This window comes from Canis lupus, chromosome 9 (genome assembly GCF_003254725.2).
Source record: "Canis lupus dingo isolate Sandy chromosome 9, ASM325472v2, whole genome shotgun sequence".
Lineage (NCBI taxonomy): Eukaryota > Metazoa > Chordata > Mammalia > Carnivora > Canidae > Canis > Canis lupus.
In genome coordinates, this window is record NC_064251.1 from 9743615 (window position 1) to 9815703 (window position 72089).

Consider the following 72089-nt stretch of genomic DNA (forward strand, 5'->3'; position numbering starts at 1 on the left):
TTTACAAATCTCACTAAAGCTACTGGGATTTGGCGAGCAAGTGTATTATGTTACACACGCGCACACACAAGAATGTGTGTTTGCCTGAAAATGTGCACCTTGTCTGACTACAAATTTGGTTACATTCAATGGCTTAAATATTCTGACACCCAGCCAGAATGATTCCATGGTGATAGTGAAAGCAGTGCTTGCTTCACAAATGAAACCAATTGCAGCTGTCATCCACTGTCACTTCGACTTAATTATTAATATAAAGACAATTGGTTTGGAGCACACAGAACATTGGAGATTTGAAGATAATTGTTATGAAATAATTCTGCCTAGAAAACCAGTAACAGTACATGATTTTTATTGTGCGCCTGTCAGTGCAAAAATCTGACTGTCAAGCCCACTTTAAACATGGATACAAATATAATAGGAGGTTTGCCTATGCCTTTGGATTGGTAAACCGAAGCGAGAAACAAACACACACCTGCGGACTAGTGGGCAGACAAGCTTTAAGTGCAGATACAAAGAGATGCTACTTCTTTAAGCGAAAAATTCAGAGCAAAAAAGAGGGAGCTTTTACAGGGGGAGAACTCTGCACAGTTATTTCAATGTTGAAGAATATCACCCTTGGCTTTCTTTTCTCGGCACAGATGTTCATCTGCATCCCATCTGATCCGAATATTCGGCTCTCTTGGCACACATCTCTTTATCTCAACTGTGTGTTCTTCCTCTGGGCCAAACTCCAGTGTCACAGATGTGCAAAGAGAGAGAAAGGAAAGAGAATATAAGGGATGGAAAAGCCTGAGCTCAAATTTATCAACAGGTCCTTATGGGTGCTGTTTATTTCCCTAAACTCCCACCTGTGCTCGTGCAAGTCTGATAGACCAATCTGGCCACAAATCTCCTCTCTGTGAAAGAATTCTTTTTCAAGAACTAATGCCTTACGGAAATAAGTCTTAAAAAAAAAAAAAAAGTTGAACACAGGATAAACCAACCGCAAGTCCTTTATTTATTTACTTAGTTTGTGTAGAAAGGGGGAACATAATTCAAAATACCCTTTGCCTTGAAGTAAACTTAAAAACTGATAAAACCAACAGAATCTTACTTTTTATACCACATCTTGTCTCTAACTCTGGGCAGCATCAAAGAACCATTGGCTATTCTTCTGTCCTAGCGGATGCATAGACTCTGGGGAGAAGCCTTTTAGTTAAGGTTCATACATTTTTCACTTTTTCAATCTCTCAATTCCCCAGTGAAAATCTCCAAATAGCCTAATTTTTTTTAAGCCCTGGGTTTCCTCAATGCATTAATTTGTGCTGTAGTATATTGTATTTTGTCCATGGACAAACATTTTATCATGGTTTCCACTTCTTACTCTCTATGATAAGACTTGGCAATTTTTTTCCCCTGTAAAGTGCCAGATACCATCTCTCACAATTCAGCTCTGCAATTGCAACACAAAAGCCACCATAGACAGTATGCAAATGAATAGGTGTGGCTCCATTCCAATAAAACTACAGAAACCGTTGGCAGGCCGGATTTGGCTCACAGGCCATAGTCTGATGATCCTTGCTGTACCCCATTGTGGGTTTCTCAGGAGAGTGTATTTCCCTTGTGACTGTTTCCACCAAATGACATTTTTCTTCAATCTGAAGAAATCCTTTTCACATCTGTAAAAAGTTGAAAGCAATTAATTCTCCTCTATTGTTTGGCTGGGATTCTCTTAATTTCATCATCATTTTTTGAAGGATATTTTCACTGAATACACAATTCCAGGTCAACATCTTCCCTCACCACTTGAAAGACACAATTTGATTGTTTTCTAGCATCTGTTGACATCAATGAGCAATCAGTTGATTTCATATAATAAAATCAAATTTCCCCAGCTGTAATCTTTCTTTTCCTTTGGCAGAGTTTAAATTTCTCCTTTTCTTAGCTTTGAGCAGTATGATTGTGATACACCAAGGTATGGTTTTTTTGGTATTTATTCTACTTGGTTTACCTTGAACTCCTTGGATATGTAACTTGATTTTTCCCCCTGAGAATAGGTAATGTCTTCAAAAAATATTTTCTTTTTCTTAAGATTTTTTAAAAATATATTTTTATTCATGAGAGACACATAGAGAGAGGCAGAGACATAGGCAGAGGGAGAAGCAGGCTCCCTGTAGGGAGCCTGATGTGGGACTTGATCCCAGGACCCCAGGATCATGCCCTGAGCTAAAGGCAGAACCTCAACCACTGAGCCACCCAGGTTCCCCTCCAAAAATATTTTCTGCCCTCCCTTTTTCCCCTTCCTATATTGGTCTCCAATCACCTATATTAAACCAGTTTCTATTTTTGCACAGGCCACTGAGTCTCTGTTCATTTTTTTTCAACCTTGGTTTTTTCAAATGTTTTTAAACTTTCCCTCTTTTTGTTTTTTGGAGGTTGTCTTTTTATTTTATTTTATTTTATTTTAAATTCAATTTGCCAACATGCAGTATAACACCCAGTGCTCATCCCATCAAGTGCCCTCTTCAGTGCCTGTCACCTAACTACCCCCTACCCCCACTCACCTCCCCTTCCACAACCCTTTATTTGTTTCCCAGAGTTAGGAGTCTCTCATGGTTTGTTTTCCTCCCTAATTTTTTCCCAAAAAGAAATAAAAGGCATTCAAATGCAAAGAAGAAGTCAAACTCTCCATCTTCGCAGATGACATGATACTGTATATAGAAAACCCAAAAGACTCCACCCCAAGATTGCTAGAACTCATACAGCAATTCAGCAATGTGGCAGGATACAGAATCAATGCAAAGAAATCAGTGGCATTTCTATACACTAACAATGAGACTGAAGAAAGAGAAATTAAGGAATCAATTCCATTTACAATTACACCCAAAACCATAAGATACGTAGGAATAAACCTAATCAAAGAGGTAAAGGATCTGTACCCTAAAAACTACAGAACACTTCTGAAAGAAATTGAGGAAGATGTAAAAATATGGGAAAACATTCCATGCTCACGTAATGGAAGAATAAATATTGTGAAAATGTCTATGCCACCCAGGGCAATTTACATGTTCAATGCAATCCCTATCAAAATACCATGGACTTTCCTCACAGAGTTGAAATAAATAATCTTAAGATTTGTGTGGAATCAGAAAAGACCCCGAATAGCCAGAAGAATATTGAAAAAGAAAACCAGAGCTGGGGGCATCACAAGGCCAGATTTCAGGTTGTACTACAAAGCTGTGGTCATCAAGACAGTGTGGTACTGGCACAAGAAGGACACATGGATCAATGGAACAGAATAGAGAATCCAGAAATGGGCCCTCAACTCTTTGGTCCACTTATACTTGACAAAGCAGGAAAGAATATCCAATATTTTTTTAAGTTGTATTTATTTATTTGAAAGAGAGAGTGAGACAGCAAGCAGGAACAGGAGGGGCAGAGGGAGATGGAGAGAGAATCTCAAGCAGCCTCCAAGCTGAGCATGGAGCCCGACTTAGGGTTCGATATCACGATACTGAGATCATGACCTGAGCTGAAACCAAGAACCTGATGCTTCACCGCCTGTGCCACCCAGGTGCCCCACAGTTCTAGTAGTTTTTATTATAGTCTGCACATTATGGCGATATGTTATAAAGCGTCTGTATTATGCCATCTTTCTTAAAATAATGGGGTGTTTTTTGGTTTTGGTTTTGTTTTTATTTTTGTTTTCAGTTTTGTTTTTTTCCTGACAGGCAGTTAAGCTACTGGCAGATCCTATTATTCCTGTGAGGCTTGATTGTTTTATTATTTCTGAGAACACCGAGATTTCAGTTTTCAATTGAGCCCTAGGGCATGGCCTTTATTCTAAAAGACAGTCTTTATCACTAAGCTGTGACTTTTCTAGGCTCTTACCTGAATGCTTGAGCTTCGCAGAGACATTTCTCCAGTTTTCCTGGGCCAAAATTCCATTTCCACTGTTGAAAAACCTTTGGTGTCACCGTTTCTCTCTCATCTCTGCAGGAAGCAATTTCTGCTGTACCTCACAGTTACTTGCCCTGCATCAGCACAAATTCTCTCAGTGGAGCTCCCTTGATAAATCCTCGTGTAGATCTGGACCTGCCTCTCGATGCAACTCCTTAATTTCCAGGATCTGTTCTGCAAATTCACATTGCTGCAGCAGCCTGAAACTCCCTGTCTTTATCTCATCAACTCAAAGACATTTCTCCTCTCCCTGGCCTCCACTTTGCTCTGCCATGAAGTCTGAACATATGTCCCCAGGCAAAACACCAGGGAATGTGTTTACCTTCTCTTGGGGTAGTTCCCTGAACTACCGATTGCCCAATGCTGGACCACATTGCGTTTCTTTAGAATACTTGTTTGCATCAGGAGGACAAATCACAGACAAACATGGATGGGAATTTAGTATCCAATTTTAAACTAATATTTATCATAGGACAGCTGCCACTATGCAACATAAGTGCCCAGATATTTTAAAGAGCAAATATAAATTACAAAGCAGTTATGGTGAAGTGAGAAAGCTTACCAGTTGTTTAATCAATCAATCAATAAATCAATCTTTCCTAAGAGTTTGATGACTGTTCATGAGCAAGTTGAGTGATGAGAACTTGTAGTAAGTGCATTGTTTTCATGTCTGCAAAAGGAGGCTCATATCTACCTGCCCCATCTGCTAAGTATGTTTTTAGGACATGAGCTGGCATAGTTCAGATAGACATGAGTTTAATTCCGCATGTGATTGATCTCTTACAGTTGTGAGAACGTAAATGAGTTACTTATCCTCTGTGAATCTGAAATTGGGATGGTAGTAACTGCCTCATACCAGTTTTAAAGAATTGAATAAGATAATTTATATAAATTCCCTTAGCTTATTAATTGACATATGGTAAATACTCAAGAAAATTTTTTTTCAAGAATATGTTAACTAATAATTATATTGGTAATGGTTGTTAATAGTAACACATAGCAGTGTATAACCAGACAAAGTGAAAAATTGAAGGTTATTAACATTGCATTACATAATCATGAGACTAGTCTCTTGTGTTTGAAAAGATGGCTGGAGATAAATTTTTTAATGACCCTGCTTTGATTCAATTCTGGTTAACTGAATATATACAATTACACAATAAGCTATCCAAAAAAAAAAAAATGCTTTTTGGATACTATTTACACAGGCAAAATGAAGAGGGAAAAAGTCAATGAGTGGAATCACCATAAACAATCAATATGAACCAGCCAGGAAAAGAAAGATTTTATCAAAATATTCTATTTCAAAAATAGTTTTTCTTACGTTTTGTCATTTTTTAAGTTTGTTTGTTTATTTTATCTGCTCTAAAGAGGTAATGCTTCAGCTTAAACCATTCTCTTTAGCTTTCATGTGGAAACACAGAAATTGAAGAAAAAAATAAAAACATTTGGGATCCATTAATATGTCCTATCAGTCCATTTGAAATTTTTCCAGCTGTCATGTTGTTATTCTAATAACTTCCTGTGCTTAGTCTCTTTCTTTACAAATCTCAATTCTAATTAAAGCGGAACTTTATCACTGAGAATTCCTGAATTACAGGGGAATGCTGAATTTTATCATAAGAGGGAAACACTGAAGGTTGCATAAACAAGTAAAAAAATCACCATGTAATGGAATATGTATGAGGCATTATGAATATATATGAATATATACTTTGGTGATCCCTTTTAAAATGTGATTTCTGTTTAGGTCTTATTGAGGACACATTTAGTGCTACATAATAGTTAACTGAGACATGTTCTACATTTTTGAGGATTAAATATTAAGAAAAAACCAATTAAGATTCACTGTGAAAATGCTAAGTTACATATTAAATAAGCAGAATAAATATTAAAACTCACAGGATTTGTACAAATTTCTCTAGAGAAGTACTCAGGTCACAAAATGGTCAGTCTGGAGATTTTGCCAACATCAAGCTAATACTGTACAAAAATGAAAGACTGTGAAAGTATGTCTTTCAAAGTATGTCTGGAAGTATATGGTAGTTCCTTGGGCTTCAGTAATCAATCTAAGTGTTAAGACTTTAAAATCAAATAATGCACTTTTTATTAATTTACTTTTTTAATGTCTCGGTGCTCTCTTTGTAGACAAACCATTTCTTTTTAAAATAATCTCATCAAGAATGCTGTTTTTGTTTTGTTTTGTTTTTGTTTTTGTTTTTTTCCCAAGCAATGTCCTTGTTTTTGTCAGAGATCCAATTCAGTAAAAAGCATTATCAAGGTTTCCGGAAAGTATGAATATATATCATGTATTAAGTCAGGATGGAATCTCATTGCCAGCTTTTATTTACAAGTTTGCTGAGAGAAGAACGAGTTGAAGTTTTACATCATTAATAAGAACTGAAGATGCTTTATGCTGCATTCACTGAATTGTAAATGTATTGCCATGCTAAATTACGGCAACGGTATTACTATTTCTTATCATCTGACCTCATATTGTGAAAGCACTAATTTTGGAAATTCTCAAAATAGTTTTGTGGGGCAGACATTAAGTTCAATTTCCTCATTTGCAACATGCAGAATAAAAGAATTTATTCATGCCACTAGAGACAACATATGCAGCAAATCACTCTGTCTTTGGATTCCAGATCTTCATTCTCCTCCTCTATGTTTGTGTTTAGCGTGGCCATTATTTCTTTTGCATGATACCCAGCACTTAGCAAAGGGCTAATTATACAGTAGATTCTTAGGAAATATGTGTTCCTTGATACACTTCTTTTGATACAAATAGAAAGGTTTTGAAACATAGATTTAATTAACTGAGAGTGAACACGTATTATTCATCAGGTTTCAATAACAAAAACAAATTGAATGTGGAGTTTTGTGTACAGGTGAAGAGATAAACACATAAGAAACGTACAATGTGTGAGAAATGTGCTTGGATAGACAAGCAAAGGGTACTTTGACACTGCAGAGTAGGGATGCTTAATTAGCAAAGCCTCCCATTATATATTATTAATGAGTTTTGTTTATATACACATAAATGAATTATACTTAGCAAAAGAGAGAGAGAGAGAGAGAGAGAGAGAGAGAGAAATACACAGTCATGTTTATAAAGACCATCAATGGACAGTGAGACTAGGAGTGATTTTTATTTTGTCAACATATCTGAGGGTCTCTATTTGTGAAAGTCTGTATAGACTGTTTAAAAACCCAGGAGCAGGTGAAGCAAAACAAGGTTAATCAGAAGAAAAAGATGTGATGATGAAGTTGCAGAACTAAAGTGATCAAAAATAGTAAAATAAAAAAAGAAAAGAAGACAGAAAACTGAAGGGATTCAGTACACACCACCCTCAAATATGCTGCATGAGTCCAACTACACGACATTTGGAAAAGGAGAAACGATGGAGATGGTAAAAAGATCAGTGGTTGTCGAGGCTTCAGATGGGGGAATAAATAGAGCACAAGGACTTTTAGGGCAGTGAAAATATTCTGTATGACATCATAGTGATGGATGCATGTCACTATGCATTTGTCCAAATCCACAAAATGTACAACAACAAGAGTGGACTATAATGTAAGCTATGGACTCTGGGGGATGTTGATGGGTCACCATAGGTTCATCAACTGTAACAAATGTACTACTCTAGCAGGGGAGGTTGATAACAGGAGATGCTATTCACAGGTGGGGACAAGGGCTTCTGTCAGATTTCTGGGGAAATCTTCATACCTTCCCCTCAATCTGGCTGTGAACCTAAAGCTGCTCTAAAAATAAATAAATAAAATAAACATCAAACAAACGAAAACACACCATATAACATTTAGCATAAGAGTTTGTAAAGAAATATCTTCTCAAAAGAGCTTGCTTAGTCTTCCCAAAGGCTTTTCTCGTATTTCCTTTAAAAAGAGAAACATTTCCAATCGGACTCTGCTTTTGTAATGATTACGTCATTCAAGTTGTCTACGGAAATGGGAAGCCTTCCTAAAACTCTCAGACTACAAATGCCAAACTTGGATTTCAAATTCATAAATCCTCAGGTGTTTGGGAAATCATCAAAGAACAAAACTAACCCTGGAGTTTCAGGATTAGACAAAGTAGTTAGTGAATAAATTGAATAATAAGAAAATTTTCTTATACCTCATAGAAATCCCTATTAAAAATTCCTCAGAGATACCTACTATTTAATCATGTCATATTCTTTAATGGATTTATGCAATCAGGTGACCAATAGAAGCCATGAAAACTTAATATCCATTTGCGTATTTATTCATTGATTCAACAAACATATACTAAGCTTATTTGTTTTTAAGGGAAAAGGAAAAACTGATGGAGAAAAGAGATAATATTAAAATAAAGAAAGGGATAAGCACTAGTAGAAAATTATTACAAAACTGAAGTGAACATATGTCTCTGGAAAAATTAGAATGGAATGAAACCAGAGGAGTTAACGAAGGATTTACACCAGAGAAATAGATCATTCTCTACTAAAATACAAAATCATTTTTGTTTAAAAATGAAAGAAAACAAGAAGGTAAATATGCATATTCGCATGTTTTTATCAGACTTATTGGTACTTCAAAAAATCCGTAACACAAAAGTCTACTATATAGAAACTTATTAAGAAGTAGAAGACCCAGGCAAACAAAGAGGCAGAACAGTATTTTGTCATAAGGTCAAAGGGGTGTTGAGAAGTCAGGTGTAATTTTATGATGATCAAATTACAGCATTTGAGGGGAAATGGGCAAGTGAATCTTGTGGCCTAATTTAGAATCTAACTTAAAATGAGTTAACTGTTCAAAAAATGTTAATAAGGAACCTAGATGAATTTTTTTAAAAAGTCAATGAAAACAAAAACTTCAAGTAAGTCCCAAGGGAGGAGGCAAAGATCAAACAACATAACAGGTAAACCAGTGACCAGAAGAATGCAAAGGATGAAATCAAAAGAGTAAGACAAGAAGGAAGCCATTTTGTACAATAGAAAATATTAAAAGATGATAGATGTTCATTGGGTTATATGAGGAAGAGGCTGGTTAAGGTTGGAATATATTATCTTGAAATTATTGAAAATAATCTTCATAAATGTCAAAGCTGATATCAATAAATATCAAGGGATAATAATATATATATATATTTCTGTCAACTCCATTTTTGCCCAATCTTCACATCAGTCTTATATTGTAGACACTGACATTATTAAGGTTACCTGCATTTCAGAGATGAGGGGACCTGAGCACAGAGTGTTAATGGTTAATTGCTGAAATTTCTAAAGTTATTAAGTGACACAGCTAGGACTTTCAACTCCAAAACCTCCAAAACTTACGCTATCCTCTCAGCAAACACTTCCTACTCCATCTGTCCCAAGGAAAAATTCTATTATCTTCCATCCCAGTGACAATCACAACTAAAATTGTATGCACGCCCTTTCTCTCTTGTATTGTACATTACTTAATTACATTACATGCATCATATAAAGTGTCCTGCTTTGTAGGTATAGCTCCGTATTAGCAAGGTATTCCTAACATTTCCCGATATCAGTGTTCTTCATCAAAAGGGACCTCTATACTACTAATTGTAGAAAATGTATTGCAAGCAAGTATGTTACTGGCTAGGACAGGTTAATTTGATCGTAGAGAAATCTCCAAGAAATTATTTACCTCCGCGGAATTTAACTATTACATAGATGAAAAGCAGAAAGAAGCATGCAGCACTGAAATAGAAATGTCTAAGTCACAGTTAAATACATAAGAACTTTCATAGAACAAGTCAAATAGATGCTAGCTCCCATCCCTATGACAAATTTCTCAACTATTCCGTTGCCCTGGGTCCCATTATTGCTGTATCTCTCAGCATGATCAGTAGTAGAATGAGTTTAAATGGAATTGGGTAAACTGTATGCAATTATATTGGAAAATTAGTTCCAAACCATTTGATGAAAACTCCCATTTTAGTAACAAACAAAATCATAGGTTAAAATTCCTAACTATAGAACATAGGAGGGCAATATGTTGTTTCCTGCTGTGTGCTGAAAAGAACCACTTTTTTGTACTAAAAAAAAAAAAAAAAATAGAAGTAGCTAAGCTCTAGGTTCACACATGTGGGGATCCATCCTTACCAGGTCTATGATTTAAATTAGTAATAGCCCTGTAATAATAATAATAATTGTATCTGTCTAATGTTTATTTTGTGTACTGACTGTGAGTCAGGCCCTGAACTCCGCTCTCCAAACGCCCGGTCCCTTGGTATGCATGGTTTTCGATTTTCATAATAGTTGAAAGAAACACATATTATTTTCGTTTTTTTTAATTAATTAATTTATTTATTCATGAGAGACACAGGCAAAGACATAGAGGGAGAAGCAGGCTCCCTGTGGGGAGACTGATATGGGATTCTATCCCAGGACCCCAGGATCACGCCTTGAGCCGAAGGTAGATGCTCAACCACTGAGCCACCCAGGTGCCCCACTACTTTCAGTTTTAAAGCAAAGAAACACAAAAATAGAACCTACAAAATGAATCAGACTTAAATTGAGTAAGTTAGTTGCGCTGACAGTCAAATCCACCAAGACTTAAATTTTGGACTTTCATCATCCATTTTATTTTCTCCTCACCTATTATGGAGTTTAGAATACTGACATATTAGAAATAGCCCCTCCAAGAAATGTGGCCGGGGATGGTCCATCCACCTTGCCATCATTCTTCCAAATTCAATCTAGTCAAAAAATCTTAAAAGCCCTAGGGAGAAGCACTACATAAGAGGGGTCACGATTCAAATGAAAGAATACTGGTTTCATCCTGTGCTCAGCAGCTTGAGATTTGATAATTTGGTGTACAATAAGCCAGTTGCATATATCCTTGCAAAATTAATGGTGCATGCATGTCATATGTGGATGCATTTGTATGTGTGTGTGTCGAGCAGGGCAAGGGTCTTCTTTTTCTTCTTCCTCTTCTTTTCCTCCCCTCCTTTCTTTTCCTCTTTATTTTCTCCAGGCAGGAGTTTGATGCCAAGCCTATTTACAAAGTTCAACGTTGGGGTCATGAGAATTTTGCTGCACACAACTGAGAGTTTTATGTTCCTGAGACTCAACAGAGCTTTTATGCTCTTCCTTCTCTTTCTTTGCTGTCGTGTATCTTAACCTCTTCTTCTTGACCTGCCCCAACTGTTATTCAGAATCAGATAGTGAAGTGTGGACGCGGACAGCTAGACATTCAGCTTATTACCTGAGAGTTACTGCGGAAACGCATTTGACAATATTTTGGTGAGTTTTTGCCGCAATGGGATCTATCCAGCTGGTTAGACCACAGTCTTCCTTTGAGCAAGCTTGATCTCCAGAAAGAAATAAGATTAGGGATTTTGGAGTGGCATAGTTCATATATATACACCAGTAAGTTTGTGATTTCAATCGATGACCTTAAAAATAAATTTATAAAGAAAGCCCCCTGAAGGGAATGCTCTTTATAGGACCAGAATCTAGAAAAAGGCTTTCTTCACTGGAGATCAAAAATAGTCCATGTCACAATTTCTAGCTGTGGGTGCTCTGTACCCTCAGGAATTAATGACTTCAGAGCCAACTTGCTTTCAGTTGTAAAAACAAGAAAAAAGAGCACCCGGGTGGTTCAGTCTAGTTAAGCTTCTGCCTTCTGCTCTGGTCATGATCCCAGGACACTGGGGTGGAGCCCTGCATTGGGTTCCCTGCTCCACAGGGAATGTGTTTCTCCCTCTCCCTTTGCTGCTCCTCCTGCTTGTGCTCTCTTGCTCTCTCTGTCAGATAAAATCTTAAAAACAAATAAATAAAAACATCAAAAAAGATTTCAAAAATATTTTTAAAAAGAAGAAAAAATATAAGCAATTTTCAATGTACAAAGAAGCTGTGTTGAATTTGTTTTTATGTCAGCTTTTTGGAAACTGAAACACATTTTTCTCCATGGAACCAATGATATATATTGTAGTTAGGTTCTTTAAAAAAAAAAAAAAAGATTTTATTTATTTATTCATGAGAGACACACACACACAGAGAGAGAGAGAGAGAGAGAGGCAAAGACACAGGCAGAGGGAGAAGCAGGCTCCATGAAGGGAGCCTGATGCAGGACTCGATCCTGGGTCTCCAGGACCACACCCTGGGCTGAAGGGGGTGTTAAACTGTGGAGCCACTGGGGCTGCCCTGTGGTTAGGTTCTTAAGTTGGTCAACAAAAAGTCTATTTAAGTAATAATATATTTGAAATATAGTGTTAATGGCACTCACCTTAGGTCCAGGTGTTGGTGGCCAAGGGCCAGAGAGAACTGGATGGAGGAACATAGGAAAATAGATTCCCCCCTCCCTTTAAAGATCTGATATCAAATCATCTGTAGATATTGCAAAAAGGCATTTAGTGGTAGCTTTTTCTTTTAAAAACAGAACACGTTTGTGTGTTTTGGAGTTTTGAAAAAGAATAAAACTTAGCATCACCATAAAATCACACACAAGAAGTAACCACTACTAGGATGCATTGAATAAGTGCAGAGGCTGGTTGCAAACAAAATACATGGTATGAATTATTTGTCTGTCTACCTATGAAAATCTCTAAAAATACATAAATACGATTTTTATTTGTGCAGACTATTTTCTGCTAAAATAGTCGTTCGGAATACCTAAATGCTTTTGTTGGGATAAATGCTTCAAATTGTTCTTGCTGGGCCAGAGTATCTGCAATGCAAGCCCTTGATGGGTATTGCCATTGACCCTTGAGAAAGGTGGCTCTATTTTATGTTTTCATCAGAAGTATGTGCAAGTAGCTGTGCTAAAATTTTGAAATAAGTTTTTGTCTTTGGCATCATTTCATTTTCCTTCCTGTGCTCTTTCTAAACCCATCCCTGTTGGTTGCTCTTTCTGGGTTTCTTCCACACCAAAGACGGTGGTACCTTGTGCACTGTAAACTTCTCTAGAAACACAGAATTACTCATCCTATTGCATTATTACTTGGAAAGCGTTCTTATCCTATTGCATTATTACACAGAAAGTGCTCTTTATCCAAATTGCCACCAGGTCTCCAAAAATTGCATGGATGCATCCGTGAAAAGCTTCCCAGTGAGTGCATCTGCAGAACTGGAAAAGGTTGGTTTTAGGAATGAACGGCACATCCTAAGGAGCAAGTATTTTCTACGGCGTGCCATCATTCAAGGTATATGAAAAGCCCAGTGTCAAAAGAAACACTAAAATACTGGATTTCTGAATACATGGAGGCTGGAGATGATGAATTACACTTATTTTTTTTTTCTTTTTTTTTTTTTTTTTTTTTTGAATTACACTTATTAAATCATTAACAAGAGCCTAAGAAATAGCTACATATTTTGACTTAGATGAGCCCATTTCTAAGATGTAATCAAAGGGCTGATGATAGATTTAAGTAAAAGGAGTTCATCTAGGGTTGTTTAAATACAGAAAAATAGGGACACCTGGGTGGCTCAGTTGGGTAAGTGTTTACCTTTGGCTCAGGTCATGATCCCTGGGTCCCTGGATCTAGCTGTGCTGGGCTCCCTGCTCAGTGGGGAGTGTGCTTCTCTCTCTCTCCCTCTGCCCCTCCTCCTGCTTGTGCTCTCTCTCACTATCTCTCTTTCTCTCTCTCAAACAAATAAAATCTTTTTAAAAAAAATAAAATAAACAGAAAAATATTAGATACAAATGTCAATCATAACACATTCATGTGAAGGAATGAATAAACACTCTTAACATACCACATGTGAGAGATGTTAATGGTATACAGGATGATGGTAATACAGTTAGATTATAAAAGTTAAAATCCTGGGTGCCTGGGGGGCTCAGTTGGTGGAGCATCTGCCTTCAGCTCAGGTCAGGATCTCAGGGTCCTGGGATCCCGTGTCTAGCCTGCTTCTCCTTCTCCCTCTGCCCCTATCCCTGTGCGTTCTTGAGCTCTCTCTCTCTCTCTCTCTCTCTCAATCAAATAAAAAAATAAAATCTTTTCAAAAAAGTTTGAATCCTCATAAATTTGTTAAAATTGGATTCCTGGGTCGATCAATCAATCAAGCTGCAGATACTAGTCATTTTGATATTGATCATAAATGGCAATTTCAACTTTCTTTTCCATACCTTGCTGCAGGATGAATTTGCACAGCTCTCAGAGCCTGAGTTGGGAAGTTTGTTTTAATAATGAGCTCTTACAGTCAAAAGTCAATAATAAACTCTCTGAGCCTGTATTTATGAATTTTTGTCAGTGGCAAACAAGCTGCGGAAAAACACACATGCAAATTAGAGTCCCCAGATCCTTAAAGAAACAACGGCCCTATTTTTGCCCCTGCCACTTCTCATCTTCAATAGTACAGGTGCTGGGTTCTTTTTCCCATCTCTATGGCCCAGAATAAAAAATAAATAAATAAAGACACACAGTCTCCTTGTCATTGCCATGCTCAGCAACAAGCATTTCAACTGGGGTTTATGAGGCAATAAATTATTGTTCCCTGTCCTGGCAAGTAGCTTTTCTGAAAGGCCACATCCGGTCTTTGGGGCACTAGCTTTTATTATGCATTTCATATTGAAACAAAGGTCAAATTAATTGACCTTATCTATGTGAAAAACCAGCTGGTTGCCTAGAGAAATAAAATCTTTTACAGAGACTTTGGGAACAAGTAAACAACAGGAAAACCCAATCCAATGGCAGCTGGAATCTGCAATTAGAAATAGAATAAATTTGGAGGAATTTAATTTTTAAACGATCAGTTAAGAATCAACAATTACATTTTCTCCAAGGAACAATAGAGCCAATGAGACTCCAAATGTTATCTGCACCTACACAAAATGTTTCCCAAATTTCTTCACGAATATTCACGTTGAGGGAGGGACACAGAAAAGTTGCAAGCCTTCCATTCTGTGGACAAATGTTGCAACCCTTTCTACATGGTTAACTAAATCATTCAACATTCCAAAGAAATCACTTTTCCATCTGAAAGAATCAAAGTCGGAATATAGTTTTATTTTCCCAAAAGAAATACAAAATAGATACTTTATGCCCTCTGAATCTCCCGTAATTATATGTACCCACCCAAAGACTGAAAATTTTAATGCAGAGACCAAATAGAATAGAAGAGGAGGCTGAGTTATTTTTCTAAAGCATCTGTTCTTCCATTTTTTCATCTGGTAAATGGGATGATAATTCTTCCATCTCATCACGTTAGGGAAAAATCAAAACAGAAAATGTAAATAAATATCTCAGCACTTAGTGTCTGGCAATGCACAATAAACATGTTAACCTTCAGTGTTGCTTTTAAAAAAGTCCAATAATGATTCAGAACCACAAAATGCAATTGTCCCCACTTGTAATACACACACAAAAAAAATAAGCTTAGGTCTCCAATTTCTTAGTTTATTGCTTTTCTCCTTTCTTTCTTAGTTTAGATATGCAAACACAGCCCTTGACACGGTTTTGTGTGAAAAATGATTTAGAGTGCTGTGCTAGTGGACAGGCATTATGAGACCATAGATAGTTGTGACTCTCCTATGTGAATTTGACTCACATGTGAATTTAACAAGTGTGCAAAGAAATAAGGGATTGGTGAGACCTGAGAGACGTACGTTCCCCATGTCTCCAATTTTAATTGCCAGCAAACTTATGACTCTTTGCCATGCAAAATAAGTATTTTGAATTTATCATATGCAAACAAAATGGGGACATTGGATTTGATGGATGAGATTTTCCTGCTGTCACAAAGCCCACATCGGGTGGAGGCCTGCTGTATCATCCAGTATGGAAAAGATTAAGCCAGAGAAGGCACATCTGCATGGTGGGACGCTGAAAAAGTTAATGGCTGTGAAAAAGGGTTTGAACTTCTAGCTGAGGTCAGAAGCAGGGTGATTTAGTGACTTTAGTAAACAGACTCGCAATGAGGTAAAATGAAATTTGGTTTCATTTTGGTCAGTACCTAGAGAAAGAACATCAATAAAGTTTTCAGTGCACAAAGGTAAGTTCAAGGCCTGCTTGGAAAGGGAATGACTTGCAAAAATCAGTTCATTGTTCTAGTCGATCGTAATTGTATCTTTTTTATTTCACCCAACTCAGGATGTAATTTTAGAAATGAGACACAGAGATAATGTGAATCAGTCAAATTACAAAGAATTCCAAAAAAAAAAAAAAAAAGAAAGAAAGAAAGAACAAAAGAAACAAAAGAAAAAAAGAAAAAGAAAGAAGAAAGGAGAGATAAGTGACCCTGGACATTTGAACATAAAGGTTGGACTGAATCTTCCGGAACCAGAAGAACTGACTCTTACCTCTTCCTTAAATTCATAGGTAAGGCAAATGCTAATCAATATGCGAGGCTGATTTAACATAACAACACCATGTTCCTGAATATGCTTTTTAAAATTCCTGGTGTTTGCTTGTGAGGTGATATCTGAGGTTAGAGGGAAATAAATTCAAAATGAAAGAACAGGTCAGAAGTCAGTAGAACAAAGCTACTGATTTTGGAGCTGGGTGTGGAGAAAAGAGGGACAGAGACAATGAGATGCCTCTGCAAAGAATTTTCTTTCCATTTCTCTAAAGATGTAATAACCAAAAATGATCTCTACTTAGTAGAAAGGACTGATGGCACGTCTCCAGAAATCTGTGTACAGACAAGGGCATGGACACAACCTCACAGGAAATATGTTACTGGATCTTGGCCATCAGGTAGATCCATTGGCTTATCAGATTTTTGGAGGGATGTGAGATTCAGACACAGTTGCTGGTATTTCACAGGCATTCATAGGAGTCTTGGAGGAGTGATCCTATGTCCTTTGCTGCATAAGAAGGCCAGTTTGGGGACGGAAGGCTGATCAGATTCCTGTAGCCTCCACGTCTCCAAGCTTCCTGGTGGAAAGCAAGAACGTGCGTGAGCTGCTTTGACTCCAAGTACCCCAGGAACCGCCAGTGAACCTGAAAGCCCCCACATCTGGCTACAGCTTGCCCTTGTTTGCTTTACATTCTGCACACAGACGACCACCCTGGCTGTGAATTCAGGGATGGCCCAGCCTTCTTGACGCATGGTCAGGGGAGGTGGGGAATCTGTAAACTCACCTGGTCCGAGGGTGAGGCCCACCACATTTTTTTTTAACCCGCCTTTGTTTTTGTTAGTGTTAGTCCTTTGGAAAAGGGTTTCTGCAGCAGCGAGCACACATTCATCATCCTTTCTCCTTTGCTTATTCCTTCTCCATCAGGTATAAACTGTGTCCTGGCCAAGAACTGGTCAGTGCATTACAGGGACGTTCCCAAACACATAACCCTACAGAACAGAAACTTCTGGGTAAGATGCCTCCAGTAACAACCCACTTTCTGCAGATTTTGTTTAGCTGTGTGGCCGTTCAGATGGTTTCTTTTCCAAAATTATCTTCTATCTAGAAGAAAAAATTAAATACAAGAGCAAACTCTCAAGGAGCATAGACGTGATGAAGTCCAACGTGTTGCACTTAAAAATCAATGTTTGGGAATAAGACAAGCAGAGATTATATAAGAGAACTGGCAACCTGAATGCTCTGGGAGTTAATAGACAACAGAACAAGCTGCTCTTTTGTATTTTCAGAAATTCATTAGTTTTTTTTTTTTTAATGGTGTATATACAAAACTGAAAAGGAATCAGTCAAGAAACAGTTCTTAAAAAAAATCAAACAATGCAATCTTTAACCTTTGTTTCTTTTCTTTCAAAACAAAAATAGGACTGTTTTTGTGGGAATTCAGATTCCAGGGACACAGCATCAGGGAAAGTAGTTGAACAGTGAAAAATTATATTGAAACATTTGTCTGTCCCCACACTGGACATATTTCTGGGCACAAATGACAGGATGAAATGCTATTTTCTCATTTATTTGTTTGTTATAGGTGCCTTTAAGTATATCGTCAAGTAACTAAAATTTTCTGCTATATTAAGAAAACCCAAACAAAAACAGTACAACAAAAACAATCTAGATTCACACTTTTTTCCTTTTATATGTTAAATATGTAAAATATAATGTGTGCAGGAAAAATCTAGATTATGTCTAGGAATCACACACCACTGCATCTGTTGCCACCTTCCTGGCCTCTCATTCATTCTTCTCCTCGCTGAAGGGTCAGTAGGATTGTCTCCTCTCCCTTGTTGGGGAGGTTGCCCCATAGAAGCCCATTGATCTGCCTCCTACCCACAGAGTAAGGCTTCGCAGAATTTTTCCAGAGCATATATTACATCTTATCTTTCTCAATCATAAGTGTCCAGAAGTCATTGTCTAGGTTTTTTATTTTTTTTTTAAGATTTTATTATTCATTCATAAGAGACCCAGAGAGAGAGGCAGAGACACAGGCAGAGGGAGAAGCAGGCTCTGTGCAGGGAGCCTGATGCAGGACTCGATCTCAGGACCCCAGGATCACAACCTGAGCCGAAGACAGATGCTCAACCACTGAGCCACCCAGGTGTCCTTATCCAAGTGTTTTTCTTTTCTTTCTTTTCTTTTCTTTTCTTTTCTTTTCTTTTCTTTTCTTTTCTTTTCTTTTCTTTTCTTTTCTTTTCTTTTCTTTCTTTTCTTTCTTTTTTCTTTCTTTTTTTCTTTCTTTTTTTTTTTTTTTACCAAAAATGCTGTCTTATAATTGTCTAACGGTTGGGAGAACTTGATTCACAGAGTTGTCTACATTTCTGAGGAACAGCTTTCTAACTACACACTTAAGTCTGCAGATATTATAGGACTGGCTCTATTAAGCCTAATCCCTGAAAATTCCACTTATGGGAACTGCTGCTCCAAATAACCTGGATAAAGATTAAATAGATGGATATGGACATAAAGCAAAGGAGAGTATAATGGGGAATGTGGTGGTTGGACATCACTAACAAGGAAACGAAATGCATCTTTTTGAAATGCGCACCATTGCCATGGCTGTGGTTGGCAGTGTATGTGGGAAGTGTTGCTCAGACATTGTCTAAATTTCAACTGCAGAAAATATATGTGCAAATAAAGAAAAGTAATTAGACCCTATTGCTAGAGACAAATAGTGTTGTATGTTTAGCACTAAATGTTCAATGTTTCAACTGTGGATGGTAGATTTTCTCTATTTAAAAGAGGCAAATTGGGATCCCTGGGTGGCGCAGCGGTTTGGCGCCTGCCTTTGGCCCAGGGCGCGATCCTGGAGACCCGGGATCGAATCCCACGTCAGGCTCCCGGTGCATGGAGCCTGCTTCTCCCTCTGCCTGTGTCTCTGCCTCTCTCTCACTGTGTGCCTATCATAAATAAATAAAAAATTAAAAAAAATAAAAAATAAAAGAGGCAAATTGAACACCAATAAAAAATAAATTTATTATTGAAAAAAAAAAAGAGCCAGTAGAGGGCACCTGGGTGGCTCAGTGGTTGAGCTTCTGGCTTCGGCTCAGGTCGTGATTCCGGGGTCCTGGGATCGAGTCCTGCATCAGGTTCTCCTGCAGGGAGCCTGCTTCTCCCTCTGCCTATGTCTCTGCCTTTCTCTCTGTGTCTCTCATGAATGAATAAATAAAATCCTTAAAAGAAAAATAAAAGAGCCAGTATCGATATGGATTTTCCTGACAACTGGGACAGGAATAAATTCTCAGATTTCTAGCATCTTTTAATTTGAAAAGCAGGTAAAGATGTATTTTACACACGACACATATCTAAAGAGCTTTATAACTTTTGTGATAACTCCAGAAAATGGACAGCTCATTATTTGTGTATTTCAGTACCATCAGCATCTAACATAATGTGGTCCGTGGCAGTGAGTCCATAAATATTAATTTGTCAAATTATGGCTGAATCACTAGGTTTCCCTTTGTGCCGACTTATGTCTCATATAATCTTTCTGAAAACAGTCCTGGTTGCCTCTCCTACCTGTATCAATCTTTAGGGAGAAAGTTTACACAGAGAACAGAGAATTTGATTGGCCCAGTATCCAAGTCATAACAAATATCTGATTGCTCAAACTAACAAATGAAATTAATGAATTGGAAACCTCAAAGTCAGCTTTTTTTTTTTCCTCTTGGAGATAGGAATCTATTCTTAATTCCTCTTTTTGGGTTTTAGAGATCGCCTTCCTAGTGACACCTTGCATTGGCCAATAGCAGAAAGTGCTTTTATTTCCTGAACGATTCAAGGTGTAAAAAGAAAGTGGCAGGAAGAATGCAGATTGGTCCTGTAAATGGTAGCATCCAGTCTAAATGGTTTGTCTGTACTTAAACACATCACCCATACTGAGGCACTGAAGCATCGTGCTGATGGTTTTAGACTTCCGTGCCTTGGTAGGTTCAGACATTGCATGCTACACTTACGTCTGGGGAAAGATAGATGTCTGTTAATTCTCCAGATGTGCTATCGGTCCAACTACACTTAGATTCACGTCTGGAAATGTTTAAAATAAATGGCTGGATTTTTTTTTCCACTTTATTTCTGGATATCTTAGTATCCTGGATTCCTGTCCACAGCCAGTTTGTATCTTTCTTGATCTTCATCACCATACTAGGAATTCTCCCTCCGACTATCTATATAATAATGACATATCATAGCATTTTTCAAAGGTCGTTTGTTTTCAAAGGGTTGGGTTAGATTTTTTTTTTTTTTTAACTTCGGATGGAAGAGTGGATTTTTACTGATGTGCTGATACTTCCACCTAGTGGCCACAGTGGAGGGTACAACTGTCTTCTGTTGGACAACTACAAATACATTCCTGGATCTTCTATAATTCAATCAGTTGGGAAATATTTCTGGAGTTCTTTCCACTCACTACACGAAACAAACAGAACATAATGAATAAAACTGTCTCGCTTTAGAAGTAAAGATAAGATAATGAATTTAAAAATACTCCAATATGCTTACTGAAATGCATGGTTACCTATTGAATTTTTAATAAGCATATTTTTAGAACGATTGTATATTTACAGCACAGCTGCAAAGATAATACAAGGGTTCCTGTATCCACTTCATTCAGCTCCTCCTTATGCTAACATCTTACTTTTTTCATGGTGCTTCTGTCAAAACCAAGAAATTGACTTTGGTACCTTATTATTAACGATTAGTAGTGTCTTCAGACCTCATTTGGATTCCACCCGGTTTTCTACTTATGTTCCTTTTCTGTTCCAGAGTCCAATTCAGGATACTACATCACATTTCATTTTATGTCTCCTTGATCTCTTCTGGTTGGTTCTTTTTAATATATCAAATTATTGTACTCTACTGCAATTATTTGGGTAGCAATAAAAAGAACAAAAAGAGAGTACAATATGTGTATCTGTGAGTGAATTAACTATTATATTCCAAAGAGATTATCTTCAAGGTTTGAAAGATGTTAAGAATTGGGGAAATGACAATGTTTGGAAGAACAGAATGAGAATGTGCTGACTCCTTTTCAAAATAAGAATCTGGGAACAACATTTTCTTTGTTCGTTTCTGGTTGGCCTTTGAGCTCTTCTCACAAGGGACCAGTGCTACCCTGAGCTGGTAGGTGACCAAGCTGCTACTTAATGGAAAAAAAAAACAATAATTGGAAGAAGCAGCAACAAATACCACATTTAAGAAGATCAGAAGAGGGAGCTTCATGGTTAAAAAAATATCAATATCCTTTCAGAACCCAGATGTACATCTGTATCTAGCGAGTGTAGACTGCCTTAGCCCACAGTGACTTACAACTCTCCAGGTCATCACAGTCTACACCACTTGATTGGCAAATAATAACTTCTAATCTGAAGTTATACTGATGCTATAGTATAACTTTTATATTTAACTCACAAATACTATTTGTGGGACTCTCCACCCAACCACTTTGTAATCACTCATAATAAAGAATAATGTATTTTACTTTGATCCTGTTATGTGCTTCACATAAATATAAACTGGAAGACAAAAATCATCTACTCACCCATTCACTCATTCATTCGTCCCACAAATATTCAATGTCTATCACAGGCAAGTCATCCCTCTAGTTGCTAGGTAGGCAGAGAAAAATAACAACATCCCTGATTTTATGAAACATCACAGACTCTGAGTTGGAAATAAAAATTTCCTGATTGGCCATGAGAGTAAGCATCTCTCTACTTTTCTCTTCTGCATTACTTTTTCTCTTTTGCAATCCACTTGTTCTGTTGCTACTTTCTACGACCAAGCTCAAGAGTCTTATAAAAGGCTGCTACAGGATCAAATGGAAGAGCCAAAAGCATGCAGCTATAAGATAAATAAGCTGAGTGCCTCTGGTTGTATCAGAGCTCAATTTCTAAATTATGTGAGACTTTTTAAGAAAGACTCCAGTGGTAAGGGGATGGCAGTTTGGTAGCAAATGAGCACCTGCTTTTCCAGAAAAAAAAAAAAAAACTTATTTTAAATGCAAAGAAAACCATTATTAAGTGCTTCAGGTAGAGTCAAGAATATATAAAAATTTAGTTTATGATAAAGATAGCTAAATAAGTAGGGAAAGAAAGAAAAATTTAGTTTATGATAAAGATAGTTAAATAAGTAGGGAAAGAAAGACTCGTTCACAAACATTGAGGAAGAAATTTTCTTTCTTTGAGGAAAGAAAAAACAGATTTCTCCTAAATCACAAAACATACTGAAAAAAATTAGATAAATTAAATGGTGTGGAAGGAAGAGGACGCCGTCCAACATTTGAAAAAAAAAAAAAACTGAATTCACTCCTTACATTGTAAGATTTTTTTAAAGTAATTTCTACACCCAACATGGGGCTTGAACTCAAGCCCTGAGATCAAGAGTTGAATGTCCCACTGACTGAGCCAGCCAGGCTCCCTGAATTTGTTATTTACTTAAGGAGGCAAAGCTGTGCTTTTTTTAGGCATGGTTTCCCTGATTGCAAGGCAGGAAGCTTATCTTAATAGGGATTTGGAAAGGGTAGAGTTCAAGGCTTTTATAGTCAGGAGGGGATCTATGTCAGCTATGGAAGTATTGGAATGTGCTTCTCCAGGTGGGCTTATTGTTGATTGACTGACTAGCTTTCAGAAATGGTTGTGGTGGCCGTAATGCACCATCTGAGCTTCAAAAATGTGTGGCTTTACCAACTGTCTGCTTTCAGAAGCATAACCATGGACTAGAATTGTCACCGGTCTTTAAACAGACTCTGCAGATAACATAATGAAGAATGGGCAAAAGATTTGATCAGGCATAATATATATATATATATATATATATATATATATATATATATATATAGTAAATATATATAGTAAATATATATAGTAAATATATATAGTAAATACATATATATAGTAAATATAGTGTGTGTGTGTGTATATATATATATATAACGAATAAGCATAGGTAGGTAAAAAAGAAAGATGTTTGGTACCATTAGTCCTTAGAGATATGCAGTCTAAAACCACAATGAGAAACCATTACTTGAATTAGGCTACAGTGAAAAAGATTGATCATAGTAAGTGCCGGAAGGCACTGGAATCCTCATATACTCTTGGTGGGAACGTAACATGGTACCATCTGTTTGGGAAAAAAAATTGATGGTTTATTTAGGAAGTTAAATATACATCTGCCATACATTCATGCCATTCTAGTTCTACATTTTTAACAGAGAGAAATGAAAGCATGCGTCCGTACAAAGACTCATACACAAATGGTCATCGCAGCTTTATTCGTAATAGTCAAAAAATGGAAACAACACACACAATGTTTACCAAGAGAGGATGGATTAAAAAAAAATAAGCTATCTCCATATGATTAAATACTAGTCAATGAAAACGAATGAGCTATTGATACACCTAGCAACGTGGATGAATATTAATAACTTAGGCATGCTGAGTGGAAGACATCAGAAAGGTATATACTTCAACCTTCTATTTTTATCAATTTCTAGAAATACAAACTAATTTTTAGTGACAGAAAGTGGTTGATGTTTACCACATGAGTGGTGGTGGTGGTGGTGGTAGAAATTACCAAAGGGTCTGTCTAGGAATGAGATTCGTGAGTAATATGGTAAATCCATGTTTAACTTTATAATAAGCTGACAAACATTTTGTATTCCCACCAACAATGAATGAAAATATGCCTTAAAATTTTATATAATATATCCTTGTTGGATTTCAGTATTTTCATTTTTCTTTTTTTTTCTTTCTTAACTGTAGCCATTCTAATAATTGTATAGCAGTATTTGTTGTGGTTTAAATTTACATTTATTTTAAGGCTAATAATGTTGAGCATCTTCTCATATGGTCATTTGCCATCTGTATATTTCCTTTCCTGAGGTGTCTGACTATATTGCTCTCTCTTTTTAACTTAAATTATTTTTATATTGTTATTTTGTAAGAGACCTTTATATATTTTGGACACAAGTCTTTTATCAGACATGTATAACAGAAAAATATTTCTTCCCATTTTATGGCTCGTTTTCCCATTCCCTTAGCAATTTTCTTTCACAGAGCAAATATTAATGGAGTCTTTAATTTGAATGGAGTCTCATTTACTTTTATAGATTGTGATTTTGGTTTTATATCTTAAGATCTCTTTGCCTAACCAAATGCCACAAACATTTTCTCCAGTGTTTTGTTTGAATTTTTCTATATTTTTGTGTATTAATTAGGTGCATGATCTGTTTTGAATTAATTTTGTATAGGGTATGAAGTATATAGTATATCTCTTAGTCTCTCTCTCTCTCTCTCTCTCTCTCTCTCTCTCATAGAGGTCTAAACATTACCATCACTATTTCAACGTGCTGACTAGGATTGGTGGTGGTGGACTGTGTTGCCATATTTGTGATCTGGGGATAAAAATAACCATTAAGTCTATGCCAGTTGTAGTTTCTTATTATTGTCAATGCTTTCCAGGAACTTAAAGAAACTTCTAGTGAACTAGACGTTGTTATGATAGATAAATGTTGAATTTTGAGTGTCATCTGTTGATTAATTAGGTTGTTTTGGTTGTCACATCTCCTATATACTTGCTGACTTTCTGTCTACTCCTATCATTTGATGGGAGAAGAATGTTAAAGTCTCTGAGGAAATTGATAAGCTTGTCTGGTTTTCTTTTCAGTTCTATTATTTTCCTTTATGCATTCTTGAATACTTTTGTTGGGTAAACATTTAGGATTCCCATGTTTTATTGATGAATTGACCATTTAATCATTATGAAATGTTCTTTTTTTTTCCCTCTGTCATTTTGTTTCTGAATTTGTTTCATATTAATATAGCCACTGCATCTTTATTTTGATTAGCATTTACATGTTATATTGTTGCCATTGTGTTTTGCTCTTAATCCATCCATGTCATTATATTTCAAGTGTGTTTGACAACTCATTGGAAATAATGGTAATGTTTCTCAAATAATGGGGAACAATCCCAAAAATTGGGTTTTGTTAATGTTATTCGGTCTGACAATTTCTGACTTTGAGTCCTTGTCTTTAGGCCATTGGTATTTAATGGGACATTGATATGATTAGACTGGGTCTCACACTTTAAAAAAGTTTCTGTTTATATGTTCTTTTTGTTCTTCTGTATACCCTTTTATTATAGACTATTTAAATATGTTTAGTATTCTATTTTAATCAGTCTATGTATTGGTTTAGGCTCTCTCTACTTGTATTATTAGAAGTAACTCTAGGGGTGATAATACACACATCTATCTAATTTTTCAGTCTGACATTATTATTTTACCAAATCAATTGAAGTTTGGAAATATTACAATCATAGAATGACTTTTACTTTATACAACCCTTATGTCATAGTTGTCATACATATATTACATTTGCAAAACATTGAACATTGTCAAAATTTTTGCTTTCAGTACTCTTCATACTTTGAAAAATATAGGAAGAAAAAAACATAGTGTTTCCTTACTCAGATATTTTTCCTTTCCATGGCTTTTCCTTTATTCTTTTTTTTCTTTTTTTAATTTTTTTTTTTACGTTTTTATTTATTTATGATAGTCACAGAGAGAGAGAGAGAGAGGCAGAGACACAGGCAGAGGGAGAAGCAGGCTCCATGTACCGGGAGCCCGACGTGGGACTCGATCCCGGATCTCCAGGATCGCGCCCTGGGCCAAAGGCAGGCGCCAAACCGCTGCGCCACCCAGGGATCCCGGCTTTTCCTTTATTCTTAAATCTCCAACTCTCTCTATGGTATAGTTTTCTTCTAGACTAAATAATAATATTAGCATTTCTTTTGGAGCAACTAATTCTATTATAACTCCTACAACTCAGAATGTTTTAATTCTCCTTCATTCCTGAAGGATATTTTCATTAGATATAAAGTTCTGAGTTGATAGCTACTTTTGCTATTACATTGAAGATGTTTTCTACTGTCACCTGGACTCCACGTCTTCTGCTGAGTCATCTCTAGTCTTTAAATCATGGCCCCCAAATATATATGACACTTTCACATTTTTCTCATCTTTGGTTTTAGATGGTTTGTCATAATATGCCAAGCATGGTTTTCTTTGACTTTTGGTTTCATTTTATTTTTCTGTTGTTATCCAATACCAAGGTTTCTTTGAAGCAAGTTCAAGTAACATGAAGACAGAAAAACAAAGCAAGAAAGCAATGTAGTTTACCCAGAATTTTCTTTCAATTTTTCCCTACCAACTATAATCATTTCATCCCTTCCACTCATTCCATAACTGACTCAAATTATGATTCTTCTCTTCTACTCCATAAATAATACTTTTGCCAATATCTCACATAGTATCTATTTCAATAAATGTAATGGAAACATTTTGGTCCTTATGTTTATGGATCTCTCTGCTGCAGCTTGTAACACATTTGACCACTCCATGCTTCAAGAGAATTATACTGGCTTATGGAGCACTACACATTTGATTTCCTGGTGCCCCTTCCCCTTTTCTAAACCAGTTTCTCTTCATCTTTTAGTTCCATAAATGCTGCGAGGCCTCATAGTTCTCTCTCAGTCCTTATTTTAATACCATTCACAAGCAATGTAATCAATGTCATGGTTCATCTTTATCCCATAAATGCAACTCACAAATATACATATGTCCAACAGTGTATCTTTTTGCTGAACAACAAACCAGTCTAACCCAACCATCTATTGGCCATCTCTACTTGGATAGCTCTCAAATATCTTGAAGTCAGCATTGCCAAATTTGAATTTGCATTTCCCACCAAGTATGCTCTTCTGCCATTATTTAAAGCACTTTCCAATAAATAATAATATACTGTGCCTAATCAGAAACCAGAAATCTTAGCATGGGTATAAATCTTCGTCTTAACGTGCTCATCTATCGGGTAGCACACCTTGTCAATTCTCCCGCCTAGATACCTCTTAGGTGAGTGGATATGACTCTTTTCTCACAGCTGCCATGTGCTCTAATCCAAATCACCATTGCATATTAGTGCAATGCAATAGTCCCTCTCACATGTTTCCTTGTGTCCACTATTGCTCCCACTCACCAATTCTCAGTGAGGCCAGTTGGCGTGATCTTTGAATATGCCAACTGGACGATGTCATCTTCTTTCCTGAAATAGACAATAGCTCCCTGTTGGCCACAAAAAATAAAATCCAAAACACAGCCTAGAGAGCTGCCCTAATCTCCCCACTGACAACACATCTAATGTGTTAATTTTCTGTTGCTGCCTAAGCAAATTCTCACAAGCTCAGGGACCTACAACAGCCAAAATGTATTCTGCGCATTCTCATATACTTCTTTAAGTCAGAAATCCAACACAGATCTCACTGAGCTAAAATCAAAAAGTGGAGCTGGGTGTGTTCCTGTCTATAGGCTCTACAGGAGAAGCCATTTCCTTGCGTTTTCTAGCTGCTTGATGCCACCCAAATTCCTTGGCTCATGGCCTCCTTCATCCATCATCAGAGGCAACAGTGATGCGTCAATTCCTCATAATTTCTTAGACTTTTCCTCCTTCTTTTATCTCGTCTGTCTACCTTACTCTTTTCCTCCCTCCCCTACATTTAAGAGCTCACATAATTAGATTGGGATCATTTCTGTATTTGAAGGTCAGTGGATTAACGATCTTAATTCCATCTGCAACCTTAATTAGCTTTCACCAGATAAGTGTTCACAAGTTCCAGGATTAGTATATAAATCTCTTGGAGAGTGGACATTATTCTGCCCATCACATCATTACATTACTGTTGCATTTCCTGGTCTACTCACGTCCAATTTCCTTCTGTTTCTTGGGGAAAAGGCTAATTAATGGTGAACGTACGTAGTTCCAAGGTTCACATTGTCCCCAGTGCCTAGTTCATCCTCTTACCCATCCTTCCCCTGCTCCCTTGTGTCCCTGATTAACTGTCTTTTTTACTTCATTCTTTAAATTAAATTTTAGTTTGTCATCTTGGTCTTCTCTGACCTTCAAAATCAGAGCAAATCCCTTTGTTTCAGGACAATCTACTCCCCCTTTTTTCTCACTCATCTCCCATATGTGACCTCCCTTATAAGATACTATTTGCATGTGTGCCTTGTCTCCTCTGACACCCTGGCACCTGGTGGGATACCTGGCAAATCAATCATAAAGACATTAGAAATCTGACTAAAATTTTTACTCCTCCTCTCTACCCATGATATTCCCTCTGCTTTGATTCCACTTCTTCCCGTACCTTATTTCTTCCCAGTTTTCCTCTGGTTGGGGGGTTTCTAGACAGATTAATCTAGGCGAATCTAGATTATTTTCTAATTGTCAATATTCAGTTCTCATGTTTTCTTTTTTTCAAGACCCTCCCTACCCCCACCCCACCCCCTCCATGGTGCCCACCCCCGAGGGCACCATTCTGAGCCCGGTGGCTGACCTTGGAATTTCTGTAAATCGTTTGATCATCACCCTTACATTGTAACAATATTTACCTTCAGTTAGATCTTGAGCTGTTTGAGGACAGGCACATATTCTTGTTAAACCACGTATCTCAGGTCTAGCACAGTGCCTAATATATAGAAAGCACTTAATCAATGATGTTAAAGAATCAATAAACGGGTTTAATCTTAAGAAAAAAATTACATTCATCCTTTTCCAAAAAAGAAAAGCATCAAAGTTGCTAAATAAGTATACACCAAATGATGTGTATGCTGATAAAAACCCTTCTGTTTTCTTTCTATCATCTATCTATCTATCTATCTATCTATCTATCTATCTATCTATCTATCATCTATCATCATCTACCTCTTTTGCTTTCCTTATTTTGGGGAAAGGTGCCCTGGAGCCATGGCATTAAGATAAAACCCACTACATCAGGGGAAATAATATGGCTGTTAAATGTCACGCTACCACAAGATGGCAGGATCGTATTATGCTTACCACTTACTTATAAGTATTTTATACATTTATAAATACTTTATATGGTATATATATATACCATATATATATACATACATATACATACATATATGTGTATATATATATACACCAATATATAAAATAATTTGTGTTTTTTCTGAATAATTAACATATTATTATAGAATAAGTAAATAATAAGTTGATCCTGTTCAAAATAAATTATACAGAGGCAAATTCTGCCTAAACTTTCATTCTTATTCCTTCAGCTAAAATCCATGATCCAGCCACTAGCCTCATAATTTCATTTTCCTTCCTAGCACTAGTAGCTATAATTTGACACATGGCTGTATGAGCAAGTGGTCAGTCTATAGGTGCATAACATCTCTATTTTTATAAGGAGAAACTGAAGCGAGGAAATGTTGACTACCTCATGTAAAAATATCTGGTACAATTGTGAGCTAAAATGTAAACTCAGGCCTTTAGACCTTTTAAATTCAAAATTACCAAATTTTCTACTAGACTCTTCCACCTCCATAGCTTTGTGTGCATGCATGTGCGTCTAAGTCTGTGTGTATGTGTGTATGCATGTGTTTTCTCCCATGTGGGCCTCTATTCCTAATACTGCTTGGTTTTGAAAGATAGGATTATAGCCTAATCAATAGATTCTTCTCCAAACAAAACGTTAAATTAGACGTCCCCCTCTGTGCATTCCTGATGCTCCTAGGTTCCCTAGCCATTCTGGGGTAGGCTGAGCCAAGGGTCTCCCTATGGTTCCTCTGAGATGATCATAGTACTTGAACTGATCAGATAAGAACCTTGAAGTCAAAGAGTTTGTAATTAGCAAAGACAAAACAAAATTATCACTTTGAAAAGCAATTCTACTTAAACATGTTGAAATTGGGAAAAGGTCTCTAATAAACAGATATAATTAATACATTTGGTACCCAGGCATTCCCTGCAATAGTTATAGGATTTTTTAAAAAATTTTAAAGATTTTATTTCATTTATTCATGAGAGACACACAGAGAGAGAGACAGAGAGACAGGCAGAGGGAGAAGCAGGCTGCACACGGGACGCCTGACATGGGACTCGATCCCGAGACTCCAGGATAATGCCCTGGGTCAAAGACAGGCACCAAGCCGCTGAGCCACACAGGGATCCCGTTATAGGATTTTTAAAGTAAGAGTTGGGTGAATGGTACATTGGAACCATGCAAGTTTGGGACATATTCAGTTAAGTCTGCTTTAGAAACTCAAGGGCACCATTTAACAGAGATGCTGAATGCTGCCTCCTTACTTTTTAATTTTTATTTATTTTTAAAGATTTATTTATTTATTTTAGAGGAGGAGGAGAGAGAGAGATTGAGTGTGCAAGTTAGGAGAGGGGCAAAGGGAGAGAAAGCATTTTAAGCAGACTTCATGCCCAGCACAGAGCCCAATGTGGGGCTTGATCTGAGCCGAAATCAAGAGTTGAACACTTCACCAACTGAGCCACCCAGGTGTCCCATCTACCTTATTTTTAGTATACTTGACTCAAAGTCTCTAGGATTTGAATAACTGGAAGAAATAATTCATATATTAGGCAGTGTCAATAAGCCTGAGAGCTGCAGTTTTGTGATTCTAGATAAAAAGATTGAACATGTGAATAGCAGGTGGCTGTAAAAGAAACCCCAGGCTGGTGCAAGTACAGCAATTATCCTTAAAACAAGGGCAAAAGATGTCAGTAATGCTGCACCATGTATAAGAAGCAGTCAGAAGGGTCCTTGCTCCAAAGGTTAAGTCAGATACATTGACACAACCAGATGAAGCCCTAGTTTACTCATCTTCCTATAACTGGTTGAAGTTATCGTCAGGGCGTTCTAACCAACTCTGATGACAGACACACAAGTAAATCCATGGTTGATTAGAGAGTAATAATTTCAGTAATGTGTTATCGACTAATAACAATTAAATGAATGTATAATGTTGCTTCATCAGTAGGGAGGAGAAAGAAAAAAACCTCCTCACTAAGAAATTTACTTACTGAATAATGGAAACTTGCATTTAAAAATTTTAAAGAGTATCTAATAACATTTCTTTAATTTAAATATGTAAATCATGGATCTAATAATGTGTGGTGACCAAGACAATAATTATAATTAAAATAGAATGTTGAGGGCAGCCCCAGTGGCGCAGCGGTTTAGCACCGCCCGCAGCCCAGGGTGTGATCCTGGAGTTCTGGGATCAAGGCCCACGTCAGGCTCCTTGCGTGGAGCCTGCTTCTCCCTCTGCCTGTGTCTCTGCCTCTCTCTCTCTCTCTGTGTATGTCTCTCATGAATAAATAAATAAAATCTTTAAAAAAATAAAATAAAAAATAAAATAGAATGTTGAGTATTCTAGAAGTTGTGTGTTTTTTCCCAAGGAAAATAATCATAATAGACCAAATTTTAATCTCAAAAAAAGTTTAATTGGCCCTCAAATCCCCCAAACCCTACAATGATCTAATAAATTTTCCAAGTGGCAAATGAAGCTATATTCATTTCTCCTTAAAGAGGGAAGAAAGCAGGTGGTTTCACAAGCAGCTAACTTTCTATAATATGGAATTCTCCGTTGCATGCTCAATGATAGCCTGGTGGATGAATTTGAACCTCCAGCTGTCCAACATTGGGCCAGAATCATTCAAGGTGTGTTGTGGAGATGGGGCAGGTGCGAGGTGGGCCACCATGCTCCATCACCTCTTCAAAAAATGATGACACAGACCATATGTTTCTAGTAGTCTAGCTTTTTCACTTTCTTGACAGCTGTGCAACCGGCATGCAGGCTGACTGAAGCTTTATCACTCTCCCCTTAGCAGGAGACACATTAGCAGAACCTCAAGGGAAATGGCTCAAAGGAATTGAAATTGTCTTTGTGGAAGCCGGAAGTTCCCTGAGCACCCTCCAGTATCAGAAAAAGTTTCTGGCTGACACAGTGCAACTTGAGATAACTCAGTGAAGGGAGTATCCAAAGAAACCTGGCACAACTTTTAAAATTTAAATTCATCACTTAAAAAAAAAAAAAAGTACAGCTAGAAATGGGATGCTAATAATTTTCAGAAGCAAGACTCCTCTGCATTGGTTATTAATTTTAATGACTTCTGTTTAGTGCCACTAGCTAATGGGCCTCTTCCAAAACACGAGGACCTCTGCTGCAGTGATTACTTAAATAATATCATACTGTTGAAGGAGGAAAATAATGAAACACCGTTTTTTTCCCCAGATCATTAGCATTGGAGGGAATAAACAAAACAAGGCAAGACAAAATCCTAAATATCCTCTGATGATGTCTCTTTATCTTTTGTCTGAGATTAATAAAACTAGCTACTTATTAATAGTAATGAAAACATTGCTCCTGGGAAAACACATCTGATTTGTAGCCATTTTAGACACAAAGGTGAATGCGATCACTGGTGAAAAGAATCACTTTGGGACTTCCTCATTGTGATTACAATAAATAAGTAATGATAAGTAATTTTGATAGCTTTCTAGTGAAAGAACAACTTAGATTGACCCAGAAATATTTCAGGCAAAACTTGCCACTAATGACTTTGAGTTGTCATATTAGTGATCATATTAAAATGATCCAGAAGGAGTTAACTTTGGGACACAGCCATGTTTTCTGGTCAACTCCGTTACATACGCACACTACAGTTTGTTGATGAGCTTGCCCAGTTGCACTGTTGCTCAGAACTGCATGTTCTAAACTGTACCTGAGTCTTTTTGCAGTAAAAATACTACCATTTAGCATTATCCCTACTTGTGCTTAAAACTGTTAGCCTTAGGAAGTCATGTTTCCAGCGGTGAAAATAATTCACAGAATGACTGTACAAATGGGCCCCCCTCCCAGGCTAGAATATTGGTCCTGATTTTCTCCTCCTTTCCTACTTTCCATTTATTTCTAACTCATCCGTACTGAGATCAGTATGCTTTTGTACTTTGAATTTTTTAGTTTCTGAGAATTTCTTTTCCCCTAATCCAGAGCAATAACTGTTAAAGTCTTAGTAGGTACTTTTAAAAAATTCAACCCTCAAATTTTTCTTTTTTTTTTAATTTTTTTAAATTTTTATTTATTTATGATAGTCACACAGAGAGAGAGAGAGAGAGAGAGGCAGAGACACAGGCAGAGGGAGAAGCAGGCTCCATGCACGGGGAGCCCGATGTGGGATTCGATCCCGGGTCTCCAGGATCGCGCCCTGGGCCAAAGGCAGGCGCCAAACCGCTGCGCCACCCAGGGATCCCAAATTTTTCTTTTTTTAAAGATTTATTTATTTATTTAAGAGAGAGAGAGAACATGAGCAGGAGGGGAAGAGGGAGACTGAATCTCAAGCAGACTCTGCAATGAACACAGAGCCTGATGTGGGGCTTGATCTCATGACCCTGAAATCACAATCTGAGCCAAAAGTAAGAGTCAGATGCTTAACTGTACCACCTAAGTGCCCCAACCCTCAAAATTTTTTAGTCAGGGTAAAACCAGAAAACTACTGGATTTATTTCAAATTCTTTTTTTTCAGATAAGAAATACAATACATTAGTAAATTGAACACCAATAAAAAAATAAATTAAAAAAAATAAATAAAATAAAATAAAAGAAGAAAAAAAAAAGAAATACAATACATTATGCACAATTTTATATAGTTTTGTTAGAGGCCACAGTAAGGATAAAAACAAAACCCTCCACTCTAAATTGTATTGTATATTACTAAAATTAATGGAAGTGTTTCCTACTTAAGAATTAGAATTAAAGAGTATTCTTTACATACCTTACAATGTATGGAGATTTTCTGGCGCTAATTATTCTCTGAAACCAGCCAGGGTTGGACTGCCTTCAGGGCGTGTGAGAAAACTAATTCTCAGTCTGAGAGGACAGAAAGATAGGCAACCAACAGTAAGACTGGCCAACGTACAGTGGGGAATGGGAGTTCATACCACTGTGGTTATTTCCAACTGCAATGCCAATTGAAAACGGGTTCATGTGATTGTGACACAGACCACTCTGGAGGAACTGCCAAAGTAGGTATGAGAGTCTATTCCATTCCTATTATACCTCTAACCCCCTTTCTAGGTATAAAATGTGGGGATTTGTCAGAATTCTTTGGAGAGAACTAATGTCATGACTGTGAGGGACTGCTCATTTGTCCCCAGCCTAGGGAGGATTAGGCTTCAACAAGACTACTTGGAAAGTCTAATATATGTCTTGGCTTTTGAAGACATGGTAGTCTGGGGTCTAACTTCCACCCAAGGAAATGTGAAGGGCATGAAGAAAGTTTGGGAAGGTGATTTGGCTGGTAAAATGGGAAAACTGCTTCTTGGTGTCAGAAGTAACTACACTTCCATTCCATAGCAGGCCAAAGAATACACGACTAAGACCAGATATGGGCTTGGGTAGGATAGAGAGCTGGCCTAGGGGCTGCTTAAGTCCTACCCAGGGGGCAAAGGAGATCCAACCTTTGAGAGAGGAGACGAGGTATAAAGTAAACCTCCCAAAGATAGGGTCTTAAGGGGGGGGGGGAGCACCTGATGAAGAGGCAACCTTGCACACATCCAGAGTTTGAAATGGGGAGGGAAAATTAAATTTCCCCCAAAGAACCTGGGAAAGTACCTATACTGGGCACTCCAGTGTATCATAACAGATGCATTCAATCTCATTGTTCTCTGATTTTTGGCCACCACTTCAGTGATGAGTTTTGCACAGGCTCTAAATAGCTTCCTGCAGGTGCATCCTGGCACCACCTCACTTTAAGCCCATGCTGCATTCCTCTTACCTGCCCCTGGGCCTTTTTGTGACATGGTAGCAGAAGCTCACTTGGCACTCATGCATGTTCACCCTTGAACTTTAGGAGAGATAATGTCCTATGAAATTGACCTTTAAACAAAAGTGGATAGAAGCCAATGAATAAAAGCTTCTCCTCCCTCTGCTGAATGATTGTTTCAAAGGCTTATGCCATACAGCTTCTCAGAAGGTCCCACTGGATCGAACAACCAGTTATCCTGGCTGACCTGACAAAAAAAACATCTTTATTTTGGTTCTCTCTCCTGCCTTGTTTCATTATCCCTGTCCATCACTTTTGCTCTAAGGTCATAGTCCCTAATAAATTGTGCAGGTTCAACTTTCTGAGGAACCACGGTTAAAAAAAAAGAAAAAAAAAATCCTTGAGATAAAGAGAATTCTAAGCCAACACAGAACTCATTTAAATACATTTCCCATTCTTGTTTACCTTTCATACACTCTCTCATGCTCCACTTTCCAGCTCTTACCTAATAACCATTCCCATTCCAGCTAATAACTGGAAGAAAAGGTGAGCAAGAAAGGAAATGTACCATGGCCCTCCCTTCTTCCAGGGCTGTGGCCAATTCCTACAGCTCAGCTGTAGGAGGGGAGAAAATGGAACATTAGATCCATTCAGGCACATGAATATTACATAAACCTGAATATTTCAGATTTCAAGTTAAAACTGAGTTTGCAATCTATACTGAGTGAAAAACTCCCTGATATCAAGGCCTCCTCAGGTTTTCATCCAGAGTTATGGAAAGGCTACACAACAGAACAAGTTGTAAAGGGACAGTATGGAACAAAAATAAAGTCCTATATGTTCATATCTCATTGATATTTCTGACTCAACATATAGGTTATGTATCTTTGATTCACTTGGTTAATATCTCTAGGTTTTTTATTATCCATACTTCAGAATGAGTTAAATACACCCTATCTTATTAGAATAAGGATAAATGAGATCATGTAAGTAAAAGTACCTAGTGAAATACCATGCAAATGGCAGGCACTCAGTCACTGTTGGCATCTTTCCTTCTCCAAACATTTGTGTCCTGTCATTCTTTGATCTAAGAGTAACATTGAAGAATCATTAGATAGGTCAGTTTATTAAGTAAAGGAAGAGTGGATAGAAATCAATGCTTAGAAATCAGCTGTGGTTGGAAGGCATTACTGTTTGATTATTAGGCAAACCATTTAACATCATTCTGGGCCATGGTCGTGGCTGGATTCATGGGTGTGAAACCTGTGCAGTGACACACAGCCTCACTCTCTGAAGGGCTCTAGTGCTTGGTTTAATGCTCTACTTTCACCTGAAATTTTTAATAATGCAATCTTCGAACTGGTGTTTTGTGAGTGAAGTCCAAGGGGACGACAAATCCTATGTGTAAATGAAGGAGATCTGCATAATGTCTATGTCCACCGTGTCTTCTTACTGCACTCTTTACCTGCAGCATCTGCAATGCTCCATGACACAAAATTCTAGAGGACCCTCAAGGCATGGAAATTCAAGTGTTGGGGAGTGTTACCAAAAAGACACGACCACCAATTGGCCAATGAGCTACACCTCTACATTCACAGGTTCCTCTTCCCTTCCACTGTCTTTAGAATGTGAGTTCCACTTGGCTTTCCCACTCCCAGAGGCTGCTCCAAGGACATGGCCTTGAGATAGTAACGTGGTGCAGAACACACCTGCATGGCATATGTTACTGCACCTAGTGAGGGCCCTATAAGCTTTTCAGATTTGGTGGGCAGGTGTGGGGATCCATTCATCTCGCTGCCATCCAAGATAAGCCTCTTGTGCAAGTTGCCCTTGCTTATTAAAACTGCCACCTACCAGCTTGGAGTGGCCTGTCTTTTTTTTTTTTTTTTTTTTTCAGTCTTTCTGTGTACTCTGAGGACAGGGGTCAGTTTCAGATTATACCAGGGAAGTTCCTGAGAAAGGTGTAAAGAAACATTGGGATTACAAAGTGAGCGTGTTTCATCTCCAAGTGAGTAAGGAAAGGCTCTGATATACTGAGTGGCCACATTTTCTATTCAAATCGGAAGTTGCTTTCCAATGCAGAAAGAAGGTAGTGACATTCTTGGAAACATAAATGACCAAGGAACCTATCATGTCTTGTGTTACTTCTTGCTTGTGTTATTTCTCGGTACCAGCCAAACATTTATGCTGAAAAGGTGTCCACCAAGGTGAAAAGATAGTAGCATCCACAGTTCCCTTCCTTTCATCCCATCTTTACTCATTAGTAAGCCACAGTGTTGACAAAACGTGTGTCAAGAAGTGACAAAACAAGGGCTCCTGGGTGGCTCTGTTGGTTAAACATCTACCTTCGGTTCTGGTCATGATCCTGGAGTCCCGGGATCTAGCCCTGCATTGGGCTCCCTACCCAGCAGGGAATCTGCTTCTCCTTCTGCCTCTCACCCTGCTCAAGCTCTCCCTTGCTCTCTCTCTCAAATAAATAAATAAAATCTATCTTTTTTAAAAGAAGTGACAAAACAGCGGAAGTAGTTTTCTATGACATTTCCACTGTTGTGAAGGAAACACATATGCATATATGACCTACAGAACACAAATTGTATAATTTAGGTGAGTCTGCATACCAGTGAAATGCTCTTCTACTTGTATTTAAAACTGGCATTGGAGAATATAAAGATGAAGTAGAAATTCATGCTAATAAACACATTTTAAAATTTTCTTGCTGAGGACAGCAATCAAGAAATGACACCAAGCAAATTAAAAATACTATGACAAGTTGAGAGAGCTCTCAAAATAAAGTAATTTTAGTACTTTTAACAGTACCCTTTCCTGTTTTCTGAACCAGGGGTTCCCATTTTCATTCTGTACATGGCTGCGCAAATTGTGTAGCTGTCCCTGGTATTCATTTATTCCCTTGTTTATAAAATCAGTATTTCTACAAGAAGACCTTCTAGGGCCCCTGGGTTCTAACATTCTATCTGGAGTTTCTGATAGAAAAATGGGCTCTCCCTCTGGCTGACCACAAGTCCACCAAATAAAGTAGCCCCCCTATGGGTTTGGCCAACAGATGGCGCCTTTGTGTTGACAAGCAGTGGCTTGGGTCCTGGGTGCTCAGGATATAGCAGCTTGAGAAGAATTTAAAGCTTTTATTTGCCCCCCTGGCTGGGTGCCTTTATGCAGAACAAACTACACGGCAGTCTTGATTTCATCTGCTCAAATGTTTTCCTCTTCCCACTTGCAAATTTGAGTTTGCCTTCTCTTCTTCTAGCCCATAGTTAATGAATCGTGGTTCAAAGAAATGCTGCTACTAATAGGGAACTTGTTTCTGTGCTAAAAGCAGACTAGACCAGTTTGGAACGAAGCTTCTCGCATTGTTATCTGGGTTTTGGCAATTCTAAGCAAGTGGTGGTTGAGCGAAACGTTATGAACTTTTGGAAAAAATAGTAGGAATTGTACAAAAACATAACCCAGCTGACTTTTATTCTTTGCTGTTGGTGTTCTTTTGTCATCTTGTTTTGACATAAAAGTCATCAAATTAAAAAAAAAATTGCTCCTTTGGTAGTATGTTCAAAACAGAAGGACTCTTTAAACGATAGCATTTAAATGTGTATCATTGCCTTTCAAGAAGAAGATGAAACCAAAGACCTGTTATGGTGATTTCATTAAAAATTCAGTCAGTGCCTTCCCCTTTGGAGTAGATCCGTTGACTAATTAGATGTCCTCGATTCTCAATGATTGTCTTTTGCCCGGGTCCCTTACCCTCCCCAGGGCAGTTTAATTTAAGTGCATCTTTCTTCCCTGTTTTCCTCCCACACTGTTGTGAAGTGTTGCTATGAGGCAGCTGAACAGCTGCTCCGCCTTTCCCCAGAAGTGGCTGCGTTCCAACAGTGGGCAAAGCAAGTTATGTAAAGATCATCCTTTTCAGGGTTTCCTAGGAAACTAGTGATACTGGTCCAGTTCTGATTTGACATGGAAACAAGAAACTAAAGTCTAACTTTGAGGGGCCTGGGGGCTGGCAGGGGGGCAGGAAACTCTAGAGACTACTTCCATACTAGTCTGCTTCCTTTTTCACTTTGAAAGTCTATAAATTCAGCTTAAAGGGGCTTCAATAGTCCCAATAATAAAAATAGCAACACAGGCTTGCAGTTCATGGCCTTGTCCACACATCCACAGTGACCTAAATTGACTTCATCCATTAAAAATGGGGAAGAAATAAAATCCAGAATGTTTCCCCTTCTGAACTAATAAAAGCTGAACCGAGTAGAGGTTCCAACGACCATCTGATTATTTCGATATATGAAATGCCAAACTGGGACAGTTCAGCCCTAACTTTCCTGTAATGTATTCATTACATTTAACTGGTATAGAGAGAGAATTTACTTTGCACTCAGTGCTGTGTTAGACCTTGAGAAAACAGAAGGATTGAAGATCAGAGTCCTTGGGAAATCTGGGTGACTTGGTCAGTTAAGTGTTGGACTCTTGGTTTCAGCTCAGGTGATGATCTCAGAGTCCTGGGTTTGAGCCCTGAGTTGGACTCCACACTCTCTCCCTCTGCCCCTCACCCCTGCACATATTCTCTCTTAATCTTTCTCAAATAAATAAATAAATAAATAAACTGTTTAAAATCAGAGCCCTTGAAGCACCTGGGTGGCTCAGTCAGTTAAATGTCTGCCTTCAGCTCATGTCATGATCTCGGGGTCCTGGGATCCTCTGCTCCTTGCTCGACAGGGCGCCTGCTTCCCCCTCTCCTACCTCAATCCCCTGATGGTGCTCTCTCTCTATCTCTCTCAAATAAACAAAATCTTTCAACTCCAAATAATGGCTGCATTTCCTTAACTAAAACAAAACAAAACAAAAAACCCAAAAAACAACTACAAAAATTAAAATCAGAGCTAATAGGAAAGGGAATAAGAGATGCTGAAATCCTACTGTAATGTAATAAACACCTCAGGAGCATATGAGGACCAATGACTGTATAATAAAGGCTTGCTGATTCTCCCTGGATATTTCTGGAATGCCTATTATAGCATGATTCTTGCTAAATATTTGAGAAAAGTTATTTAGAGTTGGTTCTAAAAATGACGACCCACATGATACCAAACAAAAAAATGTCAAACAGCTAGTTGCTTTGCTACATTATGCCAAATAACTCATTGTCCAAAATATATTTCACTGAAGCAACTGACCTCAGATAGGCTAGACTAGATGTCTTGGAAGTGTACACAACTTATAAGGCAGTTTTGATTCTTTGAGAAACTCTCATCTAAAGAAATGGACCTTACCTACAAACACTGACTTTAAAAAAAAAAAAAAAAGGAAATTCAAAAGATTATAGAAATGCACAAAAATTGAATTTTTATAAAGCTGTGATACTTTATAAATTTCTTGTTATGGGATATTATTGTTATGATATTTCAACTCTTTTAACAGTGTTTAAAGATTTTATTTTGATGTGTGTTTTCAGTGACCACAAATTTGCTTTTATATACAACTTCTGTTTTCTTTAATAATTTCCATCATTAAAAAATTAACTTTTTATATTTTTGGTAGATTGGATTTGTTATTTCTTGCCTAAAACAAAAAGAATTAGACATTTACAAAAAATCAATCTTGAGAGATGCCTAGGTAGCTCAGTCAGTTAAGCAACTGACTCTTGATTTCAGTTCAAGTCATGATCTCAGGGTTCAGGGATGGAGCCTTATATCAAGCTCTGCACTCTGTGTAGGGTCTGCTTGAATATTTTCTCTCTCCCTCTGCCCTTCACCCTGCTCATGCTCTCTGTTTCTCTAAAAATAAATACATGAGTCCTTAAAAATAAGTCTTTTAATAAGAAGAATTAGAGTTTAAAGGTCTTGACTGAGGAAGGCCTGAGTTGCTCAGTGGTTAGGTGCCTGCCTTCAGCCCAGGGTGTGATCCTGGAGTCCCAGGATTGAGTCCCATATCGGGCTCCCTGCATGGAGCCTGCTTCTCTCTCTACCAGTGTCTTTACCTCTCTCTCTGTCTCTCATGAATAAATAAATAAAATCTTAAAAAAAAATAAAGGTCTTGACTGATAGATTTTGTAAACATATTGATTTTTTTTCTATGATCCTATGTTTTAGTTTTTAATAAAAAAAAAGGTTACCATTCAAATCTATCACATGATATTGTGGGGTGAGTCATATCTCCTTTGTCATTTCTAAGAATTGGTCAAGACCATTTGTTTTTCTCCTCTTTCTTTTTTCCTCTTCCTGCTTGTGGACCTCACAACAATCCTGTAGGTATTGTCTTCATCCTCACAAATAATTTAGCCAGAGAGTTGAGTAACTTTGTGAGGATGTTATGGCTCTCCTAACAAGGGCCCACAGAGTTCTCTCCCCTATTATATATTTCTTTTGGCCAACACCCATGGCCTAAATCCAAGGGCTGTAGCCATTGCACTTGGGAGATCATATTCTCATAAATTATACCGTTTCAAAGCAGGCCAGGCGATGTGTGGCTTCTGGTTTGTAAATACGCACTGTCAGTTCTCCTTGTCTTGAAAATGTGAATTTGTTCCAATGTGATTGGTACTTTAAGGCCCAGTTTGAGGAGAACACACATTTTGTATGTGCTGATGTGCTTTTCATGAATGGGGTGCACTGGGTAAACACCGAAAACTTCACTCTTACGAACAGAGCCATCTAGGAATATACAAAGCACACAAACACACAGACCTCACCAGACCGCGAGCCACACCCATCCACATCTGGTGTGATGACTTTCTGGTGTTCCTTCTACCACTTCACAATAACTCCCAGCTGCTGAACCATCCCCACTTCCACCAGCAAACTTCCCCACGTGCCATATTTATGATAGTAGTTCAGTAGTTCTTAGCCATTTAGCAAGTGCTACCATTTTTATGAGGTTCTTATCAGGTTTTTTTAAGTATTACTGGTTAAGTTTCTGGATTCTGTACCCCCTAACTCAATGTATCCCAAACTCTGTGGTTTTTATTGTGTGATTTTTTTGCATGAAGCAGTGATTTTGAGGAACGTGTGTGTCGTACTGTAGCAGAAATGATCATACGTGCAAGCTGAATGGTGAAGAGTAGGGAGGGTATGTGTAATAAACAGTTGGAAAGATTGTCATTAAGTCACTCACCTACATGTGCCATTAGTTATGCCAGTATTGATCATAGACAGTAAGAACACTGTGCTAACCCTTTCACTTCCATGACCAAGTCAATCCTCATGGCAAACCTATTAAATGGGCATTTGCTAAGTAGGGAGAGTATCTTTTGTTCACTCTTGATACTACCATCCACATGAAGGAAATGATAGGAGTGGGAAAATTCTAGTTGATCACCACACAGGGTATTAATGCTTGTACTCTTCTTCAGCCCTGAGGAGTTCGCCTCCAGCTTTTCCCCCACCCATCTTTCCCTTTTTGTCATCCCCATTGGGTGTGCTCTATTGGACTAGACAGTTCTCATCAGCTCTCCCATGTACCCGTATCAGGTCCATGAGAAGTAGTGATGCTTTATTGTTCTTGGAAATAACTGGAAGAGCAGGGCAATCACCATGGAGCAGCATCTCCTGTGTCTCCTAATATGCAGACTATTTGGAAGATTGCTCATGCTCTAGGTTTCTCAGGTGCGAGGCAGATCCCGACCCACTCTGCCCCTGACCTGCTGGAATCATAGAATAAACTGTCCAGATAGCCTCTTGGAAGCCCTTTGGAAGTCTAGAATAGAGATAGATGGCCAGACCTCTCATAATTGGGATAGAATGGGATGAAATCCATGCACTATTTTCTCAAAATGCATTTTCATGAAATTTCTTCCTCCCTACTCTCTTGGTCCTTTTTTATTCTCAAAGTAGGCAAACAGAATCAATTGTCCTGGAGCATGTTTGACATTTCTATTGAAAATTTGCACACAGTGATTTGGGACTTCCTGATGTCCCCTGTGTATATGAAGAATATGGAAGAACTATAGAAGCTAGATATATCCACTAATTGGGTTTTGTTCTGGCTAAGATATATGTTTTGGGGCTGTGAGCACAGTGTATGTGAAGAACATTCTTATCTCAGTGGCTAATAAAGGCTTATGTTAACCCAGGCAAATTTTTACCCTCATGTATTTGGCTCTTTGCTGCTGTGGAAAGGCCATTTAGCTTTTAATTGGCTGTGCTAAGTGCCTGGTGCTGTGTGTGCTGCCTTAGTCCATAGCAAACTATTTCCATAGATTCATGGACACACATACAGGTAGCTTCAAGTGAAAGTTGCTTGGGCTCTATCTGCCTCAGTCAAAGGGGTATAACCTTCAGCTGAGGTCCTGGTTTTGGGCCATGGAGCAAGAAGGCTTCCAAGGATGTTCAGGTCACTCAGACCTCAGGCAGGGTATACGGGCTATCAAATAGCTTCAGTAAAATCATGGCAGCCACACAACGTGGTCTCCAAAGACAATGGCCATCCAGTGGTCACCCCCAACAAAGATGCAGGTTGTGCGAGGGCCTCATCTAAGCCACCAACTTGCAGTTAACAGGTGTAGAAAGCCTCAGCATCAACTCCTATAGCTTATCTCAGAAGTATACCTTCTCCTTAGCAAAAATCAGACATAGGAAAAGAATCATTCTGTGCACAAGTCTTTTAGGTATTAGGGGATCAAACCACATTTCTGGTACTAGACTGAGTTGTGTGTACATTGGTTAAGATTCAGTCTTTAGCATAAATGTTAGGTCTAGATCAGCCAAAAGAAAGAAGAAAGAAAGAAAGAAAGAAAGAAAGAAAGAAAGAAAGAAAGAAAGAAAGAAAGAAAGAAAGAAAGAAAGAAAAGAAAAGAAAAGGAAAAAGAAAAGGAAAGGAAAGAAAAGGTGAAAGGATAAATCTTGCATCATGTGTCCACTGACTCCATCACCTCCTCATGTTGGGGTTTAAGTTGGGTCTTAATTGGGGAAGAAATTTTCCCTAGAAGGCAGGTGTCTTGGACTTCAGCAACTCAACAACAGAAGTGGGTCAGGTCACTTTGATACAGAATAGAAAATGCAATGCCTCCACTCAGAAGTATGGGTGCAGAAGTGGACTCAATTTAGAACAAGGGTGGCAGAAACATGAGTCTCAAGGGACAGATGGAAATTAATAGTTTTCGAATATGTAGATATGAAGAGAAAAAGAACACCAAAAGAGCTGAAGGTTCAGACTGTGCCATTGCAAAATTTTCATTTGGCAAGAAAGCAGTGATGTCTAAGAGAGTAACCAGTAAATTTTTCCTCCCAGGTGGAATAAGTGAGTAGTGCCAAAAGTAACCATCTGCAAGAAGCTTACTCTCCACCAAGCAAGTTTACAGATTGTAGATTCTAGATAACTGGCACGGACTGAGAGATATTCCAATAAAGACAAAACTAAGGTGTTCATCTTTTGTTCAGATAACATTGTTTTCTTCTCTAGCTTTTGGCAATACCAAGTGCTAGGTTCTGAGACCATGCTCTTTCCTAGGAAAAAGCTCTCATAGCGGATGACGATCTCATTTTCTAAATTTGTTGGCGATAATTCTGTGGGTTTATTTCTATTGGAATCTGTAAAGAAAGAACATGGGCATCAGAGTCTCAGTGTTAAGCCAATTTAACTTCCAAAATCCTGAAGGAACTACCCAGATTCTTGAGAGAAACAGCCCAGGCTACAGCTACTGAATAAAAAGTAACTCTATGTTGACATCAAGTGCCCCTTAGCTAAATCTAAGCAGAACAAGAAGCAGGGTTGGCTGCATCTTACTGTGTGTGTGTGTGTGTATAATATAAATTAAATAAATATAAAATAAATAATAATGAAAAGAATAATGTAAATAAAATATTGAAATAATATAAATAATATAAATAAATGACAAAATATTAAATATATATGCATATCTTTGATTTGAAAAGGGAAGAGAATTTAGGTGAGGGTTAGTTCTTTTGGACACTGATATATTATACTTAAGATACAATCTTTGACTTACATGGGGAGATACTGCTTGAATTCATTCCCTCTTGGAATCTCTAGTTTGAAGGAATTTTATTACTGAATATAAGACTGTCATTTAATCTTTTTACAGTGTCCTGATATGCTCCAGTGGATTATATGGCTGGACACAGTTCAAGACAGAAATAAAGAAATGGGCAGGGTGTGAATTTTCAGCCTTGGGTAAAAATATAGCCTAAGAGTCCATTTATTTTACATTCTATTCTGATCCATTTCAGAGCCTCCTGGGAGCAAAACGTGGACCCCCTCCTTCCACTTGTGGGTCTAGCAGGAGATCCCAAAGAAGTGTAGCTGGTATTGCAGGAGCCCATGAAACTGAACATAAGACCATCCTGAAAATCACTGCTCTCCTCTCCTGAGGTGGTGGCTGCTTCTCTGATTGATGCTTGGCATCTGAGCACAATGGGTTAAGACTACAGAAACCTGGAGGGATAATGTGAGGGAATGGTTCTTTCCAGCTTCAGAAGTTTTCCTCAATATGGACACTTCTGACCCTTTGTCACCCTTAATCACTATTCCAGCAGAAGAAATGAAATGATTTATTGGACCAATAACTTTGAGAAGAATAAATTAGTCATACTGACTTCAGCTCTTCTTCTTCTCATGCATTCTTTCTCTTCCCTCCCTCCCAGGATGTGAAGCCCCTCCATGCTCAAGGTGTGACCCTGGTGGTCTTGGCACATACAGGGTGGTTATCTGTTTCATTCTGAGATTCACATTGGCTCGGATACGAACTTTATCATTAGGCCGGGTGATAATTTGGACTCTATCTGTCACTTCTTTATAACATTTTCTCAATTTTCTCAGAACTTGGGTAAGGAAGAGGGGTGCTATGTATGAAGCCTGTCAAATCTTCAGACAACTAGCATGGATCCCAATATGCAGATGAGAAGACTGAATCTTTGTAAGAGGAACAGACTAACCAAGTTCATATCATTAACAAGGGAACATGCCAGTATTCTGTAGTCTCAGCTTTCACCCCTTGCTGAGTTTTTGTTGTTTGTTCCTGGCTTGAATGCATACTTTATTTTCTGTGCAAAAAGACATCAGTCTCTTTCAACTAATTAAACAATTATTTAGTAACAAGCAGAATGAGTAGAAGTCTCAGACTCCTTTGTCCTTTTGAAGTAGTGTTAACCCAAAGAAGAGAATGTAGAGGGAAAGGAGGAGAAAAAGAGGAGAGCAGAAGAAAAGGTGGTGGGGAGAGAGAACATCTGGAAGAGAGTGGTCTTACTGCAAATGTCTTTCCGTGCTCCTGACTCTCCATGGCAAGAAAAGGATCACGAGAAACGACAAGAATTTGTTCCCAAATAATTTTCATGGTGAGGTGGGGAAAATAAGGTACTTGGTTAAGTATTTACATATGTTAGTAATTATTATTTTTATATATTTATAAGAAATGATGTATAATACATGATATTTCTGGCATGGATATACATTTTAAAGAGGATTCCTTTATGGTATATGTTCACCTTCATGCATTGAATGAACTGGGCAAAAGTGTTCAAACTCAATACAAGATTGACCTAAATCCAACAAAAGGAGACACATTTTCAGCCTCATGGAGCTGCTGGTGCCAGATACCTCATTAGAAGTCGATTAACTAGAAACCACCAAGAATTTAGAGTAAGAATTTTTCTTTACTCTCGACATAGAAGAATGATTTAAGTAGTTGGAGAGAAGAGCCAATAACCATTTTTTCCCCAGTAAAATCTGTATAGTTGCTAAGTTTTTTTGCTGCTTGAGCATTGGCAGGGAAGCCAGGATTATAATCCCCTTTCAGTGAGGGCTTGTAGAACCTCCTTAGAAAGGAGGCTTCAAGAAAAGAGAAACAGTATAATGGGATTGCCCTGAAAATACCTGGTTCATCCTACATGTGCTTATTTTCTAAGGTTCTAGATCTCTCTAGTTTAATTAGATGGAGGTTGGGTTTCTAAGGAACATTTATTTTTTTTTAAGTTTTTTTTTTAATTTTTATTTATTTATGATAGTTACAGAGAGAGAGAGAGAGAGAGAGAGAGAGAGGGAGAGGCAGAGACATAGGCAGAGGGAGAAGCAGGCTCCATGCACCGGGAGCCTGACATGGGATTCGATCCCGGGTCTCCAGGATTGCGCCCTGGGCCAAAGGCAGGCACCAAACCGCTGCGCCACCCAGGGATCCCTCTAAGGAACATTTAGAGAGAGGACAAGAAAGATTCAGTGATGGTCTATTTTAAAATTTCTCAAGAGTTTTTGAATGTCCACAGCCAATGAGTTTTGAAGCAGTCCAAAGAAGTATATAATAAGAAGAATCCAAACAAGTAACAATATCCATCCATTACTTTTGCCTACAATACATTGATTGAAAAAAAATAAAATGTAACCAAAAGCCCCTCCGAGTTGTCTTGGTTAATACATCATAACCATATATCTACTTGATGTACAGATATATAAAAGTAAATATGTACTTATATAAATATAGATAGATATACTAAAAAACAATACACCAAGAGTAAATAAAATCCTTGATATATCTATAGATATATAGAATAATCATTGATAGATATATCAAGATACGTATACATCTATCAAGGATTTTTTTAAAGATGTTATTTATTTATTCATAAGAGACACACACACAGAAGCAGAGACATAGGCAGAGGGAAAAGCAGGCTCCCTGCAGGGAGCCCGATGTGGGACTCAATTCCAGAACTCTGGCATCACGCCCTCAGCCAAAGTAGATAGATTCTCAACCACTGAAACATCCAGGTCTCGCTCTACAAGGATTTTATTTATTTTAGTGTCTTTGTCTCAGTTCTTAGGAAATGACCCATTTTCATATATAGCAGATCTCTTTTATACTAGAGAGTTATTCTAGCACTAATTGTCATTTGAATTATTTGAGCTTCTCATAGGGAAAATGTGACAAAATATATTTCAATTGTGTCCACAGGTGCCTACTAGAAGAGCACAATGTTTAAATTGTAAGATGTTGCTGGCCCTGATTCCAGGAAAGGGAACTCTGACAGCAAGAAAATTCTTGCACTGTCGTCTTGTTTCTTCTTGTTTTTACAAGGACATTCCACCAACATTTGAAGAACGAAGTTACCTTGATAAACATAGTCCTACAGTCCCTTCCTTCTAGCTTAATCCTGTTTAGAAAGAAAAGATTCTTGCCTAATTACACCAATACTTTTGTAAAAGAAAAGGAGTCTTTCAGGTAACTGGATTTGGCCAAAAGAGAGCAAGTAGCAGCATTGGAAATAACAAACACATCTTAATTGCTAAATGTGTGGGTTCTAATACCATGTTACTAATTTCTAATCCCACACTTATCCCTACCTCAGCCAAGGGATCCTGGATAAGTCATTTTAACCTGTCCATGTTTTGTTTTTCCATTTAAAAATATCTTAATAGCAATAATACTTACTCATATGGTTGATATGAGAATTACATGAGAATTATGTAAGATGCATTCAAAAAGTGCCCCAATGAAACATGTGCTCAGTGTTACCTGTTTTTGCTAAGAAAATAAGTATTCATTTGCCAATATACACAATGAAGAAAATAAATATAAGATTTTTTTTCAATATAATATGGACTTTAAAATTCAACATTTGAATGTTTGGAGAAATTTTGTTTCGTTGGATATTTTCAAAGAAGTAGAAAATGATTTGTTTTAAGTCAATTTTTATATTCATCATTTATGCTGAGTAATATGTAATAGTTCCAAACTCTGTTCTTAGGCAAGCCTGGTTCTTGCCCTGGCACCTAGTGCTAATCAACCAGCTGATTGAAGCACAAATAAAATCCCAGGCACAGAGATAAAATAGATTTTGAAACAGTATCCCATTGAGGAGCACATTATCATTCATCTATTCATTACAAAACAGAGTGCTTTATATTCCTTTCTTAACAAAAAAGACAAAGTACAATACAGTATTTCTCAGTTGTTGGTTTTTTTTTAATGAATCGAGAAATATTTGTCAGGCTATCCTCGCAAAAGAGTAAACAGCTAAATTTATCATAATATTTTGCAGGCTCAGGAAGACTGAAATATAAAATGGGATCACAATAAGAAATGCATAAACATGCTGACTGGAGAAGTTAAGGAAACAAAAAGTCTGAGGGGATTTTTATTTTATATTTTTTTCATGTTTGCATTGTTATTACAGATCCAGTTAGGCTACCAAGTGCATTAATTAACTCATTTCAAGTGCCTTGCACCATCTTCTTAGTTGTCATTTTTAATGGTTTTGGCCCTATTTTCTTGTCAAGCATCCTGCTATGTTCAGTTTAATTTTCATAAGTGACCATGAACAATAAGAACTCAGGCTGAGTCTCTCAGCCTCTTTTCCTTATGGTACTAGTGGCTCCAATAATGACAATGAGTTTCTTCAAAAGATAGCATGAGGCTTTCATAGTGTGAGTCAAAGGACTTCCAGGTGCTGATAGAAAGATCAAGTTACAGTGACTAACCAGGCTCCAAAGGAGCTGACTCCTAAGAAAGGGTATTATATGGGAAATGGTGGGGTGGGGGTGGGATAGTGGGGGGAGCTCAGGAAACTGGAGAGGCAATCTTATATTCCATGGGACCTCATTTTTCTTCTCTGTGAAAGAACAGAGACTATTTCAAGTATTCTTTGAAGAATTGCAATCCCGGAGATCTTAAAGTGTGCTTTAAAAGAATAAGAAATTTGCACACTTTAAAGCATGGGATAGGGTGAAAAATATACAGTGTTTTAAACAAGACAAGTTTGAGTTCACTCACGTCCAAGCCTACTATTTATTGGCTCAGTGACCTGTCCTAGGCTTTTTGCTCATCTGCAAAATGGAGACATTTTCAGGTTTGTCCCAGGACTTAAAAGGTACATGAAGTACCTAAAAGAGTGCTAATACAAATTAGCTACTTAATAAATACTAGTCTCCATCTTCTTCTGCCATTATCATGTAAGGGAAACAAACAAACAAAAACCTTTACAAATAAAAGATGTGCTTAGTCATACACCCTTCTTATTGCTAGAGCCCTCAGAAATATCTTGCACATTTTCCCTGACCTCAGAAAAAGAGGTGAGGAAGAGAAGTCTAAGGCTCAGAAAAAACTCTTGAGTAAGTATTTTAGAGAAATGAAAGAAATATTGTGTGACTGTAGTTAATAAAGAAGCAATTTTAAAAGCTTCTATCTGTAAAGCATCTTCCAATTCATGCTCGCTGACTGGCATGGAGGAAGGTTACTCAGACTCAGGGTTATGCAGAGTTTGTAAATGCTTCTGCAAGTAGATAGAAAGATTTTTAATTAGGATATTAAGTACTCACAAAAGAACTAAAAAAATATGGCATTCACTGAGCTGCTGTCGCCTCCATGATTTTAATTTGCTTTACATATTCTTTTTTTTTCACAGATATTACAAAAGTTAGTTTCACCAGACTCCTTTAGCATGTTGAACTATTCAGAATTTAGCATTATTATACTTTTTTTTTTTTGAGGTACAAAAGAATATATTTTGCTTTATAAGGTTTCAAATTAAATAATTTTTCACAGATAGATTTTTCTCAAGTATTATTTGTATAGTTATACATTTTAATAGTTTGATCATTTTTCTAAGATTATCATAAACTGCTTTATTAAAATGCTATTTTAGCTGTTATATAGTATTCTACTATTTGTCCATTTCACTAGCTAGATTACTCCCACGTTTCCTTTTTCCTTTTTTTTTAATTTATTTTTTATTGGTGTTCAATTTACTAACATACAGAATAACACCCAGTGCCCGTCACCCATTCACTCCCACCCCCCGCCCTCCTCCCCTTCTACCACCCCTAGTTCGTTTCCCAGAGTTAGCAGTCTTTACGTTCTGTCTCCCTTTCTGATATTTCCCACACATTTCTTCTCCCTTCCCTTATATTCCCTTTCACTATTATTTATATTCCCCAAATGAATGAGAACATATAATGTTTGTCCTTCTCCGACTGACTTACTTCACTCAGCATAATACCCTCCAGTTCCATCCACGTTGAAGCAAATGGTGGGTATTTGTCATTTCTAATAGCTGAGTAATATTCCATTGTATACATAAACCACATCTTCTTTATCCATTCATCTTTCGTTGGACACCGAGGCTCCTTCCACACTTTGGCTATCGTGGCCATTGCTGCTATAAACATCGGGGTGCAGGTGTCCCGGCGTTTCATTGCATTTGTATCTTTGGGGTAAATCCCCAACAGTGCAATTGCTGGGTCGTAGGGCAGGTATATTTTTAACTGTTTGAGGAACCTCCACACAGTTTTCCAGAGTGGCTGCACCAGTTCACATTCCCACCAACAGTGTAAGAGGGTTCCCTTTTCTCCGCATCCTCTCCAACATTTGTTGTTTCCTGCCTTGTTAATTTTCCCCATTCTCACTGGTGTGAGGTGGTATCTCATTGTAGTTTTGATTTGTATTTCCCTGATGGCAAGTGATGCAGAACATTTTCTCATATGCATGTTGGCCATGTCTATGTCTTCCTCTGTGAGATTTCTGTTCATGTCTTTTGCCCATTTCATGATTGGATTGTTTGTTTCTTTGGTGTTGAGTTTAAGAAGTTCTTTATAGATCTTGGAAACTAGCCCTTTATCTGATATGTCATTTGCAAATATCTTCTCCCATTCTGTAGGTTGTCTTTGAGTTTTGTTGACTGTATCCTTTGCTGTGCAAAAGCTTCTTATCTTGATGAAGTCCCAATAGTTCATTTTTGCTTTTGTTTCTTTTGCCTTCGTGGATGTATCTTGCAAGAAGTTACTATGGCCGAGTTCAAAAAGGGTGTTGCCTGTGTTCTTCTCTAGGATTTTGATGGAATCTTGTCTCACATTTAGATCTTTCATCCATTTTGAGTTTATCTTTGTGTATGGTGAAAGAGAGTGATCTAGTTTCATTCTTCTGCATGTGGATGTCCAATTTTCCCAGCACCATTTATTGAAGAGACTGTCTTTCTTCCAATGGATAGTCTTTCCTCCTTTATCGAATATTAGTTGCCCATAAAGTTCAGGGTCCACTTCTGGATTCTCTATTCTGTTCCACTGATCTATGTGTCTGTTTTTGTGCCAGTACCACACTGTCTTGATGACCACAGCTTTGTAGTACAACCTGAAGTCTGGCATTTTGATGCCCCCAGATATGGTTTTCTTTTTTAAAATTCCCCTGGCTATTCGGGGTATTTTCTGATTTCACACAAATCTTAAAATAATTTGTTCTAACTCTCTGAAGAAAGTCCATGGTATTTTGATAGGGATTGCATTAAACGTGTATATTGCCCTGGGTAACATTGACATTTTCACAATATTAATTCTGCCAATCCATGAGCATGGAATATTTTTCCATCTCTTTGTGTCTTCCTCAATTTCTTTCAGAAGTGTTCTATAGTTTTGAGGGTATAGATCCTTTACATCTTTGGTTAGGTTTATTCCTAGGTATCTTATGCTTTTGGGTGCAATTGTAAATGGGATTGACTCCTTAATTTCTCTTTCTTCAGTCTCATTGTTAGTGTATAGAAATGCCACTGACTTCTGGGCATTGATTTTGTATCCTGCCACGCTACCGAAATGCTGTATGAGTTCTAGCAATCTTGGGGTGGAGACTTTTGGGTTTTCTATGTAGAGTATCATGTCATCGGCGAAGACGGAGAGTTTGACTTCTTCTTTGCCAATTTGAATGCCTTTAATGTCTTTTTGTTGTCTGATTGCTGAGGCTAGGACTTCCAGTACTATGTTGAACAGCAGTGGTGAGAGTGGACATCCCTGTCTTGTTCCTGATCTTAGGGGAAAGGCTCCTAGTGCTTCCCCATTGAGAATGATATTTGCTGTGGGCTTTTCATAGATGGCTTTTAAGATGTCGAGGAATGTTCCCTCTATCCCTACACTCTGAAGAGTTTTGATCAGGAATGGATGCTGTATTTTGTCAAATGCTTTCTCTGCATCCAATGAGAGGATCATATGGTTCTTGGTTTTTCTCTTGCTGATATGATGAATCACATTGATTGTTTTACGGGTGTTGAACCAGCCTTGTGTCCCAGGGATAAATCCTACTTGGTCATGGTGAGTAATTTTTTAATGTACTGTTGGATCCTATTGGCCAGTATCTTGTTGAGAATTTTTGCATCCATGTTCATCAGGGATATTGGTCTGTAATTCTCCTTTTTGGCGGGGTCTTTGTCTGGCTTTGGAATTAAGGTGATGCTGGCTTCATAGAACGAATTTGGAAGTACTCCATCTCTTTCTATCTTTCCAAACAGCTTTAGGAGAATAGGTATGGTTTCTTCTTTAAACGTTTGATAAAATTCCCCTGGGAAGCCATCTGGCCCTGGACTCTTGTGTCTTGGGAGGTTTTTGATGACTGCTTCAATTTCCTCCCTGGTTATTGGCCTGTTCAGGTTTTCTATTTCTTCCTGTTCCAGTTTTGGTAGTTTGTGGCTTTCCAGGAATGCGTCCATTTCTTCTAGATTGCCTAATTTATTGGCGTATAGCTGTTCATAATATGTTTTTAAAATCGTTTGTATTTCCTTGGTGTTGGTAGTGATCTCTCCTTTCTCATTCATGATTTTATTAATTTGAGTCCTCTCTCTCTTCTTTTTAATAAGGCTGGCTAATGGTTTATCTATCTTGTTAATTCTTTCAAAGAACCAACTCCTGGTTCTGTTGATCTGTTCCACAGTTCTTCTGGTCTCGATTTCGTTGAGTTCTGCTCGAATCTTTATTAACTCCCTTCTTCTCTTGGGTGTAGGATCTATTTGCTGTTTTTTCTCTAGCTCCTTTATGTGTAAGGTTAGCTTTTGTATTTGAGTTCTTTCCAGTTTTTGAATGGATGCTTGTATTGCGATGTATTTCCCCCTTAGGACTGCTTTTGCTGCATCCCAAAGATTTTGAACGGTTGTATCTTCATTCTCATTAGTTTCCATGAATCTTTTTAATTCTTCCTTAATTTCCTGGTTGACCCTTTTATCTTTTAGCAGGATGGTCCTTAACCTCCACGTGTTTGAGGTCCTTCCAAACTTCTTGTTGTGATTTAGTTCTAATTTCAAGGCATTATGGTCCGAGAATATGCAGGGGACAATCCCAATCTTTTGGTATCGGTTCAGACCCGATTTGTGTCCCTATATGTGGTCTATTCTGGAGAAAGTTCCATGTGCGCTTGAGAAGAATGTGTATTCAGTTGAGTTTGGATGTAAAGTTCTGTAGATATCTGTGAAATCCATCTGGTCCAGTGTATCATTTAAAGCTCTCGTTTCTTTGGAGATGTTGTGCTTAGAAGACCTATCGAGTATAGAAAGAGCTAGATTGAAGTCACCAAGTATAAGTGTATTATTATCTAAGTATTTCTTCACTTTGGTTAATAATTGATTTATATATTTGGCAGCTCCCACATTCGGAGCATATATATTGAGGATTGTTAAGTCCTCTTGTTGAATAGGTCCTTTAAGTATGATATAGTGTCCCTCTTCATCTCTCACTACAGTCTTTGGGGTAAATTTTAGTTTATCTGATATAAGGATGGCTACCCCTGCTTTCTTTTGAGGACCATTCGAATGGTAAATGGTTCTCCAACCTTTTATTTTCAGGCTGTAGGTGTCCTTCTGTCTAAAATGAGTCTCTTGTAGACAGCAAATAGATGGGTCCTGCTTTTTTATCCAGTCTGAAACCCTGCGCCTTTTGATGGGGTCATTAAGCCCGTTCACATTCAGAGTTACTATTGAGAGATATGAGTTTAGTGTCATCATGATATCTATTCAGTCTTTGTTTTTGTGGACTGTTCCACTGAATTTCTTCTTAAAGGGGAATTTTAAGAGTCCCCCTTAAAATTTCTTGCAGAACTGGTTTGGAGGTCACATACTCTTTTAGTTGCTGCCTGTCTTGGAAGCTCTTTATCTCTCCTTCCATTTTGAATGAGAGCGTTGCTGGATAAAGTATTCTTGGTTGCATGTTCTTCTCATTTAGGACCCTGAATATATCCTGCCAGCCCTTTCTGGCCTGCCAGGTCTCTGTGGAGAGGTCTGCTGTTACCCTAATACTCCTCCCCATAAAAGTCAGGGATTTCTTGTCTCTTGCTGCTTTAAGGATCTTCTCTTTATCTTTGGAATTTGCAAGCTTCACAATTAAATGTCGAGGTTTGAACGGTTTTTATTGATTTTAGGGGGGGATCTCTCTATTTCCTGGATCTGAATGCCTGTTTCCCTTCCCAGATTAGGAAAGTTTTCAGCTAGAATTTGTTCAAATACATATTCTGGCCCTCTGTCCCTTTCGGCGCCCTCGGGAACCCCAATTAAACGTAGGTTTTTCTTCCTCAGGCTGTCGTTTATTTCCCTTAATCTATCTTCATGGTCTTTTAATTGTTTGTCTCTTTTTTCCTCAGTTTCCCTCTTTGCTATCAACTTGTCTTCTATGTCACTCACTCGTTCTTCCATCTCGTTAACCCTCGTCGTTAGGACTTCTAGTTTGGATTGCATCTCATTCAATTGATTTTTAATTTCTGCCTGATTAGCTCTAAATTCTGCAGTCATGAAGTCTCTTGAGTCCTTTATACTTTTTTCTAGAGCCACCAGTAGCTGTATAATAGTGCTTCTGAATTGGCTTTCTGACATTGAATTGTAATCCAGATTTTGTAACTCTGTGGGAGAGAGGACTGTTTCTGATTCTTTCTTTTGAGATGAGGTTTTCCTTCTAGTCATTTTGCTCAGTGCAGAGTGGCCAAAAGCAAGTTGTATTGGGAAAAAGAGAAAAAGAGAGGAGAGAAAGAAGGAAAGAAAAGAGAAAGAGAAAAAAAAGGGAAGAGAAAAAAAAACGAAAGAAAAAAAAGAAGAAAAAGAGAAAAAGAAAGGAGAAAAAAAGGGGGGGTGGGGGAAGGAAACAAATCAAAAAGCAAAAAAAAAAAAAACAAAAAACAAACAAACAAAACAAAACAAAAAAAAAAAAAAGGAACCACAGGGGAGTATCTTCTGATTCTGTGTTCTTTAAGTCCCTTGGCTTCTCCTGGAAGTTGTCAGTCTAGCTGGTCTTCTGGGGGAGGGGCCTGTTGTGCTGATTTTCAGGTGTTAGCACTTGGGGGAGCTGCTGTGCCCCTGCCTGGTGCAGGGCTCAGTGGGGGTTGTTTACCCCGTGAGGCCGCAGGAGGAACAGCCCCAGTGGCGGGGCAGCTCTGGAAACCTGGATTCAGCTCCGGCAGGAACTCCGTCTGCAGGGCCTGGAGGCTCCGGGGCGGGGCCGCTGATCTGCTCAGCTAGGGCAGGAGCGTCCTCGCTGTCCTGGGCCCTCCCGGCCTCTGCCTGTCCCGGGGGAGGCCGGATCCTGGGCTGTGTCCCGGCGCCCTGTGCTCCGGAGCCTGCGCTGGTGGATTCGCGCTCCCGGGCCCCGCAGCCCCCTCCGCGGAGCCGCCCCCGAGCCCCCCCGAGCTGCTCCGGGTCCCCCGTGCGCGCTGCAGCCCTTAGGGAGCTCGGCGCACTCTCCTGGGCGCGCAGTTGCTGTTACTGTCCCGGGGAGCCCGAGGGCATCCCCGCCCTCCTGGGTCCTGCTCCAACTCCCCGCGAGCCCCTTTCCCCCGGGAAGGTCGGTGCAGCTCCTGCTCCTCCGGGACGGGGCTCTCCTGTCCTGGGGACACTCGCCCCGGCCTCAGCCCGGCTCCTCCCGGCCCCTCCCCCTCGGAGGCCTTTGTTTCTTTACTTCTTTTTCCCCGTCTTCCTACCTTGATAGAAGCGCGAACTCTTCTCACTGTTGCATTCCAGCTGGTCTCTCTAAATCTCAGGCCGAATTCATAGATTTTCAGGATAATTGGAAGGTTTTCTAGGTAGTTTGGTGGAGACAGGTGATTTGGAGACCCTGCTCTTCCGCCGTCTTGCTCCTCCCCCCGCATTATTATACTTCAAGTAAATGAAGTTTTGGTATATTGCATTTATTATCAAGGTTTTTTTTTTTGCACATATCAAAATTGGCAATTGCAAATTTAAAACTTTACTTTTATGTCATGACTTGTCTCTGTATCTTACTTTAATTTAACTTACACTGAAAAAGTCAGAAATAAAACATTTGTTCCTGAAAAAAAAAATATATATGACAGTGTGTTTACTTTTAAGTTTAATTATTATTTATATGAATAGTTGATCATGTCTTTTCATCTCACAGATATAGTTTTACATTATTCATTAGGATAAGAAATAATATTTTCATATAAAGTGTAAAAAACTTGTGTTCAGTAAATCTTTATTGTCACAAACTAATAAGCTCTTAATTTGATAAACATTTCTAAAACTGCTCATTTATAAAAGGCAAGAATTTTCCTAAGTGTGTTAATGGTTTCCTAAGCTGTTAATGAATGTTTGGTAAGGAAGAGTTTCTGTGGTCTGATAAATTTGGGAAATACTTGACTTAAGAAGATGAATAAATGTATTTTGGGGATTTATATGAATCTTTAGTCTGCTAACATATATTGTGATAGAAAGTCAGTTACAGTATGTGATGTTTCCCAACTTCTTTGATGATGGAAGTACTTTTGAGCATTCTGTAGAGTTAGTGGTCTTTAGAACACACTTTGAAAATACTGCTCTGGACAGTATTCTAAAAAAATCATTCAAAATAGGGGCACCTGGGTGGTGTAGACTCTTGATTTCAGCTCAGGTTGTAATCCCAGGTCATGGGACAGAGCCCCCAGTTGGGCTCTGTGCTCAGCGTGGAGTCTGCTTTAGTTTCTCTCTCCATCTCCCTCCACTCCTCCCCCAAGCTTGCTCTCTTCTCTCTCAAATGAATTAAAATATCTTTAAAAAAAATCATTCAAAATAGTAACATCAGATAATAATAGTCATTTGCATTGGGCATTTCTCTAAGAAAAAAGTCATGCGTCATTTGATCAGAACCATCTGTGGACTTAGAAATTAATCAATGAGGGGGGATCCCTGGGTGGCTCAGTGGTTTAGCGCCTGCCTTTGGCCCAGAGCGCGACCCTGGAGTCCCGGGATCAAGTCCCACGTCAGACTCCGGGCATGGAGCCTGCTTCTCCCTCTGCCTGTGTCTCTGCCTCAGTCTCTCTCTCTCTCTCCCTGTGTCTATCATGAATAAATAAATAAATAAATCTTAAAAAAAAAGAAATTAATCAATGTAATTTTCCATGCTAAAATGTAAAGAAAAATGTTTAAACATAGGAATAGATGCAGAAAATTTATTTGGTAAATTCAACACTGACTCACATAAAAATCTCAGCAATCAGGAAAATATGAAATCATTATACTATAAAATATATTCGTATCTATAATTTATATGTACAAATACATTTTTAAAAACCATCATGAAGGCTAAGATTACCTGGTGAAAGTTTTAAGAGAACGAAGATATAGGTATAGTCTCAAGGTATTTCTCCCAAGGTGTTATTTACAACAAAGAGAAAAATAATAACTTGACTGTGGAGAAATACATCAAGTACCATCTTAACCAAGCAATCCCATAATGCCACATTGACATCATGTGCCCTGAGAGAAGCACAATGCCCTTTCTGTGGTAGTCTTGTCAAAAATTTATGACCTCAATCCAAACATTAAAAAAAAAAAAGTATTGGGCAAACCCAAACTGGGTTTTACATAAATTTTAAAATTTTTAAATTTTACAAAATAACTGACTGGTACTCGTCAACCATGTCGAGATTGTGAAAAAACAAGGAAGCTTGAGGATCTAGCTGTCACAGATTGCAGAAGACCAAGGAGCCATGGTCTAGATGGGATTCTGGAGGGGATCCTCGAAGAGAAACAGGATATCTGTGGAAAACCAATAAAGCTTAAATAAGGTCTGTAGTTCAGTTAATGGTATTGTGTCAAAGTTAACTTCCCGGTGTTGATCACAGTAGTATTTAAGTTATCAAAATTAGGGGAACTTGGATGAAGGGTTCTGTACCATTTTTGCGAATAGAGAGTTTTTAAAATAAATGAGACTTTTAAAGCATTATTTGGATGATTTCCTGATTTCCTCCTGTGCTTTTACATAGATAAACTCAACCTTGATCTGGATATATTAATATGAGATTTTGGACATAATTCAAGACAGCAATGAGTTCAGTTCCATGGCTTGGGTTTATTTTGTATTTTAATGTTTATAAAACATATTTTATTTACAAGCTCATAAAAGTATAAAAATTCAGGTCATTTATCCAAAAAGTTATCTCTCCTACCTTACATTTACTTGAAAGTGTTTGTACATTAGCATAAGTTTTGCTTTGACTATTTTTTATTTGTTTTTGTTGTTTTGTTTTCTGTTGACTTGGATAGTTTTCTAGGAAAAACCTAGAGTATTCGTGGGGAAACTTTTAACAGAAGAGTTATTTCCAGTCATTTTTAACACTGAGTCCTTTTTTTCCAAGTACAATGTCAGACACAACTACAAGGTACAACTCAGAGGCTAAGCTACTTTGTTTCTAGGAGGGCCATGGAGCTAGAGCCCTACTCACTTGGCTTACCTCTTAGTGTCTGCAGGGAGTGAGCTTTAAGAAGCTTCTGCAAGTTGCAAGGTTATGGCTCACAAGGTTTGAAAACCATTTGTGCAGAGAAAGTTTTAGAACATGAAAATGGGCGGAGGGAGCTCAGGAGAGAATTGCTTGGCTCAGAGAGTCTTCATTTCCTTAATGGAATAATAATACGTACTCTATTCCCTTGGGGATGATGGGAATGAGCAAATTTATGATTATAAAATATCCTGCAGTTTGGGAGTATTTTGTTTTCAAAGTCTTATTGGCAAATACAGTTCTAAAGTTGAATCAGTTGAGTTGCTTTATTTCTTCTCAAGATGTGTGTGGGAAAAGGAGATAAAAGGAATATAGGAAATGTGCAAATGAGAAAACGGAGAGAGAGAGTGAAATTTTAAACTGGAACTCTATTTGCTCAAGCACAAAAATGCTTATGCTGCTTTTGGGGACAAACATTCAGCTTGAAAATCAGAAGCCAACTGTGTTAGCATACGTTGGGCGCAGACAGGAAAATGGCAGAAGGTTGGATTGGGGTGGAAATGGAATTTGCATGTAAATTAGCTGAGATATAAAAACATATTTATATCCAAGGCAAACATTTAGAAAGGGTAAGGGGGAAGCTCGGGAGGCATATCCAACCCGTGTAGCTCCACAGTTTTTAAGGGAAATGAAGATTCATTTAGAGCTTTCAGAATTAACTTTAGTCACAACTACAGCTACTTCCACATTATAATCCATTGTAATTTAAATGCGTTGAAATTTTATATTAGATTTTGCTATCTTCATTTTGAAAGTTAAAAAGGAAAATCTTTGAGAAATAAAACCATCTTATTAGAAAGTAAACACACATCCAGAATGGAAACAACATGACTAATGTGAGAGAGAAGAATGAACTAGGTTGGAAAAATGTATGATAAGCTGAAGAAATAACTATTAAGCTTCAGAAATTATTATTAAAAAAATACCAGAGGGAGCCAAATGGACTGTGAGTTGATCAAAAGACCTAAGGAATTGAGAAATGCTTTGATGTTCTGAAGGGCATTCACTTCAGTTCAGTTCTGTGGGGATTTTCAATTAACTTCCTGCAAGTTGAAGCTAGTTCTCTTGCTAAAGGAAGTGAGATCTCTTGAGAAATATTTTTTATACCTTTGCTTGTCAGGGACCATTGTTTTTAGATATTGCATTAGGGTTATTTGAATCACATCTGTTAGTATTCCTAACCCAAACTAGCTTTAAAAATAAAAGGAAGCTCTACCCACACCTGAAAATTCTAAAGATAGAGCAGCCTTCAAGACTGATTTGATCCAAAGTTTACCAGGACTTGCAAATCCATTTTGCTGCCCTGCCTTTGAAGTCTGGTTTTTCCTCTAGCAAGATCGTTGCTAACAGCAATGGAACCATCTACATATTTCCGTGTTTAATTTGACAGGAGAAGAGTGAGTGCTTTCATTCCAGGGACATTACAAAGTATCCAACCGCATGGAAGAAAATAAATGCAGTGTATTTCTTTTTAAATTAGCCTGTTTTTCCAGATAGTGGAAAGGTGCAACCTTCCATTATTTATGGTACAGTAAAGAAAGATCAAGCATTTAACTATTTAACCAGTGGGGACAAGTCTATTGCTACTGATGGAAAAAAAAAGAAGAAGAAGAAGAAGAAGAAGAAGAAGAAGAAGAAGAAGAAGAAGAAGAAGAAGGAGGAGGAGGAGGAGGAGGAGGAGGAGGAGGAGGAGGAGGAGGAGGAGGAGGAGGAGGAGGAGGAAGAGGAGGAGGAAAAGAAGAACAAGAAAAGAAGAAAAAGAAAAGTTTCCACAAAGTGCAGGATAGATTAGGACATACATATTCAAGACTAAGAGGCAAACATCTCAAGAATTTTCAAAATTGTTAAAGGTGATCCAGTTTTGCTGATTCACTTGAGAATATGTTGTTATCAGAAGATCTCAGTAATGCATGGCACTAAAGTTTTGAATAAGAAATGGAATACCAAAAGACAGCAAGCCCAATTCTATTTTCCCTTAATTCTGTATTATTTGATACTTAAGGTACTCTATGCAATGTATATGGATATTGTGAAGCAAAATAATACAGTGAACACTTGCAAATCTGCCAGTCAATTTAATAACCAGAAAATTACCAATGGTATCAATACCATTGGGCTGTCTGATCCAATTTCCCCACCTTCTTCCCACAATTCTTAATCATGGCTTTTCTCTCTTACACATGTGCACACATACACAGACACATACCTACAGTGGAATAAACAATAAACAATCTACAACTGCACACACACTAATTTTGAATCTCATAACCAAAATGTTTAGCAAGCTAAAACAAACCAGAAATAAAAGCATGCATACTGTACAATTCCATTTAAAGAATCAGATAAATAAAAAGAAGCAAAACTAATCTGTGCTGTTAGAAGTTAGGACCTTAGTTGGATGGGGGATATGAAATCAAAAGAGAGCAGGTGAGCTTGTTTAGGATACTGACACTCTTTTGTTCCTTGGATGTTGTCTGTGTGACATGCATGGTTAGTAGTAAAACCTCATCAAGTTATAATCTTACGATGGATGTACTTTATTATATGTATGTTAGCCTTAATAAGAAGCTCCGAAAGTAAAGTGGAACAAAAATTTCAGAGAATGACTTGAGAAGTAGAACATTAAGAACAACAGCGACAGGCTAAGAAATGGCAATGTGATAGAAAACAGAAGCTTATTAAAGGAAAATGACGGAATGTCAGTATGCCCGACATAAATATAAGATATTAAAGATGAAAGTAAAAGTGTAGAGCACATACACAAGGCCTGAAAGAATAATAACTTTGGGTCTTTCAACAGTAATACTGACATTTTCAAAAGACAAAGGATAAATGCCTTGAAAATTGTGAGAGGGAATGATGTCCATCCCAGAATTCTATATTCAACTGAACTGGGTAAAATAAAGGTTTCAAACAAGCAAACTCTCAAAAACGGTCCTGGGGTAGGAAATGGCTAGATAATATGATCTCCTGAAACAAAGAAACAAATCAAGGAAAATGAAGAAAATGGGAACCAGGAAACAGAAGATCGCAGTTAGGAGTGAGGCAAAGGGTACCCCAAAATGAAGACCAGACAAGAATGGTGCAGCAGATGTGGGGGGCAACCAACCCAAACTGCATGAGGAAGACAAGAGAGCTCCAGATGGACATCTTTGGGGAAAATAATTAACCAGATGGGTTATCTTCCAGGATAGAAAAATGATTTTCAGAATTGTTGAAGGAGGTGTGAGCACTTAATGAGAAAATCAATGAAATACATATATTATTACCTCCACAAGAAAGATAATGTGCAATAAATGACCGATGACTATAATATATAAAAGGCTCAGTAGTGGATAATTTTCATGTAGTTGAAATAACAGAAACACTGCATGGTTTTAAGGAGATTGAATTGTTTGGAAACATGGCTAAGACCTCATGTATGAAAGATGCAGCGTATACTTATTTTTGTTCAGGACATGTTGAAGCAGATGACAAAGGGATAGTTAAACTGTGAAAATGGTTGCCTGGTGACCAGTTTTGGGAGTGGGGTCAGGGAGGGGACCACTAACTTTTGCATATGCTTCTTAACAATATTTCAATTTCAAGCATAAGCAAGACTTGCTCTGATAAAAAAAATTTATTTAAGGGTAAAAACCATAAATCAATAAAAAAATAAATTGAATGGATGATGTCAGGCTTTGGCAAAGCTATGTTAGCAAGTTCTGACATTAAACTCTCCAACTTTCGATGGAGAGCAGACCAATAGAAAACCAGGTATCTTTGGGCTGCTAGAACTAGTCCATACATAGTCTGCCTTAAAGAAGAGGGGTGGGGGGGAAGATGAAAAAAAAAAAAAGATATCAATTCTCCTGTCTTCTGGTCACATCTTGTCCGGAGAGCCTCATGCCAGTCTGAGCCTCCTCTTTGTCAAGCTGAACTTTGATACATTACCAAAGGACCCAGGATCTTCAGGGGTTCTGGACAATTTACTCTCTGAAGAATGGGTGTGAAAGATGGTGATGTTTGGCTCGCAGGAGATATAGTCATACACATTTTTTATTGTGCCAGATGCCAGAACCAGGAAAAAATGGATAAAAAATGAAGAAGGCAGCTATGAAACAATTCAATTAAAAACCCCAAACAGGAAAGTATACTTTCCCATGAAAAAGTCTGCCTCCCAGCACTTCCACAATGCCCTCCACCAAAATGTGCTGAAAGCTGAGCCCGCACTTCCTCCCCAGGCTGTATCCCCACAAAACAACACCTGTTGGACAGGTCACAAACCTCGCGGTTACTTATGACCTCATGCATGTGACCACATGCAGTTTGTCACAACACTTTGAGAGCTCCTCCTTCAAAACATTTCCAGACTGTGACCTCTTCTGACCACCTTGCTGTTCCCACCCTGGTCTAACCACTATGATCTGTCACCTGGATCATGCCCAAGGTCCCCCTACAGATTTCCCTGTATCTGCTCAAACAGTCAATTCTCAATGCAACAGCCATTGGGGGGGTGGGGGGGGGTCCTTTCAAAATATAAGCCAGACAGCATTTCCAGATTCACCTTCAAGATTAAAAGGGTTAAAAAAAAGGGGGGTGGGAGGTTGTATTCAATAACTAAATAAACATAAAATTTAAGAGTTTATTCCACTTCTAGATTCACTTTTGTTAAAAATGCAGATAGTGAGTAAGGATGGGGGAATGGCTCTGAGACCTCCTCTGATTTAAATAATTTGTTTCTGTCCTGCTTGGATGTACCTTCTTCAAAATGCCAGCCAGGTCCTCAAATCCTGGTCTTGAGGATTCAAGGCAGGAAAGGTTACTTGAATCTGTACTCTGCTAGGGTACAGGTACCCTCTCCTAGGGAAGGGTAGTCCCTACACAACTAGCTCCAATTTGGTTTTACTCCTAAATCTTGTGTTTATACCCATTCTTGCCTATAATTAACAGTATACAACAACTTTTTCCTTACCTATACCTATAGTTTCACCCTCTTCCAGCAAGTAGGGAAGTTGTTCACCAAATAGAAGCAAGAAGAGCATACAGAGAGAGTTGCTTCTACTGTTTCCTATTTGAGCATCACAGAAAGCTTGGAGATGGCTTGGATTTGACAAGGGAAAAAAAAAAGTCAACGTAAGGAATATAGATGAGCCTTCCAATTGGCCAAAAAATGTCATATGTACTAATGGAGAACAAGAATGTAAGTGGTCTTGAAGAAGGATGATGCCAATGACAGTGGAATTCCTTAATTTAAGCAACTGTTTCTTATCACCCCAGACTTCCGACACCCCAGCTGGAGTTAATATTCCTGGTTTGCAAAGCCTCTCCTCATCAGAGTTCAAAGACATCCATGAGCTTTCAATCAGTTGTTAAAAGAAGGCAATGTGGTGATTTGTCATGAAAATCACGATCTTATGCTTATGTTACAAATGGGGAATATTACCCCGAAGAGCATGCTTTGATTGATCACCACATCCATACCAGTTCCCCAGACTACAGAGACACGACACGGAGCTTTGCAGTCAGCAAACATATTACTTGTCTTGGTCTTCTTTTATCTCTTGCTTGGTTCCTCGTGGATATTTTATAACTCCATCACACACACCACAGCTTGAGTTTCTTCTTGTCATACAATTTCAATTTTGTAAGAGCAGTGTATTTCTATGCAGTGAACAACTTTAGTCAAGTTTGGGTTGTTAGGATTTCTGTAATTGTGTTCTATCTGCAGGTGGGGACACAGATGTCTTTGACATAATGATGTCTTGACACAAAAAGCCTTGACGCAAAGTTGTCAGAACCGCACAGAACTATCCTTTCTTCCAAAAAATTTTTTTTATTTTTTCATTGTGCTTGTTAGTTTTGCTTTCCAATTTATCTGGCACTTATCAAAAGGCACCAACAGTGAAAATAAGTTTATGAGGAGAAATCCTCAAGATGAGACATCCAAAATGGGAGGCTTTAGATATCAGTAAGTCTCCATTCCATAGAATGGATTACTCTTGGGTAAGCTAACTGAAGGGGGTGTAACTAGAAAGAAATGATAGAACTTGATTAAAATTTATCCTGGAATTTTGTCCTTGAGAGCTTAAAAAGCCTATTCCTGTGACATACTGGACTTCCTTATACCATATAAACTTCCAGAAGATCTAACAAGCTAAATTGATCTCTGTTTTAATTTGCCAGTCTTAGCTGTGGGTATAAGCAGCGTATATGTGTGTAATTGAGGAGAGAGGAGCTCTTCGTACCCCTAAGGGTGCTTTGCGTTCTGTATGTGTCCCCTCTCAAGAGCATATTAGTTTTGGAGACTGATAGAAGTTGAACTGTGGGTAAGGGGCTTTAACTCTGAGAAGCAGGTAAGAAGAGAAACGAGTAATCAACCAGATTATTGCAAAGACTCCTCCCCTCTGTCAAACCCCTTTCTGTTTGCTCTTTCTCGTATGGGCGAGTTCTTTCTTTATGCTGATTCTGTCTTAGGTAGGCAAACATGCAAGCCCTCTTCTTGAGAAAAAAAAAAATACTACTTTTCATTCTGGGACTGTCTGGAACAAACATTTTATTTTTATTTTTATTTTTTTATTTTATAGCCCGATTTCTCCACCGTATTTACTCAAATAGTGTCTGTCTCCTTTTCATATGTTCAAACTCTAGTTTGTCACTAAGGTTTTCACTCCTGTTATTTTAACAAAATGACTATGAGTAAGATTGCCAATGGTGTCCTAACCATCAGACACAGAGTCATTTGTTCACATCTCTATGATCATGTCAGTAGTTATAAGCAATTTCTTCTTAAAATTGTTTTTTGTTTGTTTGTTTGTTTTGGTTTTTTTTTTTTTTTTTTTTGCTGTTGTTTTGTTTGGTTTGGTTTTGTTTTGGGAGGGGGTATTTTATGTCATCGTGACCTGGCCATATCTACCATTTTGCTTTCTCTTCTCTCTTCCTCCAAATTCTTTCCTCTCCTAGGTCTGTTAGTGTGTAATTGACACATGCAAATTGTATATGCTTAAAGTATACAATGTGGTGATTCAATATATGTACACACTGTGAGGTTCTTACCATAATCAAGCTAGTTAACAAATGTATCACCTCACATAGTTGAGTGTGTGTGTAAGTGTGTGTGTGTGTGTGGGTGTGCCGAGAACACCTAAAATGTACTCTTAGCAAATTTAAGTATTCAACACAACTTTTTTTTTTTTTTTTTTTTTTTACCATACAACTTTATTAACTAAAGTCACCATGCTGTACAGGAGATTCCCCAGAGCTTATTCATCTCATAACTGAGAGTCTGTATCCTTTGACCAACATCTCCACATTTTGCTCACCCCCAACCCCAGGCAACCACTGTTCTACTTTCTTCTTCTATGAGTATGACTTCTCTAGATTCCACATATAAGTGGGCTTAGGTAGCATTTGTCTTTCTGTGTCTGGCTTACTTCACATACTGTAATATCCTCCAGGTTTGTCCATGGTGCTACAAATGGAAGGATTTCCTTCTTTTACTGGGTGAATAATATTCCATTGCATATATCACATTTTCTTCGTCTATTCATCTGTCAACAGACATTTAGGGTATTTCAATATTTTGTCTATTGGGTTAATATCCTTCTTTCAAATTCCAAAGTTCAGACTTGCACTCTTTTTTTCTCCACTGAATCTGAATTTATCTGGAGAGCTCCATAATTCTCAAAACATTGACCATCCTTTATTTGGATAATATTAAATATATTTTCTTCCATACACAGTAGGAATGAGAGATTCTTTGATTTCTTACTTTTTTTTAAAAGATTTTATTTATTTATTCATGAGAGACACACACACAAACACAGAGAGAGAGAGAGGCAGAGACACCGGCAGAGGGAGAAGCAGGCTCCAAGCAGGGAGCCCGACGTGGGACTCGATCCCGGGCCTCCAGGATCGTGCCCTGGGCCAAAGGCAGGCGCTAAACCGCTGCGCCACCCAGGGATCCCTGATTTCTTACTTTTATCCATCATTCCACTTTGAGTTAATCACCGAGTTCTGATTTTTACTATATATTATTTCTCATAGCTGTTTTTTTAAGTGTTATTGCTTATTTCTTGGTCTGTGTTATTATATCATAGAGCAATATAACATCTGTCATAACTTCTATGCTCCCTTTTATGCTGATATATTATGTCAGAATCATTATAGATGTCTATAGTTATTTAAATTCCTGCTCATCTAGACAGATTTCCTTATTATGCAATAGAAATTACTTAATTGCTGTTCAATAAACAATTATTTATTGAGTATGTACAAAATGTCCTTCCTGAGTGAAATGGTTACTCATGTATAATAATTACAACCTTGAGTTTGGATCTAAAAACTAAGACATGCTCCCTTAGCATGTAAATACAGATGTCTAATGACTCATTTTGGCACTTATTGTTGGTGTTAACTATTACAACAATAAACCCTTCTGATAGTTTCATATTGGTTATGATCCAACATTTCATGGGAACAATTTTAAGAGACTGCTTCCAGGAATAGCATGAGGAAGAAACCACGGATTTATGAAGTTCTTTGGTTAGACAAGCTTTGTCCAGTCATCATCTCCTAACTAATCCTTCCTTTATATATAATATTAGTTCCAAGTAGAAAGAAACATACTTCTCTTTCTCTGTGGGTTTTTTTTTTTTTTTTTTTTTTTGCCATAGACAGCAACTGCTTATGCCTTTTATATTGGTAAAAACGAAGTCCACTCTCAGTAGCTCAAAGTAGCCTACATAATTTTCAATAAACCCTTCAATCATTAACCCCAATGTGAAATCTATTTGTTCCAGCTGTGCAAAATTACAACTCTCTAGTTACAAAATAATATACCAGAAATTTGTTTTCACCCACAGAAAAAGAATTGTACCAGCAAATTGGGCTTTCTGCAAAAATGCTCTTTTAATGTAAAATCCATTAAAATTTGCATGTATCTAATGAATTTCTTGAATGGCGATTAAATTTACAAATAAGAATTTAAGAGAAATAATAAACTCTGGATTTTGTATTGGTTGGTAAAAGAGCTAATTTATAGCAATAATTAACATTCACCCTTATGTCAGGCAATATTCTAAGTCAGGGCAGCAAACTGTTTCTGTAAAGGTCCAAATATTAAGTATTTCTTATTTTGTGGATTACACAGTCTCAGTTACAACTGTAGCTACCTTTGCAGTAGGAAAGCAGACATATTTTACATGTAAACACATGGATATGGCTATGCCAATAAACTTTACTTAGAAGAATAGATAGCAGATGACTGGATTTGGCCCATGGGTTATATATATTTGCTGTTCTCTGGTCTAAGTGGTTTACTTCTATAATTTTTGGATTTCACTGCCTTTAACACCTGCCTTAGATAGGAACTATTTACTTATTCACAAATTGTATTTTTTGTTGACTAAATGGTACATTTGAGAAACACAGAATCATACAAGTAAGGCAAAATTTAATTAAGTAGGGGCTATTTATTATTCTTAGTTCACACATGAAGAAACTGAGGCTCTGAGGGATTAGCTAATTTACCCACATTGAATGGCTTGTACAGGATGGAGCTAGGATGTGCATTCTGACTTTACAAAGAGATGACAAGTGACAATGCAATATCAGATAGATGCTTGAGTGTCTAAGACTGTGACTTAACACATAAACAGGATGAGAAATGAGGTGGGAAATTCAACAGGATCAGGAAAGTTGATATGACAGTGGATATCTAACAGCACAAGAGCAAAGCTGCAGATTCCAAAGGCCAACTAATATATTGTAAAATTTCCATTTTTAATTTAATTTTTATTTTCAATCAATTTAGATAAACCAAGTCAACTGGAAATCTGTTTGCCAAAGTATTCTCTTTCTTATTTTAGTGCACAGCTGAATACTCTACAGAGTGAAAAAGAAAGTATTCAGTTCTTCCCCCCAACTAATTGGGTCATGTTGGTTAGCAGACCCATTGATGGTGTGCCCGTGAATAGAATGTAATGGAAAACTAAAGCATTATCTGATAGAAAACCACCCGGGTAAGTCTTTTAATCCCTTCAGAACTCATAAATAAAATGAAGGAGACTGGGATAAACCATCCTTGTGATCCTGTTCAGCTTAAACTTTTTCTGATTATAAATTTTGAAGGGATTGAACTCAGGTTTACTGCACATTTCAAATAATTATGGCAATATTTCAGATAACAATCATTTTAATGTTACCTGAACAATGGCATCATTTAATATTTCAAACTATGTGGTCATTGAGCCTGAAGAAGCAATATAATTACATTATTCCCCCCATCTCCTAAGTGTATTTATGATTTTTTTCCTTCAGTTCTTCTCTCTTTCAGGTTGTATATTTTATACAGACCTGATCTCCAGTTCAGAAATCCTGTCATCTTCTCTGTCCAATCCATTGTTAGCCTATCTTTTGTGTTCTTCATTTCATAGGTCTTATTTTTTCGTTTTAGAATGCTGCTCTAATCTAATTTATAGATTCAAATTTTCTGTGGAGTTTCTCCATTTTTTTTTCTCTTGCTTTTCTCTATTCTCTTGAGTAGATTAATTACAGGTATCACAAAGTCCTTTTTCTTGGTTTTTGACCTTGGCCATATGCTTCTATTGCACAAACCTAATTATTTCTTACTGTATGTTGTTCATTTACTACAAAAAAGTGGAGGCATGGGATGATGGAATTTCCATCAGTCTCCCCCATAGACTGGGAAGCCCATCACTTTAACCCAATGAGAGACTGAGTTCAGCAAGCTGGGTACAGTACTTAGGACTCCTTCTGCCTCTGGTTTACCCTTACTCCCTAAGACATGGCCCTTTGAGGGTTTTAACTGAGAGTTTGGGAAGGTTTCTTTGTATCTCCAACACTAAGAAATGGTAAGAATCTTTACTGTTTCAGAATTTTTTGGTTTAGTTAATTAGCCTCCTGCCTCTGTGTTTTCAGCCCCACAAATGTCTTATTTTATCACTCTAGTCCCACACAACCACTAATAGTTCTGCTGACTTCATATTCCCTGAGGGGAGTCTTTCTGGACCTGGCCAGTATTCTCAACTGTTACCAGTTCTGAATGTCAAATGCCACCTGCAAGAGACAGCCACAGGTCTCTTTCTTTTCCACCTCTGGAAAGGTTTATTTCCTCTAAAATGTTAGTTCTTGTATTCCTCATTGTTTCTCTTGTCCTCTGATTCTTCTAGAAATACATTTTTTTTTGTCATTTACTCAGCTGTTGTTATTTTAATTCACTGGGAGTGTTGACAATCTTAGAAACAAACAGAAGTCAAGTTTTTGTTTGCTTTTTTTGTTTGTATTTCTTAGTTTGGTGAAGGTTACCTACAAAAACCTATAAGCATGCATCATGCTTAGTGCCATGTTCTTAGAAATTCATCTCCTGAAATCAAAAACTAGACAAGGATGTCTTTTGTTACCACACCTGTTCAATATTATCTTAAAGGTCTTTGAAAGCACAGTAAAGCAATGCATGCATACATAGATATATATGTGTAAACATATAAGAATGGGAGAGCAAAAATAAATCCTTATTTTCAGGAGAAAGAAAGTTCAAACTAACCTTCAGGTAAATTACACAGATTAATACATGAATTTTGAAACTTCTTGGAACCAAAATTCAACATAAAACAACTATATTCCCATATAGTACTAATGGTTAGAAAATGAAATGTCAAAAAATGCAACAATATTTATGATATATTAAAAACCATCAAAGAATTTGGGGGGTGTCTGGGTGGCATGGTTAATAAGATCTGATTCTTGGTTTTGGCTCTGGTCCTGATCTTAGGTGCAGAGCCTGCTTGAGGCACTCTCTCCCTCTCTCTCTGCCCCTCCCCCTGTGCTCTCTCTCTTTCTAAAACAAATAAATAAATCTTTAAAAAAATCATCAAAGAATTAAAAAATCCCTCCTGATAGAGGTGAAAGAGCTCTATACAGAAAACTGTAAACCTCAGAGAAATTAAAGAAGACCCAAGTAAATGGAAGGATGACTTGTCCCTACATTGGGAAATTAAATATTGTAAAGATGTATTTTACCTCACAGGGATCTATAGATTTAATACAATCCCAATCACAGTCCTGGCAGGGTTTTCTTTGCATGTCTATACAGAAATTGACAAGTTGAGCCTAAAACTTACAAAGAAATTCAGCAGGCCAAGAACTTGGTAGAACAGAGTTGAATGAGTCATCTCACAAGATACCAAGACATATTAAGAGTTAACACCATGTAGTATTGGTACAAAGAAAGGAAAAGTAGACCAATGGAACAGAATAAAGAATCCCCAAACCCACAAATGGCAACTGATTTACTGCAAGGTGCAGCACTAAGTAGCAGGGGGAAATGGTCTTTCCAATAAGCTGCACTGGATCAACTTATGTTCTATATTCACATAGAACAACAAACTCTGACCCCTCCATATCTCACAGTTCAAAAAAGTCATCAAAAATACTTCTAGAAGATAACATTTTCTTCATCATCTTGACGATGTGCAACTATTTCATAAAAAGGACAGGAAAAGCACTAACCATAAAGGAAAAGATTGTGAAATGAAACTCTATTGAAATTAAGTACTTTGTTAATAAAAAATATAGTATTAAAAGTAAAATGCAAGGTATAGACTAAGGCAATACATATCTAAATATATATATAAAGAGATGTTTAATATATGAATAATATAGAAATACTTCCTACAAATCATTTCAAAAGTAACAACTCAATTTTTTTTTTTTTTTTTTTTTTTTTAGAAAGAGTTAAAATGTTGAGAGCATATT

At 37.7% G+C, this 72089-nt stretch overlaps 1 long non-coding RNA gene across 1 annotated transcript; it reads right to left on the reverse strand.

The window, feature by feature from the left end:
• Window positions 1–404: 404 nt before the first annotated feature.
• LOC125755714 (uncharacterized) lies at window positions 405–27280 on the reverse strand. The gene is made up of 3 exons (XR_007412835.1): window positions 27147–27280; window positions 1513–1658; window positions 405–728 (listed from the first exon to the last, which is right to left on the reverse strand). It is a non-coding gene; the product is annotated as an uncharacterized LOC125755714 (long non-coding RNA).
• Between the last annotated feature and the right edge of the window lie 44809 nt (window positions 27281–72089).